At 36.4% G+C, this 72,089-nt stretch overlaps 1 pseudogene; it reads right to left on the reverse strand.

Moving 5' to 3' along the window:
* Window positions 1–8,292: 8,292 nt before the first annotated feature.
* On the reverse strand, window positions 8,293–29,797 carry LOC142528427 (uncharacterized; annotated as a pseudogene).
* Window positions 29,798–72,089: the final 42,292 nt, after the last annotated feature.

Consider the following 72,089-nt stretch of genomic DNA (forward strand, 5'->3'; position numbering starts at 1 on the left):
GTCGAGTGTTCCACGATATCGAGGACCGGGTGGTCAGACTGCTCAAGTCCCTCCTCAAGTTCGAGTGTATGCTATGACTGAGGATCAGGCGAAAGAAGCTCTTGGTGGTGTGATTGCAGGTATTTGCATGCTTTGCGATTATCCTGCACATGTTTTATTTGATACAGGAGCATCTCACTCATTCATATCTCATGCATTTGTTGCATCGCATGATATTATGTGTACCCCATTGTATGATACACTATCGATAGCCACGCCAGCAGGAAAGATTATTCTGTCTGAGAAAGTTGTGCATAAGTGTGTATTGATATACAAGGATAATGTGATATTTCTGAACCTGATTGTCCTTCCAATGCACGACTTTGATTGTATTATTGGCATGAATATCTTGACGACAAATCGAGCTACTGTCGATTGTTTTCATTGAGTAGTTCGATTTCGACCTATTGATGGACCCAAGTGGAATTTTTATGGCAAGGGTTCCCAAGCCAAAATTCCATTGGTATCCTCTTTGAAAATGTCCCGACTTTTGTTTAGCGGGGATGAGGGTTATCTTATCTATGCTATTGATGTCTCTAAGAAGGAGCCTTCTTTATCTGAGATTCCTGTTGCGAAAGAATTCCTGGATGTATTTCCCGATGAGATTCCTTATTTTCCTCCTCATCGAGAAGTTGAGTTTAGTATTGATCTTGTGCCGGAGACTGCACCTATTTCTAAAGCTCCTTATCACATGGCACCTTTAGAATTGAAAGAATTGAAAGAACAATTACAGGATCTTCTCGATAAGGGATATATTCGACTGAGTGTATCACCTTGAGGAGCTCCAGTCTTATTTGTTCGAAAGAAAGATGGTACTATGCAAATGTGTATCGATTATAGGCAACTGAATCGGGCTACTGTGAAAAACATGTACCCACTTCCTCGTATTGATGATTTATTTGATCAGCTTCAGGGTACTTCTGTTTACTCTAAGATTGATCTTCGTTCTGAATATCATCAAGTATGAGTTCGAGATGAAGATATGCCTTAAATTGCTTTTCGTACGAGGTATGGCCACTATGAATTCTTGGTTATGCCTTTTGGTCTTACGAATGCTCCTACTGTATTCATGGATTTAATGAATCGTGTCTTCCGAGATTATCTTGACCGATTCATTATCGTGTTTATTGATGATTGTAACGCCCTGATTCGACGACTGTCCTCACTGTATCAAGACGTGTCTTTCCAGCGTGCTTATGTCCTCACTCACACGCACCCTGGAAAACTTCCAAGGAGGTCACCCATCCCAAAATTGCCCCAAGTCAAGCACGCTTAACTTTGGAGTTCTTATGTGATGAGCTACCGAAAAGAAGATGCACCTTCGTGATATGAGTTGTACAAATAAAATCTTTTAAACCCTCTTCAACTGTACAGTCCATTACATTGAACAGTCTCGAAATCCCTCTCATTCCGGTGTGGGATCGGTTCATCCATGTTTCCTCCACCTAGAAGCCTGCCAGGAGCCGCTCATTGTCCGTGCAACCTCATGGCACCGGCGATCATCCCCCGCCCTCTTCGGCCCCGGGCCTCACATGCCCACCAGCTTCCGCTTGGTTCGTCCCTGAACCAAACCGTACTAAGAGAGGTCGACTCTGATACCAACTGTAACGCTCCAGATTCGACGACTGTCCTCACTGTATCAAGACGTGTCTTTCCAGCGTGCTTATGTCCTCACTCACACGCACCCTGAGAAACTTCCCAGGAGGTCACCCATCCCAAAATTTCCCCAAGTCAAGCACACTAAACTTTGGAGTTCTTATGTGATGAGCTACCGAAAAGAAGATGCACCTTCGTGAAAAGAAGATGCACCTTCGTCGATTGAAATCTCATGAAACACGTTATCCTGTTCATGATCTTGAATTGGCCGCCATTGTGTTTGCACTGTAGATTTGGCGCCATTACTTGTATGGAGAGAAGTTTGTTATCTATTCAGATCATAAGAGTCTGAAATATCTCTTTTCTCAATATGATTTGAATATGAGGCAATGCAGGTGGATATATCTCCTGAAGGACTTTGATTGTGAGATTCAGCATCACTTTGGATCGGTGAATGTTACTGCGGATGCCCTTAGCCGTAAAGTTCATGATTCCGTGTTAGCATCTGTTTGTGACGCCAAAGTACACGAGGATATATGTACTTCTGACAGGACTTTTCAGTCGAATTGGAATTCTGTCACTGTCTCAGCATTGCAAATTGAGCCGAACTTGATATCGAAAATTCAAAGGGCCCAACGAAGCGATGCTTAGATCCAAAAGTCGAAAGAACTGGTATATGCCGAACATCAGTCTTGATTTCAGATTTTTTCTGATGGTTCTTTACGACTTAATGGTCAACAGGTAGTTCCTGATGATTCTGATTTGAAATCTGCCCTTCTTCGTGAAGCACATTGTAGCAAATACAGTATTCACCCTGGAGGTCGAAAGATGTATTTGACATTGAGACCTCAATTTTGGTGGAGACGTATGAAGAAGGACATCGCTGAATTTATTTCAAAATGTTTTGTCTGCCAGCAAGTGAAAGCCGAGAGAATGAAACCTGGAGGATTACTCCATAGTTTTGAAATATCGAAATGGAATTGGGAACATATTGCTATGGATTTTGCGACTCATTTACCTCGTTCGCCCAAGGGCTGTGATTCTATTTTGGTTATTATTGATCGGCTTTCGAAATCTGCACATTTCATTCCGTATGAGCGGACTTATCCTTATAAGAGAATGGCTCGTTTATACATCGAGAATATTGTGAGACTGCACGGTGTTCCAGTCTCAATTGTATCTGATCGTGATCCCAAGTTTGCTTCTAAACTTTGGGGTAGTTTCCAAGAAGCTATGGGTACGCGTTTGGCTATGAGTACTGCTTATCATCCTCAAACTGATGGCCAGACTGAGCGTACGATTCAAACAATAGAAGATATGTTACGTTCTGTTATGATGGACTTCAGAATGGGATGGCAAAATGCCTTACCATTAGTAGAATTTTCTTATAATAATAGCTTCCAAACGAGCATTGGTATGGCACCGTTTGAAGATTTATATGAGAGACGATGTAGATTGCCGTTATTCTGGGATGAAATTGGTGATAGACAGATGACTGGACCTGAAATGATACATGAAATGAATGATAAGGTTCAGTTGATTCGACAGCGAATGAAAGCTGCTCAGGATCGTCAAACGAGTTATGCGAATAAACGAAGACGACCCTTAGAATTCTAGAAATGTGATAAAGTGTTTTTGAAAGTATCTCCCTTTAGAGGCACTGTTCGATTTGGCATGCAAGGGAAGTTATCACCTCGATATGTTGGTCCATACGAGATCCTTGATCGAGTTGGGGATCTTGCCTATCGACTGGCATTGCCACCATCTTTATCTGCCATTCACGATGTGTTTCATGTTTCTATGTTGAGAAAAAATGAACCAGATCCATCACATGTGCTTCAGCCTGATGAGGTTGAACTCGATCCATCTCTTTCTTATGTTGAGCAACCTGTTCGTTTTATGGATCGAAAGGAGAAGATATTACATAACAAATCGATTCCTTTAGTTCAAGTACAATGGACACGACATGGTGTTGAAGAATCAGCGTGGGAATTAGAGAGCAAGATACGAGAATCATATCCACACTTGTTTGATTCTCTTCCATCTGTTCCGTTGTATTCAATGTATAATGATCCATTTACTGATTTCAATTTTTATATGTACTATAACTGGTGACGTAATATATGTTTGCCAATGTTATGTACATATGGACACATGAGATTTCGAGGACGAAATATTTTAAGTGGGGAGAAATGTAAGGACCGTGTATCGTATTATCGTAAATCCTATGTTGATTATCGATAATTCATGAAATTGTCATGTGATTATATATATGATGTATATCATGACAATAAAAGTGAGAAAATAGGTTGTGATAATGAAAGATTATATTAGAAATTGATTTGTGTTGGAAACGTGTGTTGAACCGCGACAGAAAAGTGACACATGTTACGGTTTTTAGCATAATTAACCGAGTATTAGTCCAAATAAAATGAGGCCAATTTCATTGGAAAGCTAATACATTGTACTAAAACTTTCACGTTTTAAGTTTTGTCCAAATACATTTGAAAACAGGAGAAAAAGCATCCCGAAGTGTATCGTGTGCGTTGCAGTTTCTACACTGACACATTTTGGGCGAATGAGCATAACTCTCACATCCGATATCCAAATTGAGTGAGGTTGGTGGCAAATGAAAGCTAAGACATAGAGCTACAACTTTCATGTTGACCACTTTTGCAAAGTCGAAGCCTAAAATAGCGTTTCGGACAGAACAAGTCGTGCTAGGGCGCAACAGTTTGCGCGCCCCAGCGCGAGGCCAAGCCAAAAATCTTTCCGACAGTAGTGGGCGCGCTGGGGTGCCCAAACTCGACCGCCCCAGTGCCGATACTGCTGTTGCACAATATTTAAGTTGATAAGAATGAGTTTTTACGTTATATTCTTCCTTCTTCCTTTGAAGCTTCGAGAGAGAAAAGAGGGAAATTGATTCCTACCATATGAAATCACCTCGAAACGTTGTCCAAACTTGAAACAAATTATATATCCGGAATCCTCGTGTCAAGATCTTCTTTTTTAGGTAAGTTTCTTCTAGTTTCAGCACCTTTAATTATTGAAGTGCTGGAATAACATGTATTTGAAGTCGAGATTCATATATGTGGTAGAATATCCGACAAAATACTAAGTTTTGAAGTCGGAATTGAATTATGTTATGATTTTGATTTGATATTAATTTTTGAAGTTTCAAAAGATATTTGAAACTTATATTGTTGAATTTGAAGAAATTATTGATTGAAATGAATGTGTTATTGATTTAGATAGATTATTATACTGATATCTTCAAGCTACATCGACTGGAAACGAAGAATTGAGGTATGTTGCGACAGAGTAACATACGACAGGTATCTGTATCATATGATATATGTTGGATTGATTTGATGGATTGGATTGAAAATACATGTCTATATGCCTTATTTGTTGAGTTTTTGTGGCATACATGACATGCACATTGAGCTATGATCCTTGGATACCCTGATGTGATTGGATTTGATTATGGGGTTTGTGAACACAATGCTATGTTTGGCATTATGTGGCCCTTAAAGCATAGACATTAGTGGCCCCGATGATTGATTGCAATTTAGGATTTGATGGCGCTTTGTCGACGCTATCATACGAGTATCCCTGATTGAGGCCGGTGTGCCAGCTCGAGCATTGATTTGATAGCGATTCGATTGATTCTGACATGTGCTCAGTGATGGGCATTTGACCTGATACCTCCACGACATACATGCATTGCATATCACATATTATTGTTTAGATATTTGTGGTATATATTGTGGTTACTCCAGATTTCGCTTTGCTCACCCCAGAGGGGGCTGTTGTTTTCTTTGTATGTTGACAATGACAGGCACTCCAGGTTATCAGGAGACCGGAGATGGTACTTCTGGAGGGAGTCACAGTTTGAGTTGAGATTTAGTGGATGTTTCCCAATATATATGTATGTGTATCTATATACCGGGGTATGTCCCGAGGATATGGGTTTGTTTGTATTCAGTTGATTTGGATTACGTGTGGACTTGTTTTATATTGTGATTGAGTTAGACGCGACTATATTATATACTATTTTTAGTATTATAATTACAGTTGATAGGTTTTGGGCTCATTGTAAAGAAAATTTAAACTCGTTTTCCGCTGTAATTAATTAAACCCAATCAGATTGTGTTGTAATAACGATTAAGAGTTAAGGGCCCCACACACAAGCTCACCTAATTCAGACCAAGAAGCACAAGTAGAGGAAGCTCACGCACAGCTCGCTAACAGGGCTCGATATGCTCATTTCTTCCTTTTCCAGCCTCTACAACCGTTGTACAGAATCAGCTACCTTCTACGGTGGTTGTGTTGGAAAATTACACCGAAGTGATGCCGACCACAATGATAATATTGTATTGAAAATGTAGCGGAATAAAATAATCAACAAGAACACAAAAGTTTACGTGGTTCACCCAAAATAGGCTACGTTCACGGAGCACTGCAACTTTATAAATGGAAGAAATATTACTACAAGTGTTTACACCAATACACTCAATATTTCTCACTCTCAAACCCATGTATACCGAGAAAAAATTTCTCTAACTCACACAAGAGAATTTCCGCACTCAAGAAAAAAATACTCTTTCTTCTATGCACTCTATTTTTAACAAAGCTGAAAAGCTTTTGATTTTGGGATACAAAAACTGAAGGAATTGAGCTATATTTAAAACTAATTCCCTCTTTCAGTTTTATAAACAAATTCGATGTGGGATATGTGATTTTTATTATTTTATTTAATGTGAGCCCCACCCCATTGAATCTCACCTAACAATTCTTCCACTTGAAGACTTGATTTCAATCATATCTACACACCATCAGTGCAGCAGCTCATACCTCCTTTGTTAGTCCAGGAGACCAAATGAAGTCAGACACAACTTCTGTTTTTCAATGATAACAGCCTTTGTGAGCATATCAGCTGGATTTTTGCTTCCAGGAATCTTCTCAAGCTTGAAGACTCCATTCACCCAATCTCTAAGGATCCACATTCCAAAGATTTGTTTTGCAGCACTCAAATCCTTCAAATCAAATATCTTTGATAACTCTTTCTTGAGTTTATCAATATCCTCCAGACAAGCTCCTGCTATCAACATATCATCTACATATATCAGTAGTAAGATATAATAACCATCAAGCTTTACATAACAACAGTGATCAGCCTGATACCTTAGAAAACCATCATTATTCATTACACCATCAAACTTCTTGTACCACTGTCTGGGAGCTTGTTTGAGACCATACAAGCTCTTCGGAAGTTTGCACACCATTTTCTCTTTCCCTCGTACTTCAAATCCCTATGATTGATTCATTTCTTCATCTAGCATACCATGAAGAAACGTCGTCTTTACATCTAACTGTTCCAGATGTAAATCTTCTTTTACCATCAATCCAAGTATAGTCATGATAGTAGTTAACTTTACCACCAAAGAGAAAATATCAGTGTAACTAATGACTTCTTTTTGACCTTTTACAACAATTATTTCTTTGTACAGCTTGCTACCATCATGTTCTAACCGGTACTCCCACTTGCTACGTAAAACCTTTTAACCTTCAGGAAGTTCTGACAAATCCAACATGTGATTGGATGACAGTGAATCCATCACATCTTCCATGGCTAACTCCCACTGTTTAAAGGTCTCATAAACATCCGATTTATTTTTCAAAAAATAAACCCAAAATTTCCTGCTCGAATCGTCAACAGTAGTGCCATAATATCTTGAGTGATCTCCAAGGGATATCACATGAGATGGTCCACATACATCAGTATGTATCAGCTCCAAATCCGCCAACCTTTTTCTGCTTTCCAAAAATTACAGCTTCACACAGATTGTGTTCAAAGATCTTTAATTCCGGTAGCTTTCCGTGTGAAACAAGCATTTTCATTCCCTTATCACTCGTATCCCCAAGCCTACTATGCCATAGACTTGAATTAGCTCGAGCATCCACATCCACTAATTTATTTCACAAACTGGAAGACATATAAAGTGTTCAAGTTTTCTTTCCTCGAGCAACAACCATGGCTCCCTTTTTCACTTTCCAAGAACCATCACCAAAGGTCACCTTATGAACTTCGTCGTCAAGCTGCCCCACTGAAATCAGATTGTGTGTCAACTTTGGTACATGCCTTACTTTGTTGATTTTCCATAGGTCCATTTGTCATCTTCATCCGGATATCACCCATACCAATTATTTCCAAAGGTTTTCCATCAGCCATGAAAATTTTTCCGTAATCTCCCGCAATGTAATTATCGAATACATCACGATTACCAGTGGTATGAAACGAAGCTCCCGAGTCCATAACCAAGAATCAACCGGGCTTTCCATGGATAGTAATAGAGCATCATGAACATCCTCAGTAACAACATTAGCGTCGTTCTTTGTTGATTTGCAATTCTTTTTCAAGTGACCAGTCTCATCACAGCTCCAGCACTTCACATTATTTTCAAATGTGTTATTGTCTTTTTCATTTCTTGACTTGGATCTACCATGCCATTGGTTAAAACTCTTTTCGCCACTCTTGCCCCTTCCTCTATTCTTGAGATTTAGAGCAGAACTTGATGATGTTCCTTCACCAGAATCCATCTTGCGAACTTCTTCGTTAAGAATTTGATCTCTGACATCATTGAATTTTAGTTTTTATTTTCCAACAGAGTTGCTAACCGCTGCCCGCATCGGTTCCCAATTGTCTGGTAAAGACGCCAAAAGAATAAGTGCCTGAATCTCATCATCAAATTTAATTTCAATTGATGTTAGCTGTCAAACAATCGTGTTGAATTCATTGATGTGTTTATCCACCGATGCATCTTCTCTCATCTTCAAGTTAAATAACTTCTTCATGAGATGTATTTTATTATTTACCGATGGCTTTTGGTACATGTCCGACAAAATGGACACCATCTCCTTCGTTGTTTTTGCCTTCGCCACGTTATGTGCCACGTTCTTCGTTAGGGTCAATTGTATTACACCTAACACTTGTCGGTCAAAAAGCTTCCAGTCATCATCATCCATCTTTTCGGCTTCTTTCCAGATAGAGGTTGATGCAACTTCTTGCTATACAAATAATCAATAATCTGTAGTCGCCAGAACGTAAAATCTGTACCGTCAAACTTGTTGATACCAGGTCCCGATCCATCATCTCCAGCCATCACTTCTCTAGCCTTAGCAAAAAATCTAAAAAATCTTTTCTGATATGGAAGATCAGATAAAGTTGCAACCACAGAGCATACTCAGAATTCTTAAAAATTTTCACAACAAGGCTCTGATACCAGTTGTTGGAAAATTATACCGAAGCGATGCCGACCACGATGATAATATAGTATCGAAAATGTTGCGGAATAAAATAATCAACAAGAACACAAAGATTTACGTGGTTCACCCAAGATAGGCTACGTCCACGGAGCACTGCAACTCTTTTAACTGGAAAAAATATTACTACAAGTGTATACACCAATACACTCAATATTTCTCACTCCCAAACCCGAGTATACCGAGAAAATAATTTCTCTAACTCACATAAGAGAATTCTCGCACTCAAGAAAAAAATACACTCTTTTTTTCTATCCACTCTATTTTTATCAAAGCTGAAAAGCTTTTGATTTTGGGATACAATAACTGAAGGAATTTAGCTCTATTTATAACTAATACATCGTTCAGTTTTATAAACAAATTCGATGTGGGATATGTGATTTTTACTATTTTATTTAATGTGGGCCCCACCCCATTGAAACTCACTTAACAGGTTGCTGCTCCGATCCCGGTGACGGCACGATCCGAGGGGAAGAAAAGGGATTACGACCGGCCGGATTGAGTTTTGGAGAGAATGGGATTGGCTTATCTTTTCTTTTAATTGGGGAGAAGTTAAAGTATGGTTAGTTTTTTTCTTCATTAAATATAAATTTTAAATTTTTTACTTCATCAAAACTACTCTATCGAAGTAAAGTGTTACAAAAAATTAGAAGTAAAGCCCGTGTTTTTAAAATTTTGAAATAAAAATTAATGTTTAACTTCGCTGGTGTTTTTACCGATGTTGATTGGTATATACTACTTTATTATTAATAATCTCCGAATTAACCAGTGGCGAAGTAAAAATAAAAAATTCTACTAGTGAGTTAATAAAGCAAATCCCCAAAAGAAAATAGGAAAATTAGCTTGCGCCATCATGGACCTAGTCATATCTAATAATTTTCTATTTCTTCTCTCGGCAACACCATTTTTTAAGGTGTGTGAGGAGCAATTAGTTTTCTAAAAATGTCATTTTCATTACAAAGATCCTTAAATTGATTTGATAGACATTCACTGCTTCTATCAATTCTCAAGGCCTTTATTGTCATGTCCATTAGATTTTTCACTTTGTTTGCAAAACGTGTAAAATAATGTAATTGTTCAGACTTATAGGTAATCAAATAGACATCACAAAAACAAGTGAATTCATCCGCTCCATGTCTAGCCTTCACATTCATCGAATCACATATATCCGAATGAATAAATTGCAATGAAGATTCTTCCCTAATTACTTTTCCAAATTGTTTTTTTGTCATTTTACTAGTAACACAATTCAACAAATCAACTTTAGAAATAGAACCTAACAGTTCAACTTTTATTAGTCGATTTATCATGTCTTGCTCAATGTGACCTAATCTATTATGCCAAGTGTAAACATGCATATTTGCATGACTAAATGAACAAACATTTAACGAAACACAATGATCAACATAAAGGTTAAACATTTTTCTGTCACAATCCAACGCAATAAAATCATTTCTAAGATGTTCACGACCATAATACATAACTAGAAAAGTTCAAACTAAATCCAAATCCTAGAAAAATAAAAACATATACTAGATTTCGTCAAACTTTTTGTGCATAGAAGACATCATGTAGGATGAGGGTTCGGCCACCATGTAACTCTAGTTTACGAGTTCCAATTCATTTGAATTCGACTTTATTTCTTACATATATCCATCTTGTGCCGCAAGAACTCAATGAAAATCTACGAAGGCTTCAAGATCTCGAGTTACATGGTCTGTTGCTCCTAAGTCTACAATCCACACATGATAAGATTAAGTTAATAAAACAGTACTATACTATAGACACATATATAAATCAAAAAAGAGTTATTGAATGCTATATTTTTAGGCTCAAGGCACTCACGAGCTAAATGACCAAATTCTTGGCAATTGTATCACTTCATTTTGCTATTATATATTTTTTCCCCAAAACTCTTACGCTTATTCGTATGGTTGATCTTGTAGTTTTTCTTTTCGGACCCTTCAGCAACATTCTTGCCCTTCTTATTTTTCTTCCGGTTCCTATAGATTTTAAATCCCGAAGCATTTTAGGAACTAGATTCTGCCACAAAATCATTTGTTATGGAATTAGCAGCACCAAGCCACTCATACTCAAGTTCAACATGGTGAGCAACATGAAAAAAAGTCTTAATGCTATCACTGTGAGTCAGATTGACTTTCAGATGCTCCCACTTGTTAGGAAGGGATCAAATCAAAGCTTGAACTAGATGAGCATCAGAGAGAATATGACCGGCTGACTTCAATTCATGTATCATGTTTGAAAAATTTCGCAAATTTTGTTTTATGTTGTGATCAGCTTATTTAGGAATTAAAAACTCTAGATTTAGTAAATTCAAAATCGGAAAGCGGTGATTTATATATAGTAAGGAAAGAACTTAATCGGTAATGAATTTGTGCTAGGAAATGAGAAGTTTCGGACGTATGATATGAGTAGCGCCAAATATTTTTAATTATTGTTTGAGATTTCTAGTGGACTAATTATGTATTTAATTAATTAACCTCTTAACGGACCTAGTTTGTTGGTGATTAATTAATGAATTATAGGGACTTTTATGTAAACTTAAGCCAACTTAACAACTTAATGATTTATTTAAATAAAACCTACCCACCCTACACCCTCATTCACGTCACTTTCACCTTCAGCACACACTAGGACTCTAGAGGGGCTGAACTCTAGAGGAAGGAGGGGAAGGGAGAAATCTTGCGTCTCATTCGTCTCTCATCGCGCCGTCTCTTGTATATCGTAAGAATAAAGGAACAATGCATGTTTTCTTGTATATCGTAAGAATAAAAGAACAATGTATGTTTTCAAACCTTTTTTCCTGCATCATTCAATCCATAATATTGATGTTGTGTGAAAAGTTGTAAGGAGGATGGTTTTCAATTCCATATTTGTGCATCTCGTGTTTTTGTAAAGGATCCTAAATGTTTTGTGAATTGTTGAAGCAGAGATGCAAACCAAGGTATCCAAGGGCTGGTCTAGATGTTTAAGAAGAGGATTTAAGTTACAATGGATGAATCAAGGAGCCCCATAGGGATGTACAGCCCTGTATGCAAATGTGTGTAGGCCGTGAGATAAAATGGGGGCACGGCTCCGGTTCTATGGGCCATGGGGGCTGCATGGGACCCTATCCATGGTCTAGATGGTTGGTTTAGGGTCCTAGGAAGGTATTGGTTGGCGCGTATAGGGCCTGGACAAGGTGGTGAAGCCCAGCATCCGTGACTCCATAGTGCGTGTTGGCTTGTTTTGGAGGGTGGGGGTTCCTAGGGCTATGGGTTCAGATCAAGCACTAGACCAGGTGCTAGGGTCATGCCTTAGTGTCCTGGTGAGGGTCTAGTTTTAGCGAAGAGTAGATCCAAGGGCAGCCACAGCCGCTGGAGCGTTTGTTCCTCGGCTGCACGTGAAGAGCCATTTGGTTTGCTGTTGATGTTAAGGACTTAGAGCATAGGGCGTCTGTTCTGTGTCCAAAAGGTCCTGATCATGGTATTTTTCAGGGTCTAAATAAGGGGTTTAGGGTCTGGTTCGGGATCGTTTCGAGTCTTGGTCCGTTCGGGTTTGTAAATTGTCCGTACATGCAAAAAAGGGCGAATTGAGCCTAGGTTAAATTTTAAATACATGTTTTGGTTTTTGGCTTGGGCTTGGGGACTTCCAGCAACTTATCTTGAGTCTTAGGATGTTTATAAAGGTCTGTTCTTGGATTTTTTAGAGTCGGAAGTTTGATCATTTGTTTAACCAAAAACGCGAAAAAGGTAGTAAACGAGTCATTCCGTAAGCAAATTGAGACTTTTTTGAAACTAAAATGTTATTTTTAGAAGTTTTAAAGTATATGCATGATATATGTTATTTTTAGAACTTTTAACGTATTTGCACGTATATGCTATTTTTAGCAATCTCGATGTATACGAATGATATGAGCCATTTTTGGAAATTTTAAAGAGTATGGAAAGTTATGAATGTTTTACGAAATGATAAAGTAAAGAAAAATATTTTGAGAAATGCGAATTGATCGTTATGTCAAAGTAGTAAGGGATCCGTTGAAAACGGGAACGGTGAACTTGCAATGACAAATGGAGTGAACCGTCGAAAACGGGGGCGAGAATCTCAATGATAATGGATCCGTTGAAAAAGTGAATGGTGAAGTTATTTTTATGGTAGTCGGTGGGATCGTCAAAAAAGTGAACGTTGAACCTGGCGGCCAAGTACTATGATTTATAGATTGATCAATCGAATGAATTTTATCATTTTCGAGGATCGGACTTCACTTAAAAATGATAATTTTAAATGAAAAATGTTCATATGTAAGCATGGTTTAAAAAGTTGCATATTTTTTAAGGTTTCATGTTTGCATGGAAAAGACTATTTTTAGTAAAATTAAATTTTATGCATGTGATTGTATATTTACGTACTTGCTATATTAGGTTTGAGTATGCGAGTTATTAGACTCACTAGATTTGAATGGTTGTAGGTGATGATGGTGTTGAGTCATGAGGTGCGGACTATTGAGTAATCCGGGAGGCGTAGTGCATACACGATGACCTAGATATTTCGCATATGTTAAATACTTTTGATGATTTTATGGATTATCGTTTTTATTTATAGATTGTTAAGATGCTAGAATTTATTGAGTTGAATTTTAGACTTTTATTGCTTTATTTACTTATTCTGCATGAATGATTTTGGATATGGAATTCGTTTATTGAATTATTTATGCTAGTGAATTAATTAGGCATAGTTTTTTTTAAAAACAAAAAAAAACTAGTGTAAATTAAATGAATTTAGAAGTATAGTAGTTTCAGTTAATACTCATTAAATTTACACATTAGTTTTATGCTTGCAATTAAAATCTATGATGATTTAATATAATACATAGACTCGAAATTTCTCTAAGTTCCTAATCATCATTTACTACCATAATGTTGCATCATCATAAATTTAATTTCAAAGTAACAAAAAAAAAATCAATTGATTTTAGGTGAGAATCACTCAAATTCTTCCAACATAGCTCCCACTTAACTAGGAATCTCAATAAATTCCAAATAAAGGTATGTGAACAAACATGTGTAAAAAAACTAAAACTCAAAGTTTACAATACCTGCTTTTATTCAAACATAAATAAAACAAGAACTACATTACATATGACACGTAATATGTTCATATAAAAAATCAAAATAAACATATATTAATAAGAAGCCATCTTCCTAAATAAATTTAATTTCTTATTATGGCATTTGTGGTTGATCATTTTTGTCATTCTCTTAGAGAGCCTATTTGATGGAGCGAACTTCAAGAGACGGACATCATAATTTATCTTTAAAAAATGTCTTTATCTCGAGTTCAACCTCTTTTCTCCATCTCTCAATCAATAATGACTTCAACACATCAAGGCAGATCATTGATCCCCTTTGGTTAATTATATCATTGATTATGCTCTTCTAACGTCCAGGTATAGAATCTCTTAGAAGTCGATCCATTTCATCATTTTCAAAATAATTACCAAAATGCATAAGATATACAAGTTTTCTATCCCAAATTTTAATATGTTGAGGTAGGTAAGGCATATTTTCGAAGGGTAATAACAGATTTTACCTGATCCATCGGTTGAGTTCCAGAAGTTCCAGTTTGTGAATGATGATCCTTGGGATTAGGCAGAGGTTGTGAAGGAAATTTACCTTTTTCACGGACATTAAGTGCAGATGCAAATTTAGCAAGAGTATCTTTCAAATCTGTCATGGTTTGAGCAGTTTGAGTATTGATAGACTCTTGCTTTGCAATGAGAGAATTCAATGTATCTTCCAAATTTCTTTTAGGTGGAGGAACATAAGGTGCATAATTTTGAAAATTTTGTTGATTTTGGAAATTTGGTTGTGAAAATTGTGCAGCATTATCATTCCTCCAACTAAAATTTGGATGATTTCGCCAACCTGGATTGTAATTTTGAGAAAATGGTTCAAAATTTAGCACTTTGAAATTGTTCAAAACATTGGCTTGTTCATGGAGACATTCTTTAAAAGAGGGCAAAGTGGGACAATCTTTTGTAAAATGATCACTTGTATCACAGATGTGACACGCAATTTCTTGAACAGATTTTAATTAACCATTCTTTTTCAATTCAAGTGCCTCAACTTTTCTTGCCAAAAAGGTAAATCTAGCTTGAAGATCATGTTCATATTTGATAGTGTACATACCTCCACCAGATGTAGGAGATTGAATCTTGTTTGATGGTTCGATTGTACCTATATTGTCCCAATTTTGAGCATTTTCAGCTAATGAATCGAGATACTCAATTGCCTCGTTTGGATATTTATCTTCAAATGTTACATTACACATAAATTCAACTATTTGCCTATCTTTAGGTGTTAAGCCTTCATAAAATTGAGAAACAACTCTCCAAATTTCAAAACCATGATGTGGACAAAGATTAAGCAATTTTTTGTATCTATCCCAACACTGATAAAAAGTTTCTCCTTGTTTTTGAGTGAAAGTGATGATTTGCCTTTTGAAAGAATTTGTTATATGAGATGGAAAAAAACTTTTTCAAAAATTGTTGTTGCAATTCATCCCAAGTTCGAATGGATCCCGATATAAGATTTTTTAGCCAAGTTTTAGCTTTATCTTTTAAAGAAAAAGGAAAAAGCTTAAGTCGAATGGTGTTCATGCTACAATTTAGATCATTATATGTGTTGCACACTTCTTCAAATTCTCGTAAATGCATGTATGGATTTTCAGAATCTAAGCCATGAAAATTGGGTAAAATTTGGATAATACCAGGCTTAAAATTGAAATGAGATGCATCAAGGGGAAAAACTAGACATGAAGGTGCACTAGTACGTGTAGGATTCATGTGATCTCTAAGTGTTCTTCGTCTATTATGATCATGTTGAGATTGAATTTCATCTTTATTTTCTTGGATGGGTTCTTCCGCCATGTTTTGTAAAAATAAAGGGTTATTTCGAATGAGTCGACCACTAAGTGTACGTGACCTAATGCTCATGCAAATGCAAATGCAAAAGAATAAAAACACACAAAAGCAATAAAAATTCAAATAAAGAAAAATAAAATATAAACAAAATTAAATAGACTTGAAATTAAATTATACTTCCCCGGCAACGGCGCCAAAAACTTGTTGCGACTTTGATTGTTGCACTCCCAAGAGCAGGTTGTCCACAAGTAGTATAATTCGGTGAGTCCGAATATCGTATCCACAGGGAAGCTAAGGTAATTACAAGTCCGTTACAATTTTTTTTATTTTTATTTTTTTTAGTTGTTTGAATCTTTAATTGGTAATTTTTAATTGTTCAAATTTTAATTAAGTAGTTGAGATTAAAGGATCCACTCTTGGTATTTTAATAAAGTTAACATTAACGAACATTATTGAAATCCACTTAATAAAATGGTTCCAATATATTAAATAATCATATTTATATTATGTTATATATTATTATCTTATAAGTATATAATATATACCAAAACTTATAAATGTTGTCAAGTATTTATTGTGCTATATATATATTTGTAAACACTAAATCAAGGTTCCCACTTTAAATGGTTGGTAAAACCAAACTAACATTTAAATGGTACTAAGAAATTAATATTATGATATATTTATATATAGTAAATCAAGGTTCCCACTTTAAATGGTTGGTAAAACCAAACAAACATTTAAATGGTTCCAAATAATTTAATATTATAATATATTCATATATAATAAATCAAGGCATCAACTTTAAATGGTTGGTAATACCAAACTAACATTTAAATGGTTCCAAGAATTTAGTGTAACATATAGCAACAATAAATCAAAACTCCCACTTATAAGTAGGGTATAAAAATGCTTAAAGAAATAAATATAACATAAACAATAAATAATGATTAAATAATATAAAACATAGATTCTTACCTTTTAGTAACCTTATTATCATGCCAAGAGTTTCACCTTTTCATCTCAACTTTAGGAAGTTAGCTATTCATTATTCAAAGTGTAAAACTTTGAATATGAAATTAACATGCTAATTATATTTAAATGAAGAAATAAAGGAAAAATATAGAGAGAAATATTATGAACTCAAAGGTTTGTTCATAGAATGAGGGAAATCTCAATACATTACAATGCACCCCTATTTATAGCCAAATTTGGGGAGACAACCACAAATAAAATATTATTTTTTTACACATAAGTCTTCATGGGTGTTCTTAAGATATTATATTATATTATACATCACTTTTGAAAATCTTTTTCTCCGAATTTGCTTCTTCACATAAAAAGAAACATGTGAATAATTGAGTTGTCTAGTTGTGGTATTTTTTTCAAACCATTTGACCAGATATGGTCAAAATACTAGAACATGGTAAAACTGCCACTACTTTGGTAACTTTATTTATTGCTTAATTTAATCCCAATTGTGAGAGGATTTTTATCTCATGCTTGCCACCAATATTGTAGATATTAACATCAACTTTCTACAGGTCCAAGAATCATCTTAGTCCCATTTGCAACGCCAAGTTTATTCTTGTTTTATCGAACCTGTAAAAAATAGTAAAAACTTGTAATTACACAACAACTTATATTTTATACAATTTATTATAAAACATATAATATTTAAACATTTAATAAAACAAAAACTATATATTTATATTATAAAACATTTAATTAATGTACAATTTTTATGTTTATCACACCTCCCAACCAGCTTATTGCTAGTCCCTAGCAATTTAAGCGTTAATAGCAATACAAAACATATTGATTAATTTAAATAGAAATGTAATCAAAACTATCTAAGTGTTTAAATTAAATTTGAAAACTGTCAAAGTTATATCAAGATCATCATAATTATAATTTATGAAATAATTTGAGATGATCAATTCAAAGCTTATTTCAGGTAGTTAAATGTACACGGCCTTCAGAAATTCCTAGTAAGAGTCTCAACTCCATATCCTCACAGGTTAATAAATGTTTCAATTTATGGCAACGATTTGTCTCATGGAGTTGGAATACAGATAAATGCTCAGAAAAATGGTTTACCGAATGCAGACAGACAAACGAGCCAAACTAATCAAAAGATAGAAAATCCATTGATTCAAAATCTAGTTGTTCTTATTATATATTTTTTCCTGATATATGTATATTTTTTTCATAACATCATTGAATCAGACTAAGTTTATGCTTCTTGACCACATATTTATTTAATTTGTACAATAAATTTCTCTTTTTTTTTATGAGAGATATATGGATCGTAGCATATAACTTAAAAATTACATAGATCTTCAATATCTTTCTTTTTGTATTTTTCTCTTTTTTTTTTCAGGAAATATCATTTTTTTCATTTTTTTTTTCAAAATAAGAACTCAAGATCTAAACAATAGATAGTCTTTCTCATGATCAATAAAGGCTCGAAGATTGTTTTCTCAGTCCTCTCCACTCACTCACAAAATATGTGTGAGTTTAAAATTTTAGGCACTCTTATAAGGTATATCTTGGGCCATATACTTTAATACCTGATTTTATCACAATGGTTAATCACTCAAAAAGATTTCATAAATCATATTTTTATATTGATCATAATATTAAAATTGACTTTTTTTTTCAAATAAAAATTTAAACATTCTTAAATAGATTAATGCATGTTCTAATTTAAATCTTTCAAACATGTAATGTATGACATTTTTGCAAAAATTACTAATATACAAACAATAAACATGATTTTATATATATATATATATTATTTTTTTTAAAAAAAATTTTTATATAAGTTTGTTCTCCCCCCAATCAGAATATGACATTGTCCCTAATGTCAAAATAACTATTAATAAAGAGTACATAATGAAAGAGATATCACTTGAAATTTTATTGAAGATAACAAACTGAAACAAACGCAAACCAATCCACGACTTTTGAATCAATGATCCAACTTCCTTTTCTTACTGCTTGATTGCGACCAATTGATCTTTGTTATCATCGGATTAGGCTTATGAACAAAAGCTTCCAAATCATCAATTAATTGATCAGCAGTCGAAGCACAGATGAGCATCCGTCGTGAATTTTCTGAAATGAAATTATGTTCCACAGCTTTATCAAGAAATGTCAACAAACTGTCATAATAATTATTGATATTCAACAAGCCCACAGGTTTATTATGGATATTAAGTTGTGCCCAAGAAATAGTGTGAAAAATTTCTTCTAATGTACCAAAACCACCTGGTAGTGCGATAAAAGCATCAGAATTTTCAATCATTTGAGTGATTCTTTCATACATAGAAAAAACTTTTAATTCCTCCCCAATCGTAACACCTGTAATATTTCCTTCAGCTAAAGCTGTAGGAATAATACCCAAAATCTGACTACCTCCAAGATGAGCAGATGTTGAAACAGATCCCATTAACCCAATATTACCTCCCCCATATACCAAGTGAATTTTTCTCTCAGCCAATATCTTTCCAAGATTATTCGCTGCTTCTACAAACACTTCATTTTTTCCAGGACTCGACCGACAAAATACACAAATATTTTTCAACGTTTGTGCAGAGGATCCAGCCATGTTTTTACTTTCTTTTTTTGTCTGCGAAAATAGAGAGAAAGATGAAAGATTTTATAGGGGTAATATGTTATCATGACAAAACTATGGGTCAAAGCTGTAAACAGAATAAATAGTAAAAACAATAATGACACACATGCATATAAACAATAGTGTGATTGTGGCTCACAATTTTCCTCTGGTTTTACGTCCAGAAACGGCTTCAACGCCTTCTATGAGTCGAGGATATGCTTCCCATCCAATTTTCTTATAAATTGGCAAACATGGTCTTTTTTTAGTCGGATTCCCAAGACTATGACGCTCATCTTGGAATTGTTTCCATAAACGGAGAAGTTCAATATGCACATGTCCACTAGAATGCGTCTCAAGAGTCAATAAGATGTTATCTAAAGACTCCTTACTCAGCCCATTCTTAATGAAACCAATTTTATCTTCTCTGTTATTGGAAGCACATCCCAAAGATCTGCATCGTTTGTCACAAGTCCATCTTGCACACTTATGACAAATCCCTAAACTTTTGGCCCTTCGTTTTTTCGCATAAGTGCTTTTTCCTAATCCAGGCAAATACCGAATAAGCAATGATTGTGGAACTTCTCCTCCTAATCGGACCTTAGCTTCTATTACAAGACGAATATCTTCTGGAATTCCTTTTTGCATTAGCAATCTCAATCTTTTCACACCTTCTTGCATAAATTTTTCTTAGAACATTTTCAGAAACAGAGGGAAAATATTTACAAATTTTTGAGAGAATTTCATCCATTTTGAAAAGAAAAGAAATGATTTTTTTTATTTTTTTATTTTTGTATCAGCAATTGTGGGAAACTGATTTAACCGACTATGAGAGTCACGGAGTACCATTATCCGCCATTTAACCGGGAAAATAAAAAGATTAAGAAAACCTGAAATAAAAACAAACAAACTTAAATGCAACACCAAAAAAATAAAAAAAAATCAAGGATCAGAAAGGGAAATAAACTCTTCTTGAAAGATTTCATTTTCTAAAAATAGTTTAAGCCTTTGTCCATTTACTTTAAAAATATCATCATTTTTAGGATTTTCAATATCCACAGCTTCATAAGTATACACATGCTTTACAACATATGGGCATGTCCATCTTGATCGTAATTTTCCTGGGAATATGTGAAGTCGAGAATTATAAAGCAAAACTTTTTTACCAATCTCAAAAGATTTTCTAAGAATTGTTTTATCATGAAATTATTTGATTTTTGCTTTATAATTTACGCAATTTGTTGGCATCATCCATGCTTGAATTTAAAGTTTTGATCGCCCAATAAGCTTTATGTTCCAATTCCACAGACAAATGACAATGTTTTCCATAAACCAACCTATAGGGAGGCATATTCAATGATGTTTTAAAAGCTGTTCGATATGCCCAAAGTGCATCATTAAGTCGCAGAGACCAATCTTTTCTATTTGAGTTAACATTTTTTTCCAAAATTTGCTTTATCTCCCTATTAGCTAATTCAACTTGTCCATTTGTTTGAGGATAATAAGGAGTAGTTACTTTGTGAGTAATACCATATTTTTTCATTAATGAAGCAAATGGTTTATTAACAAAGTGAGTTCCCCCATCACTTATCATGGCTCGAGGAATTCCAAATCTACTAAAAATATATTCTTTCAAAAATTTGATGACGATTTTATGATCATTTGTTCGACATTGAATTGCCTCTATCCATTTGGAAACATAATCAACTGCAACTAAAATATACAAGTATCCAAACGACGGTGGAAAAGGTCCCATAAAATCTATTCCCCAACAATCAAAGATTTCAATTTCAATAATAGGATTCAAAGGCATCATGTTTCTTTTTGAAATCGCACCCAATTTTTGACAATTTTCACAGATCTTGCAGATTTAATGGGTGTCTTTAAGCAAGAGGGCCAATAAAATCCACACTGCAAGATTTTTGCAGCTGTTTTCTTTGAAGAAAAATGTCCTCCGCATGCTTTTGAATGACAAAATTTAATGACACTACTTACCTCATTGTCGGGTATGCAACGTCGAAAAATTTGATCCGGACAATACTTGAACAGATACGGATCATCCCAATAAAAGTTTTTTACCTCATTCAAAATTTTTCTTTTATCTTGAGAACTCCATCGCGGTGGCATTTTTCCTGTCACAAGAAAATTTACTATGTTAGCAAACCAAGGTGTAGTAGTAACTGAAAATAGATGTTCGTCAGGAAAATTATCGTTAATTGGTGTCATTTCACAAGATGATCCTGTTACTAGTCTCGATAAATGATCGGCTACGACATTCTCGGTTCCTTTTTTATCTTTGATCACAATGTCAAATTCTTGGAGCAACAAAATCCATCGTATCAGTCGTGGCTTTGCATCCTGTTAGGTCAACAAATATCTAATAGCAGAATGATCAGTAAACACAATAGTCGTTGATCAAATCAAATAAGAACGAAATTTATCTAATGCAAATATTACAGCAGGTAGTTCTTTTTCAGTTGTGGAGTAATTCATTTGAGCATTGTTTAAAGTTCTACTTGCATAATATATCATATAAAGCTTACCGTTTCTTCTTTGACCCAATACTGCACCGACTGCATAATCACTTGCATCGAACATGATTTCAAATGGTAAAGACCAATCAGGAGGTTGCATGATAGGAGCTGATGTTAAATGTCGAATGATTTTATTAAAAGCATTTTGACATTCTTGAGTCCCCTCAAATGCAGTGTCTTTTGTTAAGAGGTTACAAATGGGTTTAGAGATTAAACTAAAGTCCTTTATAAACCTCCTATAAAATCCAGCATGTCCCAAAAATGAGCGAATTTCTTTAATGGTTTTTGGAGGGGGTAAATTGGCAATGACATCGACTTTTGCTTTATCAACTTCAATTCCATGAGATGACACGGCATGTCCCAAAACTATTCCAGAAGTAATCATGTAATGACATTTTTCCCAATTTAAAATAAGACATTTTTCCTCGCATCTTTTTAAAACTTTTTCCAAATTTTCAAGACAATTATCAAATGTATTCCCAAAGACAGTTAAATCATCCATGAAAATTTCCAAACAATTTTCAGCCATGTCGCAAAAAATGCTTAGCATACATCTTTGAAATGTTGCTAGAGCATTGCATAATCCAAATGGCATCCTTCTAAATGCAAATGTTCCAAAAGGACATGTGAATGTAGTTTTATCTTGATCTTCGAGTGCAATGGGAATTTGATAATAATCTGAATATCCATCAAGAAAACAGTAGTATGGATGACCTGCTACTCTTTCTAAAATTTGATCCTAAAATGGTAATGGAAAATGATCTTTTCTAGTGGCGTCATTTAATTTTCTATAATCAATACACATCCGCCAACTAGATGGGACTCGACTTGTTAACAATTCACCTTTTTTATTTTTTATCACTGTGATGCCAGATTTTTTTGGAACTACTTGTGTTGGGCTTACCCACTTACTATCAGAAATAGGGTAGATAATCCCAACATCAAGTAGTTTGAGAACTTCAGTTTTCACAACATCTTTCATGTGTGGATTTAATCTCCTTTGTGGTTGTTGAGACGTTTTTGCATTTTCTTCTAAGTGAATTTTGTGAGTGCAAATTAGTGGATTAATGCCCTTGAGATCTTTTAGTGTCCAACCAATTGCATTTTTATGTCTTTTAAGCATATCAACTAATTTACCTTCTTGATCACTGTCTAGTTTGGAAGAAATTACCACCAGATACGTTTCATCTTCTCCAAGAAATGCATACTTCAATTCTTCTGGCAAGGGTTTTAACTCCAATATGGGTGGTTCGTCTTTGTTCTCATATTTTGCATCAAATTCTTTCTCTGATCCTGGTAACGAGTGATACCTGATAAAATCATCAAGATCAATTTCAATATTTTCTTTAACAGTTTCAATTGAACAAATATCTAATTGATCACGAGTACTCCCTTCTTGAATGTTTTCTTCCACAAGAGTTTCAATAAGATTTTCATCTTCACTTTCATCTCCTTTGTCATGTGGTTGCTTACAAAGATTAAAAACATTGAGCTCCAAGGTCATGTTACCAAATGACAACTTCATTATTCCATTCCTGCAATTTATAAGAGCATTAGAAGTTGCTAAAAATGGACGACCCAGAATTACAGGAATTGCATTACAAGCTTCGATAGGTTGTGTATCTAAAACTATGAAATCGACAGGATATACAAAGTTATCAACTTGGACCAATACGTCTTCTAGCATACCTCTTGGCACTTTAACAGATCTATCGGCAAGTTAAAGTGTTACCGAAGTAGATTTAACTCGCCTAGATTGAGTTCTTGATAAACTGAATATGGAAGTAAATTCACACTAGCTCCAAGATCAAGCAAGGCTTTTTTAATCTTTCGTTCTCCAATAATACATGAAATAATAGGACAACCAGGGTCTTTGTATTTCAAAGTATTATTATTTTGAATGATTGCACTTACTTTTTCGGCTAAAAATGCTTTTTTTTTCACATTCAATTTTCTTTTCACAGTGCACAAGTCTTTCAAAAATTTGGCATATGATGGTACCTGTTTTATTGCATCTAAAAAAGGAATATTAACTTTTACATGTTTAAAAATATCATATATATCAGAATTCAAATTCGATTTTTTTGTATTTTTCAATGCATGAGGGAATGGTGGTGACACTGTCTGTTGAACCTCCTCTTCGCAAGTTATGGGTTCCACTTCCTTATCCTTTGGAGTTGATTTATCATCATCTTCACAAGGTTCAAGAATGGATTTTTCCACAACCTTACCACTTCGAAGGGTAATAACAGATTTTACCTGATCCATCAGTTGAGTTCCAGAAGTTCCAGTTTGTGAATGATGATCCTTGGGATTAGGCAAAGGTTTTGAAGGAAATTTACCTTTTTCATGGACATTAAGTGCAGATGCAAATTTAGCAAGAGTATCTTTCAAATCTGTCATGGTTTGAGCAGTTTGAGTATTGATAGACTCTTGCTTTGCAATGAAAGAATTCAATGTATCTTCCAAATTTCTTTTAGGTGGAGGAACATAAGGTGCATAAGTTTGAAAATTTTGTTGATTTTGAAAATTTGGTTGTGAAAATTGTGCAACATTATCATTCCTCCAACTAAAATTTGGATGATTTCGCCAACCTGTATTGTAATTTTGAGAAAATGGTTCAAAATTTGGCATTTTGAAATTGTTCAAAACATTGACTTGTTTATGGAGACATTCTTTAAAAGAGGGAAAAGTTGGACAATCTTTTGTAAAATGATCACTTGTATCACAGATGTGACACGCAATTTCTTGAACAGATTTTAATTGACCATTCTTTTTCAATTCAAGTGCCTCAACTTTTCTTGCCAAAAAGGTAAATCTAGCTTGAAGATCATGTTCATCTTTGAGAGTGTACATACCTCCACCAGATGTAGGAGATTGAATCTTGTTTGATAGTTCGATTGTACCTATAGTGTCCCAATTTTGAGCATTTTCAGCTAATGAATCAAGATACTCAATTGCCTCGTTTGGATCTTTATCTTCAAATGTTCCATTACACATAAATTCAACCATTTTTCTATCTTTAGGTGTTAAGCCTTCATAAAATTGAGAAACAACTCTCCAAATTTCAAAACCATGATGTGGACAAAGATTAAACAATTCTTTGTATCTATCCCAATACTGATAAAAAGTTTCTCCTTGTTTTTGAGTGAAAGTGATGATTTGCCTTTTGAAAGAATTTGTTATATGAGATGGAAAAAAAAATTTCAAAAATTGTTGTTGCAATTCATCCCAAGTTCAAATGGATCCCGATCTAAGATTTTGTAGCCAAGTTTTAGCTTTATCTTTTAAAAAAAAAGGAAAAAGCTTAAGTCGAATGGTGTTCATGCTACAATTTAGATCATTATATGTGTTGCACACTTCATCAAATTCTCGTAAATGCATGTATGGATTTTCAGAATCTAAGCCATGAAAATTGGATAAAAGTTGGATAATACCAGACTTAAAATTGAAATGAGATGCATCAGGGGGAAAAATTAGACATGAAGGTGCACTAGTACGTGTAGGATTCATGTGATCTCTAAGTGTTCTTCGTCTATCATGATCATGTTGAGAATGAATTTCATCTTTATTTTCTTGGATGGGTTCTTCCGCCATGTTTTGTAAAAATAAAGGGTTATTTCAAATGAGTCGACTACGAAGTGTACGTGACCAAATGCTCATGCAAATGCAAATGCAAAAGAATAAAAACACAAAAAGCAATAAAAATTCAAATAAAGAAAAATAAAATATAAACAAAATTAAATAGACTTGAAATTAAATTATACTTCCCCGGCAACAGCGCCAAAAACTTGTTGCGACTTTGATTGTTGCACTCCCAAGAGCAGGTTGTCCACAAGTAGTATAATTCGGTGAGTCCGAATATCGTATCCACAGGGAAGCTAAGATAATTACAAGTCCACTACAATGTCTTTTTATTTTTATTTTTTTTAGTTGTTTGAATATTTAATTGGTAATTTTTAATTGTTCAAATTTTAATTAAGTAGTTGAGATTAAAAGATCCACTCTTGGTATTTTAATAAAGTTAACATTAACGAAAATTATTGAAATCCACTTAATAAAATGGTTCCAATATATTAAATAATCATATTTATATTATGTTATATATTATTATCTTATAAGTATATAATATATACCAAAACTTATAAATGTTGTCAAGTATTTATTGTGCTATATATATATTTGTAAACACTAAATCAAGGTTCCCACTTTAAATGGTTGGTAAAACCAAACTAACATTTAAATGGTACCAAGAAATTAATATTATGATATATTTATATATAGTAAATCAAGGTTCTCACTTTAAATGGTTGGTAAAACCAAACAAACATTTAAATGGTTCCAAATAATTTAATATTATAATATATTCATATATAATAAATCAAGGCATCAACTTTAAATGGTTGGTAATACCAAACTAACATTTAAATGGTTCCAAGAATTTAGTGTAACATATAGCAACAATAAATCAAAACTCCCACTTATAAGTAGGGTATAAAAATGCTTAAAGAAATAAATATAACATAAACAATAAATAATGATTAAATAATATAAAACATAGATTCTTACCTTTTAGTAACCTTATTATCATGCCAAGAGTTTCACCTTTTCATCTCAACTTTAGGAAGTTAGCTATTCATTATTCAAAGTGTAAAACTTTGAATATGAAATTAACATGCTAATTATATTTAAATGAAGAAATAAAGGAAAAATATAGAGAGAAATATTATGAACTCAAAGGTTTGTTCATAGAATGAGGGATATCTCAATACATTACAATGCACCCCTATTTATAGCCAAATTTGGGGAGACAACCACAAATAAAATATTATTTTTTTACACATAAGTCTTCATTGGTGTTCCAAGATATTATATTGTATTTTACATCACTTTTGAAAATTTTCTTCTTCGAATTTGCTTCTTCACATAAAATGAAACATGTGGATAATTGAGTTGTCTATTTGTGGTATTTTTTTCAAACCATTTGACCAAGTAATTTTAGAGATATGGTCAAAATATTAGAGCATCGTAAAACTGCCACTCCTTTGGTAACTTTATTTGTTGCTTAATTTAATCCCAATTCTGAGAGGATTTTTATCTCATGCTTGCCACCAATATTGTAGATATTAACATCAACTTTCTACAGGTCCAAGATTCATCTTAGTCCCATTTGCAACGCCAAGTTTATTCTTGTTTTATCGAACCTGTAAAAAATAGTAAAAACTTGTAATTACACAACAACTTATATTTTATACAATTTATTATAAAAATATAATATTTAAACATTTAATAAAACAAAAACTATATATTTATATTATAAAACATTTAATTAAAGTACAATTTTTATGTTTATCAGAACACAAAGTCAACCTTAATATTTAATATTCAAGATGAAATTTTATTCAAGTATCAATTATTAAATTATGCTCACTTTGAAAAAATTTATTTAAAGATGACCATAATATTGAAAATAATTTACGAAGTTTTCATACAAGTAGTCAAGAAAAATTGTTTCAACATATACCATCTTGCCAACTGAAACGACCACGTCTTTTTTTTTTCTAATCATAAATTCTAAAAGACTAAATAAAATAACTTACCACTTCTAACAATCATAATAATTAACAATTTAAATCTCAAAGGCATAAAATAAAATCCTAAATCATCAACTAACCAAAATCCATAAATCGACATTCACAAAGAACAACTAACAATAAAATAAATCATAAAAATATTTCTAATAAAAATCCTTAACATAAATCTTTAAGTCATTTATCTATCTAGCTAGTGCGGAAACATAAAGGTCCTCGTGTGTGTACTGCTGCACTCGATCCACTCAAGCGTCGGCGCCTCCATGAATCATCAAATCCTGCATTATACAAACCTAGCGAGTCTAAAGACTCAACGCGTTCTAAATATGTATAGAAAATAATATATATACAATCACATGCATTAAAATCATACTTTTATTTAAAATAATCTTTTGAACATAAATAAACTATTTAAAAATAGCTTTAAGCATAAATAAATCATTTAAAAATCATTTAAGCATAATTAAATCATAAATAGTAAAATCATTTAAAAATATGCTTGGAGCATAAATAAATCATTTTAAAAATAGCTTTAATCATCATCATTAATCATATATCATAAAATCATTTTAATCATAAGTTTTCAATCATATATCATTTTGGGTGAAGTTTGATACTTGAAATGACTAGCTTTTATCCTCGGTCGACTGATCAGTCTTCAGCTCCACATAGCCCATGGGGTGTGCACTAGGCTCCACCATGGAAATACGATCGTCGGAGTTCTCTCGGGGGCCTTCTCCAATAGACGGGTTCTCTCTGGGGCCTTTTCCCGCAAATGGGTTCCCTCTACGGTCTTTTCCCGTAGATAGGCTCCCTCTGGGGCTTTTTCCCCTCACGACATCCCCATAATATTGTAAATTCACCGTCCTCAACATAAACGGATCCCCCACAAATCATATATCATATGTCACAGTCAATTCACATCCCTCGAAATATTTTCCTTTTCTTTTAAATTTATCAAATAACATAACTTTCCAAAAATATCATTTTAAACAGTAAAATTGTACAGCTTTTCCCAAAAAAGGATAAAATAACATATTATCATCAAAATCATCATATTAAATCATATAATATCATTTTACGAGCATTATGATCCTTCGGGACGCTGCCAAGCGTTTATGTATTTTCCTAAGTGTAAAATTACCGTTTTGCCGTTGGATGTAAAAATTCTCGAATTTATCTTTTTCTCACTTTTAATGACATGAGCTTACTTTAAATAATTATTTAAGTTTAAATATAATTTTTCATAATTTTATAAAGCATAAAACTAGGCCTTTCAATTAATTCTTTAATTAACATTTCGTGAGACGATTAAATCTCGGATAAATCCAAAACTCATAATTTTGATCCCAAATTTTAAATATAACATTTTTATTATTTATTCTACCTTCGTGAGCCATGAAACACACCTGTGGACTCATGGTTCCAATTTTAGTCTTTTAATTTTTGAAATAGACACATATAAGGACACAACGAGCCATCTCCTAAAATACTTCAGCCATGGTCGAGCCGCTTCAAGCCAAACCCAAGCCAACCCACCTAGGCACCCTCTTGACCAATCCCAGCCCAAAGAACCAGCCCCTAGCTTGTTCAAACTCACCTGAAACTTGACCCAAGTTCTGCATGTGTGTTTACGTGAGACTCCATGCACTTCTAGGACTCCTAACCCAATTAGGACACTTTCAGCTGGTTAACCATTGACCCTTCTCGAGCCTTACTGACTCTAGACCAGTCCCAGACCCGAGCCACCCCCAGCCCAAGCCCCTGAGCCATGCACCAGCCGCCTGAAGAGTCCAGCAGCCTCCGCGTCCCCTCCCTGCGTGCGTGCGTGTGTTCCTTCGCGTGGGCTATTGCTCGAGCCACCATGATCCCAGACCCTTTCTACCCCTCTCTGAACCATCCCAAACCATCACCCAGACCACCTAGCCTAGCCCCAAACCGAGCAGCAAGCCACCTGCACAAAAAGACAACAGCAGCGCACCTTCATGGAGATTCTCACGATTTCCACATTTTTGCTCAAGCCACAGCGCACCCACTTGCACCAACCCCTGGCCTGACCCCTCCCCATCACCCTAGGACCCTGATGTACCACTGGCTCGCGCCCAGGCCAGCCGCAACCCCCTTGGCTGATGTCAACTTCACCAGCTCGCACGAGGAGTCCATGCTCCATGAGACTCCTCCAAAGCTGCGAGCAAGGGCTAGGACCCTTCCTGACCCTGACCCACGTCAAGCCCAGGCCCCAACCCAAGCCCTGGCCAAACCGTGAGTCCCCATGCAAAGAAAACGAGCCAACAAGACACTTACAAGCTAAGGACACCTTCGGTTCTTAATCTGAATTTCATCCTACCGTTCCAGCTTGTTTCTCTACAATTTTTATCATGTTTTGCCATATTTCAATCATTTTTTTCATGTTTTGACAGCGTGTCCGTTAGATTCATAATGATTCTTTTAAAACAAGCGTAAAATTGTAAAAACATTGAAAATACGTATCATACCTTAAAATAATCGAACCAGCGTATTATTCATGCATAATCAATTAAATCAAGCATATTATGATTTGTATGATGTTTTAAAAGAATTTAGGAACGTGCCTTTGTGTTTATAACGCTCGAATATACGATCTTCGGCGACGGTGCGACGTTGGACGACCGGACGACGAAGAACACAAGTCTTTTCTTCCTCACAATTTTCAAAAATTCAAGGTGTGTGCAAGGGAGAATTTTGGCTGATTCATGAATGAATTGTGATGTTTTCAAAGCCTAGATAACTTATTTATAAATAAATTAACATGCTAATGGGGTTTGATTTTAGGCTTGCAAATTTAAGGGTAATTGGGCCTTCTTTAAATAATTAAATTGGACCCAATAACACTTAATTAATTAAAACATAAAATTTTATAAAATTAGTTTCCCAAAAATAATATTTTTGTTATTTTAAAATGCCTTGTTTGTCCAAAACCGGCTTCCCGGAAAAAATCGAGCTCGGCTCGTAAAATAATTCGAACTCCAACATTTTTAGGAAAATTAAATAATTTTTAAATCATATTAGGAAGCCTTGTCATTATTTAATGAAAATTACATATTCTTGTCTTGGTCGTCCCCGGTCTCCTTTTCCCTACCTATTATCGAATATTTGTGTAAAATCCTTAATTTTATATAAACATGTCACATTATCATTTAATCATGCAATCATAAATTTAATCATATAATAAATATCATGCTAGCATTTAAAATTAATTAAATAAAACAATCAAGCAATTAAAATAATTTGCATGTATGCGGTTTACGTAGATTGATTTTTCGGATGTTATACCAACACTTATATGTATATATATATTATGGATCATGTTGGGATCAGCAAAGAGTTTAGAGGGGGCGTGAATAAACTCTTTAAAAATATTTTCTTTTAAAATTTATTTTCAACCATTTTTAGGCGGTTGAAAGATTTTCTCAAACGGTTAGAAATATGAATCACTTAAAAAGTGCGGAATACACTTCAATATTTCTAATGATAGTTTCAACCGGTCGGCAATCTAATCAACAAGATATGTTTTGAAATGTAAAGGCTTGCGAAAATTGAGGACACAATAATTTTATGGATGTTCGGAGAAAACACTCCTACGTCATCCTTTCTTCCTCTGTAGGAAGAATTCCATTAAAAGACTTTGGCTTTACAAAACTCTTTGCAATAGCTCATTCCAAGCAGGACTTATCACACTACCTGTTTTGGAACTCTTAGTGATCATTTTACACTTTTGGATTTTAAGAACCCTCAGCTCACCAGACACCACTATTAATCAAATAACCAAAAGGTTATTGATGTAAGTAAAACAATATGTTTTAGTATCATGAAAATGATCCTTGAATGATCAGATAACTTTCTGTTAAGTGCGTGCTTGATGAGCTATGAGATATGTGATCTTTGATTGCACTCAAATTCTTTAAGTATGCAAGCTTGAAGATAATCACATTGTAGAAAGCTTGATGATTATGTATCGCGTTGTTGTATGTCTCTTGCATACTTCCAGCTCTTCTTATATAAGATGTCATTCCAATGGTCGAAAAGAGATGAGTAACGTTAACTTATAACCTTGGAATGATGTGTCACTATCATCTATAAATATATTAAATTTTCTTCAGCAAAGCATTTAATGTTCTCTTTGCTAGCACATCTTTGAATCTCGTTTCTTGAAGAGTTACTGCTGAGTATTTTTTTATGAAAACTGTTTTTACCATCGGAATTTTGTAGGATATAAGTAATCTTTCTTTTCTAGGATAGTAACATAAATTCATATCAATATCGGGACTAGTGCAAAAAATGGTTGACTTGTAGCGATGAAAAACCATTTGAATGTTCTGAACCAGTCAGATGATGTCTTTCATTAAGTGAGAAATAAATAGCTCTTTAATGACTTGACATAAAGTCTTCGAACAGCCGGTTGGGAAGATTGAACTTCTTCTGCTTCAAATAGTTGAAAGGTAGGCAATCTGAAATTCAATCGGTTGAAGACTATGCAGTTGAAAGATAAGACGGTTGAGCTGGTTCCTGTTATACACAAAAGATTGCAACTGTTTCCTTAATAAAGGAAAAGTTGTATTTCATTGAGTGAATGAAATTACAAACTCCAGTTGAAAAGAACGGAAATCAAAACATCCAAACAAATACAGTACATTAAACTTTTTTTTTCTTTGATCTATTTAGCTTGATCTGATTAGCACGTCTGCAATCCTTATTCTAAGAGATTTATCTGCTCTCAAAAGTTTCCTTTGCCGCTCTCTTTCCCCTTTTTTGACATCACCATGGACAAAGAATTTCATGATTTCAGTGAGTTGTGCTCCTTGGGCATCCATACGTTGATCAACAAGTGCTTTAAGACGAGATATTTGACATTAAAGCTCAGTGCACATGTTGAGATATGAAGAGTTATGCATGTCTTGTTGGAGGATAACACTTGTATTCACGGTAGAAAATTCCTTTGAGAAATCAGATTTCATCGATTGAAAGGCTTCCTTCATATCAAAGTGCTTTCTATTAAGAGCAACAATCGATTGATTCATAGTTGTAATTCTTTCCAAAATCTCCTTCTGGCAGTTTTCTTCCATTAATTCTTCTTCTTCCGGTTCAATTATATCAGATGAAGAAATTAATCTGGTCTTGAATGAGACCAGTTGAGAAGATGATGCTTTTCTAGTTAAATTTGATAGCCGAGGGTCATCGAGTTTAGAGGCTAAAATTTCAATCATTGTGTCAAGTTCTTCAGTCGAAACAGGGATTGTTTTGCCTGTGGCTTCTTGTGCTCCTAGAACATTTGACGGAGCTTCAGATGCAGAGGAGACTGAAGGCAGAGAAGCGATAGTTACCTTATCTTTCTTTGGGTCAGCATGTGAAGACACCAACTGTTCTTGGAGAATGCCTTGAGCAGTATCATCAGCAGAAGTAGAGTCTAGAGAAGAAGATTTTTCTTTGTGAATGGTGCCCTGATCAAAATCAGACAGAGATTGCACAATTTCTTCGACATAAATGGGTTGGACTTCGGAGAGACCGATGTGTAGTGAGAGAGGAAGCACAATCGATTTAGTCTGTTGAGCAGATGCATCTTCCTCATGAATCTTGTGAGAGACTGGCAAGAAGCCCGGTTCATCTTGGTGGCAAACTTGCTCAGTAAAAGGAACATTCTTTGGCATAATGATTTCATCAGGTGGCAAGATTTTGACCAAAGTACTGATCATAGCAGTTTCAACTGATACATCTGAAGGTGGAGAATTAGTGGGAATAGCAGAGGATGAAGATGGTTGATCCTGAGTTGTTGATGGATCTTTGAAGGTCTCAAACCCCAGCACTTCATCAAAGTCCAGTTCTGAGTCTGGCTTGCCCTTCTTCAATCGCAGACAGTTTAAGGTCTTGCCGCTTTTGAGCAACAATCATTAAGAGTGTGAGAGCGTCTATCTCAAGCTGAGAAATGATAGACGAGTCATCTTTTGCGGTTGGACAAGTGGGAACAAAATTGTTCCTTTTCAATTGAATCAGTGCTCCAGAGCACTTTCCTTCATCTGTATTTCCATGAAATCTCGACGAAGAAGCGCGGTTGAAATATCAAATGTTTCTCTCCATTCCAATATGGAAAGTTCAAGTTTGGCTACTGCTTTGATCTTTCCAGTTTGAAGAAGTGAATCGAAGGTTGTGACCTTTCAAAATTCAACCCATCTGACAAACATTTGCATTTTCTTCTGAACGATCTCATTTAATCATTCGATGGTTAGGACAATGTCAGTATGAACGGGATTGTTCTGTGGCAGCTCTTCGAGCAGCATTTTATTCCCCTTGTCTGTCGGGTGAAGGAGATGAATGCCTGAGAAGGAGGACGTGATTTCTGGTTCAGCAATCTTGAACCCTTTGAGTTTTGTTGCTTTTATTGCGGGAATCGGGAGAGGAACCAATGGTGCAGAAAGACGCTTGATCATCTTGATTTTTGCAGCTTTGGGCTTTTCTGACCGTTTCTTCCTAAAAACTTGAGAAACCGGTACATCATCCTTTGATTCTTCATCAGAGCTGAATTTTAGAACCAGCTTTTCTTAGTGCCTTTGGGAGTCATATTCGTCTTCTTTTGTTTAACAAATTCAACCTCAATCTATGTTTTGATATAAACAATTTCCTCGTCAGTTGGACGATTTTTCTTTATAAACTTTTCAACTGTTGTCCAGTTAAAGAACTTGGTCTTTCCAACTTCAACCATACCCACCGGATGGACTCCTTCCTGAATTACCAGATGACAAATTTGAACCGCAAAACCTTGAGACTGATTTTCTTTCTTTATCATGTCAATGAATGTCTTGAACAAGACATCAGACCAGTTGAGTTTTAGATTGGATGCAATGGTGGCCATGACAAGGAATTTTTCCAGAGTTACCTTGTCATATGCACCGGCCTTGGCTAGAATCCTTTTCGCCACTATATCAGCAATCAGTCTGAATTCAATCTTCAGATCTCATTTTTGGCACGTTGGATAGGAGATCAGGGAGTCAGAGAGAGAGAATTCATTTCTCAAAAGCTCAATGTTGCCCTCTGGAATAGTAGTAAAGTTTGTGATTCTTGCAGTTGGTAATTTAAACAAATAAGCAAACATCTTCTGGATGATAAGAAAATTTCTTCCTTGAACAGCACATATGATTTCCCCGTTTTCCATATAGGCAGTATTGAAGAATTCCTTCAAAAGGATCTCGGAATATTTCTCACTGCATCCCAAAAAAGAACAAAGGCCAGAAGATTCGAGCATCCTGAACATAGCTTGCATTGGCTTGTTCGTCATTGCGAGCACAGATGCAAAGTTGATAATGATGGTGTTGTGAGAAATGGATGCAGCCATTTGCGCGGTGAAGAAGATGATAAATTCTACGGGCCGATCTTTGACAAAAAAAATTCTCGGAAGAACTAGGAATGAAATATTAAATTTCTGTAATAAAAAAATGATAATGCAATGTTTATGTATTTCTGGTTCGGAGAACCACAGATCAGTCCATGTGGAGGTCTGTCAGTGGATTGATTTGAAATATATTGCGGTTACTTCAGACTGAGCTTTGCTCACCCCAGAGGGGGCTGTTGTTGTCTTTGTATGTTGACAATGATAGGTACTCCAGATTATCAGGAGACCGGAGATGGTACATCTGGAGGGAGTCATAGTTTGAGTTGAGATTTAGTGGATGTTTCCCAGTATATATGTATATGTATCTATATATCGAGGCATGTCCCGAGGATATGGGTTTGTTTGTATTCAGTTGATTTGGATTACGTGTGGGCTTGTTTTATATTGTGATTGAGTTAGACGCGACTATATTATATACTATTTTTAGTATTATAATTACAGTTGATAGGTTTTGGGCTCATTGTAAAGAAAATTTAAACTCGTTTTCCGCTGTAATTAATTAAACCTAATCAGATTGTGTTGTAATAACGATTAGGAGTTTAGGGCCCCACACAGAGTGGTATCAGAGCATAACTGGGAATGCTCGATTGAGTCTTGGGTACACGTGAATAGGCACAAATGATTTTTGCATTTGTGTTTGATTTATTTGTATTACTTGCTCCTACTTGATTTAGTTTAAGTTATTGCTGAGATTGATGATATGAGATGATGATGATCTGAAATTGATATTGATTTGTGATATTCATCCTCAGATTTGTAAATGGATCCCACGAATTAAACTGCGAGTAGCAGTACTGAGAGTATAGTTGGACAATTTGAAGGATTGTGCATGGATTTAGTGATGGCTCGATTCAGAGATTTGAAACCACCGAGGTTCTTTGGCACCGAGAGTGCAGAAAGAGCAGAGGCCTGGTTGAAAGATATCGAGCACTTGTTTAATATCGTTGAATATTCCAAGGCTCTGCGAATGAAGCTTGCCCTTTATCAACTAAAAGACCGAGCAAAATCTTGGTGGGAAGCCGCTGAGATTGGATTGAAAGAGGCCGGGATTGAAGTCACATGGGATGTCTTCAAGGCCCAGTTTTTGGAGCAGTATTCCCCTCCTTCTTATTATACTGCCCAAGAGAATGAATTCAATATTCTGCAGCAGGGAATGATGACTGTTGCAGAATATGCTTCGAAATTCTCTACGTTGTTGAAATATGCACCTCACGTAGCTGCGAATGCAGAAGAAAAATATAACAGGTTTGTAAATGGTTTACATCCTGCTATATATACTTTTGTCATTTCTGGTTTGCCTACAAGCTACGCAGAGGCAGTAGAAAGAGCCAAGGCCGTCGAAACTGGATTAAGGCAAGGAGGTCCACAGTATAATCCTCCACCTCAAGTGACAGCTCAGCAGCCTACCTTGCGTCCGAGAGGTAGGAAGTTCAAGAAGACTGGTTCTGCTTCTTCATCTTCTTCGAGTTCCAATGGATCCCAGAGAGGGAGTCCCGTGATTGCTCCTTATTGTAGTCATTGTGGAGGCAAACATACGATCGTGCAGTGTCGAGGTATGTTTGGCACTTGTTACCGGTGTGGACAAGAAGGTCATTTCTCTCGTGTATTTCCGAATAGGGGTACGACTTCGTCTCAACCCCAGCCAGGATTTAGAGATGGCCCTAGTATGATGATACCTGCTGTTCTTGTTCCCTCTTTTCAGCAGTCGAGTGCTCCACGATATCGAGGACCGGGTGGTCAGACTGCTCAAGTCCCTCCTCAAGTTCGAGTGTATGCTATGACTGAGGATCAGGCGAAAGAAGCTCTTGGTGGTGTGATTGCAGGTATTTGCATGCTTTGCGATTATCCTGCACATGTTTTATTTGATACAGGAGCATCTCACTCATTCATATCTCATGCATTTGTTGCATCGCATGATATTATGTGTACCCCATTGTATGATACACTATCGATAGCCACGCCAGCAGGAAAGATTATTCTGTCTGAGAAAGTTGTGCATAAGTGTGTATTGATATACAAGGATAATGTGATATTTCTGAACCTGATTGTCCTTCCAATGCACGAATTTGATTGTATTATTGGCATGAATATCTTGACGACAAATCGAGCTACTGTCGATTGTTTTCATGGAGTAGTTCGATTTCGACCTATTGATGGACCCAAGTGGAACTTTTATGGCAAGGGTTCCCAAGCCAAAATTCCATTGGTATCCTCTTTGAAAATGTCCCGACTTTTGTTTAGCGGGGATGAGGGTTATCTTATCTATGCTATTGATGTCTCTAAGAAGGAGCCTTCTTTATCTGAGATTCCTGTTGCGAAAGAATTCCTGGATGTATTTCCCGATGAGATTCCTTATTTTCCTCCTCATCGAGAAGTTGAGTTTAGTATTGATCTTGTGCCGGAGACTGCACCTATTTCTAAAGCTCCTTATCACATGGCACCTTTAGAATTGAAAGAACAATTACAGGATCTTCTCGATAAGGGATATATTCGACTGAGTGTATCACCTTGAGGAGCTCCAGTCTTATTTGTTCGAAAGAAAGATGGTACTATGCAAATGTGTATCGATTATAGGCAACTGAATCGGGCTACTGTGAAAAACATGTACCCACTTCCTCGTATTGATGATTTATTTGATCAGCTTCAGGGTACTTCTGTTTACTCTAAGATTGATCTTCGTTCTGAATATCATCAAGTATGAGTTCGAGATGAAGATATGCCTTAAATTGCTTTTCGTACGAGGTATGGCCACTATGAATTCTTGGTTATGCCTTTTGGTCTTACGAATGCTCCTACTGTATTCATGGATTTAATGAATCGTGTCTTCCGAGATTATCTTGACCGATTCATTATCGTGTTTATTGATGATTGTAACGCCTAGATTCGACGACTGTCCTCACTGTATCAAGACGTGTCTTTCCAGCGTGCTTATGTCCTCACTCACACGCACCCTGGAAAACTTCCAAGGAGGTCACCCATCCCAAAATTGCCCCAAGTCAAGCACGCTTAACTTTGGAGTTCTTATGTGATGAACTACCGAAAAGAAGATGCACCTTCGTGATATGAGTTGTACAAATAAAATCTTTTAAACCCTCTTCAACTGTACAGTCCATTACATTGAACAGTCTCGGAATCCCTCTCATTCCGGTGTGGGATCGGTTCATCCATGTTTCCTCCACCTAGAAAAGCCTGCCAGGAGCCGCTCATTGTCCGTGCAACCTCATGGCACCGGCGATCATCCCCCGCCCTCTTCGGCCCCGGGCCTCACATGCCCACCAGCTTCCGCTTGGTTCGTCCCTGAACCAAACCGTACTAAGAGAGGTCGACTCTGATACCAACTGTAACGCCCCAGATTCGACGACTGTCCTCACTGTATCAAGACGTGTCTTTCCAGCGTGCTTATGTCCTCACTCACACGCACCCTGAGAAACTTCCCAGGAGGTCACCCATCCCAAAATTTCCCCAAGTCAAGCACACTTAACTTTGGAGTTCTTATGTGATGAGCTACCGAAAAGAAGATGCACCTTCGTGATATGAGTAGTACAAATCAAATCTTTTAAGCCCTCTTCAACTGTACAGTCCATTAAATTGAACAGTCTCGGAATCCCTCTCATTCCGGTGTGGGGTCGGTTCATTCATGTTCCCTCCACCTAGAAGCCTGCCAGGAGCCGCTCATTGTCCGTGCAACCTCATGGCACCGGCGATCATCCCCCGCCCTCTTCGGCCCCGAGCCTCACATTCCCACCAGCTTCCGCTTGGTTCGTCCCTGAACCACATTGTACTAAGAGAGGTCGGCTCTGATACCAACTGTAACGCCCCAGATTCGACGACTGTCCTCACTGTATCAAGACGTGTCTTTCCAGCGTGCTTATGTCCTCACTCACACGCACCCTGGGAAACTTCCCAGGAGGTCACTCATTCCAAAATTGCCCCAAGTCAAGCACGCTTAACTTTGAAGTTCTTATGTGATGAGCTACCGAAAAAAAGATGCACTTTCGTGATATGAGTAGTACAAATCAAATCTTTTAAGCCCTCTTCAACTGTACAGTCCATTACATTGAACAGTCTCGGAATCTCTCTCATTCCGGTGTGGGATCGGTTCATTCATGTTCCCTCCACCTAGAAGCCTGCCAGGAGCCGCTCATTGTCCGTGCAACCTCATGGCACCGGCGATCACCCCCCGCCCTCTTCGGCCCCGGGCCTCACAATTATATTCCTTTCTATTCGAAATCGAAAAAGGGGCATGCTGAACATCTGAAACTAGTACTTCAAACTCTTCGTACTAGTCATTTATATGCTAATTGTCCAAATGTGAATTCTGGATGGACAAAGTGGTATTTTTAGGCCATGTCATTTCGAGACATGGCATATCTGTTGATCCTGCGAAGGTTGAAGCTGTATTGAATTATCCAAGACCTACGAATGTTCCTGAGATCCGTAGCTTCATGGGTTTAGCTAGATATTATCGTCGCTTTATTGAAGGGTTTTTGAAAATAGCTAAACCTATCACTCAACTGACACAGAAGAATCAACGATTCATTTGGTTAGATGAATGTGAAGCTAGTTTTCTTGAATTAAAGACGAGATTGACCACAGCACCTGTGCTTACTATTTCCTCAGGTACCGGAGGATTTGTGGTGTGTACAGATGCGTCTGGTAAAGGTTTGGACTGTGTTCTGATGCAACATGGCAAAGTGGTTGCTTATGCGTCTCGTCGATTGAAATCTCATGAAACACGTTATCCTGTTCATGATCTTGAATTGGCCGCCATTGTGTTTGCACTGTAGATTTGGCGCCATTACTTGTATGGAGAGAAGTTTGTTATCTATTCAGATCATAAGAGTCTGAAATATCTCTTTTCTCAATATGATTTGAATATGAGGCAATGCAGGTGGATATATCTCCTGAAGGACTTTGATTGTGAGATTCAGCATCACTTTGGATCGGTGAATGTTACTGCGGATGCCCTTAGCCGTAAAGTTCATGATTCCGTGTTAGCATCTGTTTGTGACGCCAAAGTACACGAGGATATATGTACTTCTGACTGGACTTTTCACTCAAATTGGAATTCTGTCACTGTCTCAGCATTGCAAATTGGGCCGAACTTGATATCGAAAATTCAAAGGGCCCAACGAAGCGATGCTTAGATCCAAAAGTCGAAAGAACTGGTATATGCCGAACATCAGTCTTGATTTCAGATTTTTTCTGATGGTTCTTTAAGACTTAATGGTCAACAGGTAGTTCCTGATGATTCTGATTTGAAATCTGCCCTTCTTCGTGAAGCACATTGTAGCAAATACAGTATTCACCCTGGAGGTCGAAAGATGTATTTGACATTGAGACCTCAATTTTGGTGGAGACGTATGAAGAAGGACATCGCTGAATTTATTTCAAAATGTTTTGTCTGCAAGCAAGTGAAAGCCGAGAGAATGAAACCTGGAGGATTACTCCATAGTCTTGAAATATCGAAATGGAATTGGGAACATATTGCTATGGATTTTGCGACTCATTTACCTCGTTCGCCCAAGGGCTGTGATTCTATTTTGGTTATTATTGATCGGCTTTCGAAATCTGCACATTTCATTCCGTATGAGCGGACTTATCCTTATAAGAGAATGGCTCGTTTATACATCGAGAATATTGTGAGACTGCACGGTGTTCCAGTCTCAATTGTATCTGATCGTGATCCCAAGTTTGCTTCTAAACTTTGGGGTAGTTTCCAAGAAGCTATGGGTACGCGTTTGGCTATGAGTACTGCTTATCATCCTCAAACTGATGGCCAGACTGAGCGTACGATTCAAACAATAGAAGATATGTTACGTTCTGTTATGATGGACTTCAGAATGGGATGGCAAAATGCCTTACCATTAGTAGAATTTTCTTATAATAATAGCTTCCAAACGAGCATTGGTATGGCACCGTTTGAAGATTTATATGAGAGACGATGTAGATCGCCGTTATTCTGGGATGAAATTGGTGATAGACAGATGACTGGACCTGAAATGATACATGAAATGAATGATAAGGTTCAGTTGATTCGACAGCGAATGAAAGCTGCTCAGGATCGTCAAACGAGTTATGCGAATAAACGAAGACGACCCTTAGAATTCTAGAAATGTGATAAAGTGTTTTTGAAAATATCTCCCTTTAGAGGCACTGTTCGATTTGGCATGCAAGGGAAGTTATCACCTCGATATGTTGGTCCATACGAGATCCTTGATCGAGTTGGGGATCTTGCCTATCGACTGGCATTGCCACCATCTTTATCTGCCATTCACGATGTGTTTCATGTTTCTATGTTGAGAAAAAATGAACCAGATCCATCACATGTGCTTCAGCCTGATAAGGTTGAACTCGATCCATCTCTTTCTTATGTTGAGCAACCTGTTCGTATTATGGATCGAAAGGAGAAGATATTACATAACAAATCGATTCCTTTAGTTCGAGTACAATGGACACGACATGGTGTTGAAGAATCAACGTGGGAATTGGAGAGCAAGATACGAGAATCATATCCACACTTGTTTGATTCTCTTCCATCTGTTCCGTTGTATTCAATGTATAATGATCCATTTACTGATTTCAATTTTTATATGTACTATAACTGGTGACGTAATATATGTTTGCCAATGTTATGTACATATGGACACATGAGATTTCGAGGACGAAATCTTTTAAGTGGGGGAGAAATGTAAGGACCGTGTATCGTATTATCGTAAATCCTATGTTGATTATCGATAATTCATGAAATTGTCATGTGATTATATATATGATGTATATCATGACAATAAAAGTGAGAAAATAGGTTGTGATAATGAAAGATTATATTAGAAATTGATTTGTGTTGGAAACGTGTGTTGAACCGCGACAGAAAAGTGACACATGTTACGGTTTTTAGCATAATTAACCGAGTATTAGTCCAAATAAAATGAGGCCAATTTCATTGGAAAGCTAATACATTGTACTAAAACTTTTACGTTTTAAGTTTTGTCCAAATACATTTGAAAACAGGAGAAAAAGCATCCCGAAGTGTATCGTGTGCGTTGCAGTTTCTACACTGACACATTTTGGGCGAATGAGCATAACTCTCACATCCGATATCCAAATTGAGTGAGGTTGGTGGCAAATGAAAGCTAAGACATAGAGCTACAACTTTCATGTTGACCACTTTTGCAAAGTCGAAGCCTAAAATAGCGTTTCGGACAGAACAAGTCGTGCTAGGGCGCAACAGTTTGCGCGCCCCAGCGCGAGGCCAAGCCAAAAATCTTTCCGACAGTAGTGGGCGCGCTGGGGTGCCCAAACTCGACCGCCCCAGTGCCGATACTGCTGTTGCACAATATTTAAGTTGATAAGAATGAGTTTTTACGTTATATTCTTCCTTCTTCCTTTGAAGCTTCGAGAGAGAAAAGAGGGAAATTGATTCCTACCATATGAAATCACCTCGAAACGTTGTCCAAACTTGAAACAAATTATATATCCGGAATCCTCGTGTCAAGATCTTCTTTTTTAGGTAAGTTTCTTCTAGTTTCAGCACCTTTAATTATTGAAGTGCTGGAATAACATGTATTTGAAGTCGAGATTCATATATGTGGTAGAATATCCGACAAAATACTAAGTTTTGAAGTCGGAATTGAATTATGTTATGATTTTGATTTGATATTAATTTTTGAAGTTTCAAAAGATATTTGAAACTTATATTGTTGAATTTGAAGAAATTATTGATTGAAATGAATGTGTTATTGATTTAGATAGATTATTATACTGATATCTTCAAGCTACATCGACTGGAAACGAAGAATTGAGGTATGTTGCGACAGAGTAACATACGACAGGTATCTGTATCATATGATATATGTTGGATTGATTTGATGGATTGGATTGAGAATACATGTCTATATGCCTTATTTGTTGAGTTTTTGTGGCATACATGACATGCACATTGAGCTATGATCCTTGGATACCCTGATGTGATTGGATTTGATTATGGGGTTTGTGAACACAATGCTATGTTTGGCATTATGTGGCCCTTAAAGCATAGACATTAGTGGCCCCGATGATTGATTACAATTTAGGATTTGATGGCGCTTTGTCGACGCTATCATACGAGTATCCCTGATTGAGGCCGGTGTGCCAGCTCGAGCATTGATTTGAGAGCGATTCGATTGATTCTGACATGTGCTCAGTGATGGGCATTTGACCTGATACCTCCACGACATACATGCATTGCATATCACATATTATTGTTTAGATATTTGTGGTATATATTGTGGTTACTCCAGATTTCGCTTTGCTCACCCCAGAGGGGGCTGTTGTTTTCTTTGTATGTTGACAATGACAGGCACTCCAGGTTATCAGGAGACCGGAGATGGTACTTCTGGAGGGAGTCACAGTTTGAGTTGAGATTTAGTGGATGTTTCCCAATATATATGTATGTGTATCTATATACCGGGGTATGTCCCGAGGATATGGGTTTGTTTGTATTCAGTTGATTTGGATTACGTGTGGACTTGTTTTATATTGTGATTGAGTTAGACGCGACTATATTATATACTATTTTTAGTATTATAATTACAGTTGATAGGTTTTGGGCTCATTGTAAAGAAAATTTAAACTCGTTTTCCGCTGCAATTAATTAAACCTAATCAGATTGTGTTGTAATAACGATTAAGAGTTAAGGGCCCCACACACAAGCTCACCTAATTCAGACCAAGAAGCACAAGTAGAGGAAGCTCACGCACAGCTCGCTAACAGGGCTCGATATGCTCATTTCTTCCTTTTCCAGCCTCTACAACCGTTGTACAGAATCAGCTACCTTCTACGGTGGTTGTGTTGGGAAATTACACCGAAGTGATGCCGACCACAATGATAATATTGTATTGAAAATGTAGCGGAATAAAATAATCAACAAGAACACAAAAATTTACGTGGTTCACCCAAAATAGGCTACGTTCACGGAGCACTGCAACTTTATAAATGGAAGAAATATTACTACAAGTGTTTACACCAATACACTCAATATTTCTCACTCTCAAACCCATGTATACCGAGAAAAAATTTCTCTAACTCACACAAGAGAATTTCCGCACTCAAGAAAAAAATACTCTTTCTTCTATGCACTCTATTTTTAACAAAGCTGAAAAGCTTTTGATTTTGGGATACAAAAACTGAAGGAATTGAGCTATATTTAAAACTAATTCCCTCTTTCAGTTTTATAAACAAATTCGATGTGGGATATGTGATTTTTATTATTTTATTTAATGTGAGCCCCACCCCATTAAATCTCACCTAACAATTCTTCCACTTGAAGACTTGATTTCAATCATATCTACACACCATCAGTGCAGCAGCTCATACCTCCTTTGTTAGTCCAGGAGACCAAATGAAGTCAAACACAACTTCTGTTTTTCAATGATAACAGCCTTTGTGAGCATATCAGCTGGATTTTTGCTTCCAGGAATCTTCTCAAGCTTGAAGACTCCATTCACCCAATCTCTAAGGATCCTCATTCCAAAGATTTGTTTTGCAGCACTCAAATCCTTCAAATCAAATTCCTTTGATAACTCTTTCTTGAGTTTATCAATATCCTCCAGACAAGCTCCTGCTATCAACATATCATCTACATATATCAGTAGTAAGATATAATAACCATCAAGCTTTACATAACAACAGTGATCAGCCTGATACCTTAGAAAACCATCATTATTCATTACACCATCAAACTTCTTGTACCACTGTCTGGGAGCTTGTTTGAGACCATACAAGCTCTTCGGAAGTTTGCACACCATTTTCTCTTTCCCTCGTACTTCAAATCCCTATGATTGATTCATTTCTTCATCTAGCATACCATGAAGAAACGTCGTCTTTACATCTAACTGTTCCAGATGTAAATCTTCTTTTACCATCAATCCAAGTATAGTCATGATAGTAGTTAACTTTACCACCAAAGAGAAAATATCAGTGTAACTAATGACTTCTTTTTGACCTTTTACAACAATTATTTCTTTGTACAGCTTGCTACCATCATGTTCTAACCGGTACTCCCACTTGCTACGTAAAACCTTTTAACCTTCAGGAAGTTCTGACAAATCCAACATGTGATTGGATGACAGTGAATCCATCACATCTTCCATGGCTAACTCCCACTGTTTAAAGGTCTCATAAACATCCGATTTATTTTTCACAAAATAAACCCAAAATTTCCTGCTCGAATCGTCAACAGTAGTGCCATAATATCTTGAGTGATCTCCAAGGGATATCACATGAGATGGTCCACATACATCAGTATGTATCAGCTCCAAATCCGCCGACCTTTTTCTGCTTTCCAAAAATTACAGCTTCACACAGATTGTGTTCAAAGATCTTTAATTCCGGTAGCTTTCCGTGTGAAACAAGCATTTTCATTCCCTTATCACTCGTATCCCCAAGCCTACTATGCCATAGACTTGAATTAGTTCGAGCATCCACATCCACTAATTTATTTCACAAACTGGAAGACATATAAAGTGTTCAAGTTTTCTTTCCTCGAGCAACAACCATGGCTCCCTTTTTCACTTTCCAAGAACCATCACCAAAGGTCACCTTATGAACTTCGTCGTCAAGCTGCCCCACTGAAATCAGATTGTGTGTCAACTTTGGTACATGCCTTACTTTGTTGATTTTCCATAGGTCCATTTGTCATCTTCATCCGGATATCACCCATACCAATTATTTCCAAAGGTTTTCCATCAGCCATGAAAATTTTTCCGTAATCTCCCGCAATGTAATTATCGAATACATCACGATTACCAGTGGTATGAAACGAAGCTCCCGAGTCCATAACCAAGAATCAACCGGGCTTTCCATGGATAGTAATAGAGCATCATGAACATCCTCAGTAACAACATTAGCGTCGTTCTTTGTTGATTTGCAATTCTTTTTCAAGTGACCAGTCTCATCATAGCTCCAGCACTTCACATTATTTTCAAATGTGTTATTGTCTTTTTCATTTCTTGACTTGGATCTACCATGCCATTGGTTAAAACTCTTTTCGCCACTCTTGCCCCTTCCTCTATTCTTGAGATTTAGAGCAGAACTTGATGATGTTCCTTCACCAGAATCCATCTTGCGAACTTCTTCGTTAAGAATTTGATCTCTGACATCATTGAATTTTAGTTTTTATTTTCCAACAGAGTTGCTAACCGCTGCCCGCACCGGTTCCCAATTGTCTGGTAAAGACGCCAAAAGAATAAGTGCCTGAATCTCATCATCAAATTTAATTTCAATTGATGTTAGCTGTGAAACAATCGTGTTGAATTCATTGATGTGTTTATCCACCGATGCATCTTCTCTCATCTTCAAGTTAAATAACTTCTTCATGAGATGTATTTTATTATTTACCGATGGCTTTTGGTACATGTCCGACAAAATGGACACCATCTCCTTCGTTGTTTTTGCCTTCGCCACGTTATGTGCCACGTTCTTCTTTAGGGTCAATCGTATTACACCTAACACTTGTCGGTCAAAAAGCTTCCAGTCATCATCATCCATCTTTTTCGGCTTCTTTCCAGATAGAGGTTGATGCAACTTCTTGCTATACAAATAATCAATAATCTGTAGTCGCCAGAACGTAAAATCTGTACCGTCAAACTTGTTGATACCAGGTCCCGATCCATCATCTCCAGCCATCACTTCTCTAGCCTTAGCAAAAAATCTAAAAAATCTTTTCTGATATGGAAGATCAGACAAAGTTGCAACCACAGAGCATACTCAGAATTCTTAAAAATTTTCACAACAAGGCTCTGATACCAGTTGTTGGAAAATTATACCGAAGCGATGCCGACCACGATGATAATATAGTATCGAAAATGTTGCGGAATAAAATAATCAACAAGAACACAAAGATTTACGTGGTTCACCCAAGATAGGCTACGTCCACGGAGCACTGCAACTTTTATAACTGGAAAAAATATTACTACAAGTGTATACACCAATACACTCAATATTTCTCACTCCCAAACCCGAGTATACCGAGAAAATAATTCTCTAACTCACATAAGAGAATTCTCGCACTCAAGAAAAAAATACACTCTTTTTTTCTATCCACTCTATTTTTATCAAAGCTGAAAAGCTTTTGATTTTGGGATACAATAACTGAAGGAATTTAGCTCTATTTATAACTAATACATCGTTCAGTTTTATAAACAAATTCGATGTGGGATATGTGATTTTTACTATTTTATTTAATGTGGGCCCCACCCCATTGAATCTCACTTAACAGGTTGCTGCTCCGATCCCGGTGACTGCACGATCCGAGGGGAAGAAAAGGGATTACGACCGGCCGGATTGAGTTTTGGAGAGAATGGGGTTGGCTTATCTTTTCTTTTAATTGGGGAGAAGTTAAAGTATGGTTAGTTTTTTTCTTCATTAAATATAAATTTTAAATTTTTTACTTCATCAAAACTACTCTATCGAAGTAAAGTGTTACAAAAAATTAGAAGTAAAGCCCGTGTTTTTAAAATTTTGAAATAAAAATTAATGTTTAACTTCGCTGGTGTTTTTACCGATGTTGATTGGTATATACTACTTCATTATTAATAATCTCCGAATTAACCAGTGGCGAAGTAAAAATAAAAAATTCTACTAGTGAGTTAATAAAGCAAATCCCCAAAAGAAAATAGGAAAATTAGCTTGCGCCATCATGGACCTAGTCATATCTAATAATTTTCTATTTCTTCTCTCGGCAACACCATTTTTTAAGGTGTGTGAGGAGCAATTAGTTTTCTAAAAATGTCATTTTCATTACAAAGATCCTTAAATTGATTTGATAGACATTCACTGCTTCTATCAATTCTCAAGGCCTTTATTGTCATGTCCATTAGATTTTTCACTTTGTTTGCAAAACGTGTAAAATAATGTAATTGTTCAGACTTATAGGTAATCAAATAGACATCACAAAAACAAGTGAATTCATCCGCTCCATGTCTAGCCTTCACATTCATCGAATCACATATATCCGAATGAATAAATTGCAATGAAGATTCTTCCCTAATTACTTTTCCAAATTGTTTTTTTGTCATTTTACTAGTAACACAATTCAACAAATCAACTTTAGAAATAGAACCTAACAGTTCAACTTTTATTAGTCGATTTATCATGTCTTGCTCAATGTGACCTAATCTATTATGCCAAGTGTAAACATGCATATTTGCATGACTAAATGAACAAACATTTAACGAAACACAATGATCAACATAAAGGTTAAACATTTTTCTGTCACAATCCAACGCAATAAAATCATTTCTAAGATGTTCACGACCATAATACATAACTAGAAAAGTTCAAACTAAATCCAAATCCTAGAAAAATAAAAACATATACTAGATTTCGTCAAACTTTTTGTGCATAGAAGACATCATGTAGGATGAGGGTTCGGCCACCATGTAACTCTAGTTTACGAGTTCCAATTCATTTGAATTCGACTTTATTTCTTACATATATCCATCTTGTGCCGCAAGAACTCAATGAAAATCTACGAAGGCTTCAAGATCTCGAGTTACATGGTCTGTTGCTCCTAAGTCTACAATCCACACATGATAAGATTAAGTTATAAAACAGTACTATAGACACATATATTAATCAAAAAAGAGTTATTGAATGCTATATTTTTAGGCTCAAGGAACTCACGAGCTAAATGACCAAATTCTTGGCAATTGTATCACTTCATTTTGCTATTATATATTTTTTCCCCAAAACTCTTACGCTTATTCGTATGGTTGATCTTGTAGTTTTTCTTTTCGGACCCTTCAGCAACATTCTTGCCCTTCTTATTTTTCTTCCGGTTCCTATAGATTTTAAATCCCGAAGCATTTTAGGAACTAGATTCTGCCACAAAATCATTTGTTATGGAATTAGCAGCACCAAGCCACTCATACTCAAGTTCAACATGGTGAGCAACATGAAAAAAAGTCTTAATGCTATCACTGTGAGTCAGATTGACTTTCAGATGCTCCCACTTGTTAGGAAGGGATCAAATCAAAGCTTGAACTAGATGAGCATCAGAGAGAATATGACCGGCTGACTTCAATTCATGTATCATGTTTGAAAAATTTCGCAAATTTTGTTTTATGTTGTGATCAGCTTATTTAGGAATTAAAAACTCTAGATTTAGTAAATTCAAAATCGGAAAGCGGTGATTTATATATAGTAAGGAAAGAACTTAATCGGTAATGAATTTGTGCTAGGAAATGAGAAGTTTCGGACGTATGATATGAGTAGCGCCAAATATTTTTAATTATTGTTTGAGATTTCTAGTGGACTAATTATGTATTTAATTAATTAACCTCTTAACGGGCCTAGTTTGTTGGTGATTAATTAATGAATTATAGGGCCTTTTATGTAAACTTAAGCCAACTTAACAACTTAATGATTTATTTAAATAAAACCTACCCACCCTACACCCTCATTCACGTCACTTTCACCTTCAGCACGGCTGAACTCTAGAGGAAGGAGGGGAAGGGAGAAATCTTGCGTCTCATTCGTCTCTCATCGCGCCGTCTCTTGTATATCGTAAGAATAAAGGAACAATGCATGTTTTCTTGTATATCGTAAGAATAAAAGAACAATGTATGTTTTCAAACCTTTTTTCCTGCATCACTCAATCCATAATATTGATGTTGTGTGAAAAGTTGTAAGGAGGATGGTTTTCAATTCCATATTTGTGCATCTCGTGTTTTTGTAAAGGATCCTAAATGTTTTGTGAATTGTTGAAGCAGAGATGCAAACCAAGGTATCCAAGGGCTGGTCTAGATGTTTAAGAAGAGGATTTAAGTTACAATGGATGAATCAAGGAGCCCCATAGGGATGTACAGCCCTGTATGCAAATGTGTGTAGGCCGTGAGATAAAATGGGGGCACGGCTCCGGTTCTATGGGCCATGGGGGCTGCATGTTACCCTAGCCATGGTCTAGATGGTTGGTTTAGGGTCCTAGGAAGGTATTGGTTGGCGCGTATAGGGCCTGGACAAGGTGGTGAAGCCCAGCATCCGTGACTCCATAGTGCGTGTTGGCTTGTTTTGGAGGGTGGGGGTTCCTAGGGCTATGGGTTCAGATCAAGCACTAGACCAGGTGCTAGGGTCATGCCTTAGTGTCCTGGTGAGGGTCTAGTTTTAGCGAAGAGTAGATCCAAGGGCAGCCACAGCCGCTGGAGCGTTTGTTCCTCGGCTGCACGTGAAGAGCCATTTGGTTTGCTGTTGATGTTAAGGACTTAGAGCATAGGGCGTCTGTTCTGTGTCCAAAAGGTCCTGATCATGGTATTTTTCAGGGTCTAAGTAAGGGGTTTAGGGTCTGGTTCGGGATCGTTTCGAGTCTTGGTCCGTTCGGGTTTGTAAATTGTCCGTACATGCAAAAAAGGGCGAATTGAGCCTAGGTTAAATTTTAAATACATGTTTTGGTTTTTGGCTTGGGCTTGGGGACTTCCAGCAACTTATCTTGAGTCTTAGGATGTTTATAAAGGTCTGTTCTTGGATTTTTTAGAGTCGGAAGTTTGATCATTTGTTTAACCAAAAACGCGAAAAAGGTAGTAAACGAGTCATTCGGTAAGCAAATTGAGACTTTTTTGAAACTAAAATGTTATTTTTAGAAGTTTTAAAGTATATGCATGATATATGTTATTTTTAGAACTTTTAACGTATTTGCACGTATATGATATTTTTAGCAATCTCGATGTATACGAATGATATGAGCCATTTTTGGAAATTTTAAAGAGTATGGAAAGTTATGAATGTTTTACGAAATGATAAAGTAAAGAAAAATATTTTGAGAAATGCGAATTGATCATTATGTCAAAGTAGTAAGGGATCCGTTGAAAACGGGAACGGTGAACTTGCAATGACAAATGGAGTGAACCGTCGAAAACGGGGGCGAGAATCTCAATGATAATGGATCCGTTGAAAAAGTGAATGGTGAAGTTATTTTTATGGTAGTCGGTGGGATCGTCAAAAAAGTGAACGTTGAACCTGGCGGCCTAGTACTATGATTTATAGATTGATCAATCGAATGAATTTTATCATTTTCGAGGATCGGACTTCACTTAAAAATGATAATTTTAAATGAAAAATGTTCATATGTAAGCATGGTTTAAAAAGTTGCATATTTTTTAAGGTTTCATGTTTGCATGGAAAAGACTATTTTTAGTAAAATTAAATTTTATGCATGTGATTGTATATTTACGTACTTGCTATATTAGGTTTGAGTATGCTGAGTTATTAGACTCACTAGATTTGAATGGTTGTAGGTGATGATGGTGTTGAGTCATGAGGTGCGGACTATTGAGTAATCCGGGAGGCGTAGTGCATACACGATGACCTAGATATTTCGCATATGTTAAATACTTTTGATGATTTTATGGATTATCATTTTTATTTATAGATTTTTAAGATGCTAGAATTTATTGAGTTGAATTTTAGACTTTTATTGCTTTATTTACTTATTCTGCATGAATGATTTTGGATATGGAATTCGTTTATTGAATTATTTATGCTAGTGAATTAATTAGGCATAGTTTTTTTTAAAAACAAAAAAAAAACTAGTGTAAATTAAATGAATTTAGAAGTATAGTAGTTTCAGTTAATACTCATTAAATTTACACATTAGTTTTATGCTTGCAATTAAAATCTATGATGATTTAATATAATACATAGACTCGAAATTTCTCTAAGTTCCTAATCATCATTTACTACCATAATGTTGCATCATCATAAATTTAATTTCAAAGTAACAAAAAAAAATCAATTGATTTTAGGTGAGAATCACTCAAATTCTTCCAACATAGCTCCCACTTAACTAGGAATCTCAATAAATTCCAAATAAACGTATGTGAACAAACATGTGTAAAAAGACTAAAACTCAAAGTTTACAATACCTGCTTTTATTCAAACATAAATAAAACAAGAACTACATTACATATGACACGTAATATGTTCATATAAAAAATCAAAATAAACATATATTAATAAGAAGCCATCTTCCTAAATAAATTTAATTTCTTATTATGGCATTTGTGGTTGATCATTTTTGTCATTCTCTTAGAGAGCCTATTTGATGGAGCGAACTTCAAGAGACGGACATCATAATTTATCTTTAAAAAATGTCTTTATCTCGAGTTCAACCTCTTTTCTCCATCTCTCAATCAATAATGACTTCAACACATCAAGGCAGATCATTGATCCCCTTTGGTTAATTATATCATTGATTATGCTCTTCTAACGTCCAGGTATAGAATCTCTTAGAAGTCGATCCATTTCATCATTTTCAAAATAATTACCAAAATGCATAAGATATACAAGTTTTCTATCCCAAATTTTAATATGTTGAGGTAGGTAAGGCATATTTTCGAAGGGTAATAACAGATTTTACCTGATCCATCGGTTGAGTTCCAGAAGTTCCAGTTTGTGAATGATGATCCTTGGGATTAGGCAGAGGTTGTGAAGGAAATTTACCTTTTTCATGGACATTAAGTGCAGATGCAAATTTAGCAAGAGTATCTTTCAAATCTGTCATGGTTTGAGCAGTTTGAGTATTGATAGACTCTTGCTTTGCAATGAAAGAATTCAATGTATCTTCCAAATTTCTTTTAGGTGGAGGAACATAAGGTGCATAATTTTGAAAATTTTGTTGATTTTGAAAATTTGGTTGTGAAAATTGTGCAACATTATCATTCCTCCAACTAAAATTTGGATGATTTCGCCAACCTGGATTGTAATTTTGAGAAAATGGTTCAAAATTTGGCATTTTGAAATTGTTTAAAACATTGGCTTGTTCATGGAGACATTCTTTAAAAGAGGGAAAAGTTGGACAATCTTTTGTAAAATGATCACTTGTATCACAGATGTGACACGCAATTTCTTGAACAGATTTTAATTGACCATTCTTTTTCAATTCAAGTGCCTCAACTTTTCTTGCCAAAAAGGTAAATCTAGCTTGAAGATCATGTTCATCTTTGAAAGTGTACATACCTCCACCAGATGTAGGAGATTGAATCTTGTTTGATGGTTCGATTGTACCTATAGTGTCCCAATTTTGAGCATTTTCAGCTAATGAATCGAGATACTCAATTGCCTCGTTTGGATATTTATCTTCAAATGTTACATTACACATAAATTCAACTATTTGCCTATCTTTAGGTGTTAAGCCTTCATAAAATTGAGAAACAACTCTCCAAATTTCAAAACCATGATGTGGACAAAGATTAAGCAATTTTTTGTATCTATCCCAACACTGATAAAAAGTTTCTCCTTGTTTTTGAGTGAAAGTGATGATTTGCCTTTTGAAAGAATTTGTTATATGAGATGGAAAAAAACTTTTTCAAAAATTGTTGTTGCAATTCATACCAAGTTCGAATGGATCCCGATATAAGATTTTTTAGCCAAGTTTTAGCTTTATCTTTTAAAGAAAAAGAAAAAGCTTAAGTCGAATGGTGTTCATGCTACAATTTAGATCATTATATGTGTTGCACACTTCTTCAAATTCTCGTAAATGCATGTATGTATTTTCAGAATCTTAGCCATGAAAATTGGGTAAAATTTGGATAATACCAGGCTTAAAATTGAAATGAGATGCATCAGGGGGAAAAACTAGACATGAAGGTGCACTAGTACGTGTAGGATTCATGTGATCTCTAAGTGTTCTTCGTCTATCATGATCATGTTGAGATTGAATTTCATCTTTATTTTCTTGGATGGGTTCTTCCGCCATGTTTTGTAAAAATAAAGGGTTATTTCAAATGAGTCGACCACGAAGTGTACTTGACCAAAGGCTCATGCAAATGCAAATGCAAAAGAATAAAAACACACAAAAGCAATAAAAATTCAAATAAAGAAAATAAAATATAAACAAAATTAATATACTTGAAATTAAATTATACTTCCCCGGCAACAGCGCCAAAAACTTGTTGCGACTTTGATTGTTGCACTCCCAAGAGCAGGTTGTCCACAAGTAGTATAATTCGGTGAGTCCGAATATCGTATCCACAGGGAAGCTAAGGTAATTACAAGTCCACTACAATGTCTTTTTATTTTATTTTTTTTAGTTGTTTGAATATTTAATTGGTAATTTTTAATTGTTCAAATTTTAATTAAGTAGTTGAGATTAAAGGATCCACTCTTGGTATTTTAATAAAGTTAACATTAACGAACATTATTGAAATCCACTTAATAAAATGGTTCTAATATATTAAATAATCATATTTATATTATGTTATATATTATTATCTTATAAGTATATAATATATACCAAAACTTATAAATGTTGTCAAGTATTTATTGTGCTATATATATATTTGTAAACACTAAATCAAGGTTCCCACTTTAAATGGTTGGTAAAACCAAACTAACATTTAAATGGTACCAAGAAATTAATATTATGATATATTTATATATAGTAAATCAAGGTTCCCACTTTAAATGGTTGGTAAAACCAAACAAACATTTAAATGGTTCCAAATAATTTAATATTATAATATATTCATATATAATAAATCAAGGCATCAACTTTAAATGTTGGTAATACCAAACTAACATTTAAATGGTTCCAAGAATTTAGTGTAACATATAGCAACAATAAATCAAAACTCCTCCATTTATAAGTAGGGTATAAAAATGCTTAAAGAAATAAATATAACATAAACAATAAATAATGATTAAATAATATAAAACATAGATTCTTACCTTTTAGTAACCTATTATCATGCCAAGAGTTTCACCTTTTCATCTCAACTTTAGGAAGTTAGCTATTCATTATTCAAAGTGTAAAACTTTGAATATGAAATTAACATGCTAATTATATTTAAATGAAGAAATAAAGGAAAAATATAGATGAGAAATATTATGAACTCAAAGGTTTGTCATAGAATGAGGGATATCTCAATACATTACAATGCACCCTATTTATAGCCAAATTTGGGGAGACAACCACAAATAAAATATTATTTTTTTACACATAAGTCTTCATTGGTGTTCCAAGATATTATATTGTATTTACATCACTTTTGAAAATCTTCTTCTCCGAATTTGCTTCTTCACATAAAAGAAACATGTGGATAATTGAGTTGTCTATTTGTGGTATTTTTTTCAAACCATTTGACCAAGTAATTTGAGAGATATGGTCAAAATATTAGAGCATCGTAAAACTGCCACTCCTTTGGTAACTTTATTTGTTGCTTAATTTAATCCCAATTCTGAGAGGATTTTTATCTCATGCTTGCCACCAATATTGTAGATATTAACATCAACTTTCTACAGGTCCAAGATTCATCTTAGTCCCATTTGCAACGCCAAGTTTATTCTTGTTTTATCGAACCTGTAAAAAATAGTAAAAACTTGTAATTACACAACAACTTATATTTTATACAATTTATTATAAAAATATAATATTTAAACATTTAATAAACAAAAAACTATATTTATATTATAAAACATTTAATTAATGTACAATTTTTATGTTTATCAGAACACAAAGTCAACCTTAATATTTAATATTCAAGATGAAATTTTATTCAAGTATCAATTATTCAATTATGCTCACTTTGAAAAATTTATTTAAAGATGACCATAATATTGAAAATAATTTACGAAGTTTTCATACAAGTAGTCAAGAAAAATTGTTTCACAACATATACCATCTTGCCAACTGAAACGACCACGTCTTTTTTTGTTCTAATCATAAATTCTAAAAGACTAAATAAATAACTTACCACTTCTAACAATCATAATAATTAACAATTTAAATCTCAAAGGCATAAAATAAAATCCTAAATCATCAACTAACCAAAATCCATAAATCGACATTCACAAAGAACAACTAACAATAAAATAAATCATAAAAATATTTCTAATAAAAAATCCTTAACATAAATCTTTAAGTCATTTATCTATCTAGCTAGTGCGGAAACATAAAGGTCCTCGGTGTGTGTACTGCTGCACTCGATCCACTCAAGCGTCGGCGCCTCCATGAATCATCAAATCCTGCATTATACAAACCTAGCGAGTCTAAAGACTCAACGCGTTCTAAATATGTATAGAAAATAATATATATACAATCACATGCATTAAAATCATACTTTTATTTAAATAATCTTTTGAACATAAATAAACTATTTAAAAATAGCTTTAAGCATAAATAAATCATTTAAAAATCATTTAAGCATAATTAAATCATAAATAGTAAAATCATTTAAAAATATGCTTGGAGCATAAATAAATCATTTTAAAAATAGCTTTAATCATCATCATTAATCATATATCATAAAATCATTTTAATCATAAGTTTGCAATCATATATCATTTTGGGTGAAGTTTGCTACTTGAAATGACTAGCTTTTATCCTCGGTCGACTGATCAGTCTTCAGCTCCACATAGCCCATGGGGTGTGCACTAGGCTCCACCATGGAAATACGATCGTCGGAGTTCTCTCGGGGGCATTCTCCAATAGACGGTTCTCTCTGGGGCCTTTTCCCGCAGATGGGTTCCTCTACGGTCTTTTCCCGTAGATGGGCTCCCTCTGGGGCTTTTTCCCCCTCACGACATCCCATAATATATGTAAATTCACCGTCCTCAACATAAACGGATCCCCCACAAATCATATATCATATGTCACAGTCAATTCACATCCCTCGAAATATTTTCCTTTTCTTTTAAATTTCATAAATAACATAACTTTCCAAAAATATCATTTTAACAGTAAATTGTACAGCTTTTCCCAAAAAAGGATAAATAACCTATTATCATCAAATCATCATATTAAATCATATAATATCATTTTACGAGCATTATGATCCTTCGGGACGCTGCCAAGCGTTTATGTATTTTCCTAAGTGTAAAATTACCGTTTTGCCGTTGGACGTAAAAATTCTCGAATTTATCTTTTTTCTCACTTTAATGACATGAGCTTACTTTAAATAATTATTTAAGTTTAAATATAATTTTTCATAATTTTATAAAGCATAAAACTAGGCCTTTCAATTAATTCTTTAATTAACATTTCGTGAGACGATTAAATCTCGGATAAATCCAAAACTCATAATTTTGATCCCAAATTTTAAATATAACATTTTTATTATTTATTCTACCTTCGTGAGCCATGAAACACACCTGTGGACTCATGGTTCCAATTTTAGTCTTTTAATTTTTGAAATAGACACATATAAGGACACAACGAGCCATCTCCTAAAATACTTCAGCCATGGTCGAGCCGCTTCAAGCCGAACCCAAGCCAACCACCTAGGCACCCTCTTGACCAATCCCAGCCCAAAGAACCAGCCCCTAGCTTGTTCAAACTCACCTGAAACTTGACCCAAGTTCTGCATGTGTGTTTACGTGAGACTCCATGCACTTCTAGGCCTCCTAACCCAATTAGGACACTTTCAGCTGGTTAACCATTGACCCTTCTCGAGCCTTACTGACTCTAGACCAGTCCCAGACCCGAGCCACCCCCAGCCCAAGCCCATGAGCCAGCACCAGCCGCCTGAAGAGTTCCAGCAGCCTCCGCGTCCCCTCCCTGCGTGCGTGCGTGTGTTCCTTTCGCGTGGGCTATTGCTCGAGCCACCATGATCCCAGACCCTTTCTACCCCTCTCTGAAACCATCCAAACCATCACCCAGACACCTAGCCTAGCCCCAAACCGAGCAGCAAGCCACCTGCACAAAAGACAACAGCAGCGCACCTTCATGGAGATTCTCACGATTTCCACATTTTTGCTCAAGCCACAGCGCACCCACTTGCACCAACCCCTGGCCTGACCCCTCCCCATCACCCTAGGACCCGATTGTACCATGGCTCGCGCCCAGGCCAGCCGCAACCCCCTTGGCTGATGTCAACTTCACCAGCTCGCACGAGGAGTCCATGCTCCATGAGACTCCTCCAAAGCTGCGAGCAAGGGCTAGGACCCTTCCTGACCCTGACCCCACGTCAAGCCCAGGCCCCAACCAAGCCCTGGCCAAACCGTGAGTCCCCCATGCAAAGAAAACGAGCCAACAAGACACTTACAAGCTAAGGACACCTTCGGTTCTTAATCTGAATTTCATCCTACCGTTCCAGCTTGTTTCTCTACAATTTTTATCATGTTTTGCCATATTTCAATCATTTTTTTCATGTTTTGACAGCGTGTCCGTTAGATTCATAATGATTCTTTTTAAAACAAGCGTAAAATTGTAAAAACATTGAAAATACGTATCATACCTTAAAATAATCGAACCAGCGTATTATTCATGCATAATCAATTAAATCAAGCATATTATGATTTGTATGATGTTTTTAAAAGAATTTAGGAACGTGCCTTTGTGTTTATAACGCTCGAATATACGATCTTCGGCGACGGTGCGACGTTGGACGACTCCGGACGACGAAGACACAAGTCTTTCTTCCTCACAATTTTCAAAAATTCAAGGTGTGTGCAAGGGAGAATTTTGGCTGATTCATGAATGAATTGTGATGTTTTCAAGCTAGACTAACTTATTTTATAAATAAATTAACATGCTAATGGGTTTGATTTTAGGCTTGCAAATTAGGGTAATGGGCCTTCTTTAAATAAGTAAATTGGACCCAATAACACTTAATTAATTAAAACATAAAATTTATAAAATTAGTTTCCCAAAAATAATATTTTGTTATTTTAAAATGCCTTGTTTGTCCAAAACCGGCTTCCCGGAAAAAATCGAGCTCGGCTCGTAAAATAATTCGAACTCCAACATTTGTAGGAAAAGTAAATAATTTGTTAAATCATATTAGGAAGCCTTGTCATTATTTAATGAAAATTACATATTCTTGTGCTTGGTCGTCCCCGGTCTCCTTTCCCTACCTATTATCGATATTTGTGTAAAATCCTTAATTTTATATAAACATGTCACATTATCATTTAATCATGCAATCATAAATTTAATCATATAATAAATATCATGCTAGCATTTAAATTAATTAAATAAAACAATCAAGCAATTAAAATAATTTGCATGTATGCGGTTTACGTAGATTGATTTTTCGGATGTTATACCAACACTATATGTATATATATATTATGGATCATGTTGGGATCAGCAAAGAGTTTAGAGGGGCGTGAATAAACTCTTTAAAAATATTTGCTTTTAAAATTTATTTTCAACCATTTTTAGGCGGTTGAAAGATTTTCTCAAACGGTTAGAAATATGAATCACTTAAAAAGTGCGGAATACACTTCAATATTTCTAATGATAGTTTCAACCGGTCGGCAATCTAATCAACAAGATATGTTTTGAAATGTAAAGGCTTGCGAAAATTGAGGACACAATAATTTTATGGATGTTCGGAGAAAACACTCCTACGTCATCCTTTCTTTCCTCTGTAGGAAGAATTCCATTAAAAGACTTTGGCTTTACAAACTCTTTGCAATAGCTCATTCCAAGCAGGACTTATCACACATACCTGTTTTGGAACTCTTAGTGATCATTTTACACTTTTGGATTTTAAGAACCCTCAGCTCACCAGACACCACTATTAATCAAACTAACCAAAAGGGTATTGATGTAATAAAACAATATGTTTTAGTATCATGAAAATGATCCTTGAATGATCAGATAACTTTCTGTTAGTGCGTGCTTGATGAGCTATGAGATATGTGATCTTTGATTGCACTCAAATTCTTAAGTATGCAAGCTTGAAGATAATCACATTGTAGAAAGCTTGATATTATGTATCGCGTTGTTGTAGGTCTCTTGCATACTTCCAGCTCTTCTTATATAAGATGTCATTCCAATGGTCGAAAAGAGATGAGTAACGTTAACTTATAACCTTGGAATGATGTGTCACTATCATCTATAAATATATTTTTTCTTCAGCAAAGCATTTAATGTTCTCTTTGCTAGCACATCTTTGAATCTCGTTTCTTGAAGAGTTACTGCTGAGTATTTTTTTATGAAAACTGTTTTTACCATCGGAATTTGTAGGATATAAGTAATCTTTCTTTTCTAGGATAGTAACATAAATTCATATCAATATCGGGACTAGTGCAAAAAATGGTTGACTTGTAGCGATGAAAAACCATTTGAATGTTCTGAACCAGTCAGATGATGTCTTTCATTAAGTGAGAAATAAATAGCTCTTTAATGACTTGACATAAAGTCTTCGAACAGCCGGTTGGGAAGATTGAACTTCTTCTGCTTCAAATAGTTGAAAGGTAGGCAATCTGAAATTCAATCGGTTGAAGACTATGCAGTTGAAAGATAAGACGGTTGAGCTGGTTCCTGTTACACAAAAGATTGCAACTGTTTCCTTAATAAAGGAAAAGTTGTATTTCATTGAGTGAATGAAATTACAAACTCCAGTTGAAAAGAACGGAAATCAAAACATCCAAACAAATACAGTACATTAAACTTTTTTTTCTTTGATCTATTTAGCTTGATCTGATTAGCACGTCTGCAATCCTTATTCTAAGAGATTTATCTGCTCTCAAAAGTTTCCTTTGCCGCTCTCTTTCCCCTTTTTTGACATCACCATGGACAAAGAATTTCATGATTTCAGTGAGTTGTGCTCCTTGGGCATCCATACGTTGATCAACAAGTGCTTTAAGACGAGATATTTGACATTAAAGCTCAGTGCACATGTTGAGATATGAAGAGTTATGCATGTCTTGTTGGAGGATAACACTTGTATTCACGGTAGAAAATTCCTTTGAGAAATCAGATTTCATCGATTGAAAGGCTTCCTTCATATCAAAGTGCTTTCTATTAAGAGCAACAATCGATTGATTCATAGTTGTAATTCTTTCCAAAATCTCCTTCTGGCAGTTTTCTTCCATTAATTCTTCTTCTTCCGGTTCAATTATATCAGATGAAGAAATTAATCTGGTCTTGAATGAGACCAGTTGAGAAGATGATGCTTTTCTAGTTAAATTTGATAGCCGAGGGTCATCGAGTTTAGAGGCTAAAATTTCAATCATTGTGTCAAGTTCTTCAGTCGAAACAGGGATTGTTTTGCCTGTGGCTTCTTGTGCTCCTAGAACATTTGACGGAGCTTCAGATGCAGAGGAGACTGAAGGCAGAGAAGCGATAGTTACCTTATCTTTCTTTGGGTCAGCATGTGAAGACACCAACTGTTCTTGGAGAATGCCTTGAGCAGTATCATCAGCAGAAGAGTCTAGAGAAGAAGATTTTTCTTTGTGAATGGTGCCCTGATCAAAACAGACAGAGATTGCACAATTTCTTCGACATAAATGGGTTGGACTTCGGAGAGACCGATGTGTAGTGAGAGAGGAAGCACAATCGATTTAGTCTGTTGAGCAGATGCATCTTCCTCATGAATCTTGTGAGAGACTGGCAAGAAGCCCGGTTCATCTTGGTGGCAAACTTGCTCAGTAAAAGGAACATTCTTTGGCATAATGATTTCATCAGGTGGCAAGATTTTGACCAAAGTACTGATCATAGCAGTTTCAACTGATACATCTGAAGGTGGAGAATTAGTGGGAATAGCAGAGGATGAAGATGGTTGATCCTGAGTTGTTGATGGATCTTTGAAGGTCTCAAACCCCAGCACTTCATCAAAGTCCAGTTCTGAGTCTGGCTTGCCCTTCTTCAATCGCAGACAGTTTAAGGTCTTGCCGCTTTTGAGCAACAATCATTAAGAGTGTGAGAGCGTCTATCTCAAGCTGAGAAATGATAGACGTCATCTTTTGCGGTTGGACAAGTGGGAACAAAATTGTTCCTTTTCAATTGAATCAGTGCTCCAGAGCACTTTCCTTCATCTGTATTTCCATGAAATCTCGACGAAGAAGCGCGGTTGAAATATCAAATGTTTCTCTCCATTCCAATATGGAAAGTTCAAGTTTGGCTACTGCTTTGATCTTTCCAGTTTGAAGAAGTGAATCGAAGGTTGTGACCTTTCAAAATTCAACCCATCTGACAAACATTTGCATTTTCTTCTGAACGATCTCATTTAATCATTCGATGGTTAGGACAATGTCAGTATGAACGGGATTGTTCTGTGGCAGCTCTTCGAGCAGCATTTTATTCCCCTTGTCTGTCGGGTGAAGGAGATGAATGCCTGAGAAGGAGGACGTGATTTCTGGTTCAGCAATCTTGAACCCTTTGAGTTTTGTTGCTTTTATTGCGGGAATCGGGAGAGGAACCAATGGTGCAGAAAGACGCTTGATCATCTTGATTTTTGCAGCTTTGGGCTTTTCTGACCGTTTCTTCCTAAAAACTTGAGAAACCGGTACATCATCCTTTGATTCTTCATCAGAGCTGAATTTTAGAACCAGCTTTTCTTAGTGCCTTTGGGAGTCATATTCGTCTTCTTTGTTTAACAAATTCAACCTCAATCTATGTTTTGATATAAACAATTTCCTCGTCAGTTGGACGATTTTTCTTTATAAACTTTTCAACTGTTGTCCAGTTAAAGAACTTGGTCTTTCCAACTTCAACCATACCCACCGGATGGACTCCTTCCTGAATTACCAGATGACAAATTTGAACCGCAAAACCTTGAGACTGATTTCTTTCTTTATCATGTCAATGAATGTCTTGAACAAGACATCAGACCAGTTGAGTTTTAGATTGGATGCAATGGTGGCCATGACAAGGAATTTTTCCAGAGTTACCTTGTCATATGCACCGGCCTTGGCTAGAATCCTTTTCGCCACTATATCAGCAATCAGTCTGAATTCAATCTTCAGATCTCATTTTTGGCACGTTGGATAGGAGATCAGGGAGTCAGAGAGAGAGAATTCATTTCTCAAAAGCTCAATGTTGCCCTCTGGAATAGTAGTAAAGTTTGTGATTCTTGCAGTTGGTAATTTAAACAAATAAGCAAACATCTTCTGGATGATAAGAAAATTTCTTCCTTGAACAGCACATATGATTTCCCCGTTTTCCATATAGGCAGTATTGAAGAATTCCTTCAAAAGGATCTCGGAATATTTCTCACTGCATCCCAAAAAGAACAAAGGCCAGAAGATTCGAGCATCCTGAACATAGCTTGCATTGGCTTGTTCGTCATTGCGAGCACAGATGCAAAGTTGATAATGATGGTGTTGTGAGAAATGGATGCAGCCATTTGCGCGGTGAAGAAGATGATAAATTCTACGGGCCGATCTTTGACAAAAAAAATTCTCGGAAGAACTAGGAATGAAATATTAAATTTCTGTAATAAAAAATGATAATGCAATGTTTATGTATTTCGGTTCGGAGAACCACAGATCAGTCCATGTGGAGGTCTGTCAGTGGATTGATTTGAAATATATTGCGGTTACTTCAGACTGAGCTTTGCTCACCCCAGAGGGGGCTGTTGTTGTCTTTGTATGTTGACAATGATAGGTACTCCAGATTATCAGGAGACCGGAGATGGTACATCTGGAGGGAGTCATAGTTTGAGTTGAGATTTAGTGGATGTTTCCCAGTATATATGTATATGTATCTATATATCGATGATTTTGGATTACGTGTGGGCTTGTTTATATTGTGATTGAGTTAGACGCGACTATATTATATACTATTTTTAGTATTATAATTACAGTTGATAGGTTTTGGGCTCATTGTAAAGAAAATTTAAACTCGTTTTCCGCTGTAATTAATTAAACCTAATCAGATTGTGTTGTAATAACGATTAGGAGTTTAGGGCCCCACACAGAGTGGTATCAGAGCATAACTGGGAATGCTCGATTGAGTCTTGGTACACGTGAATAGCACAAATGATTTTTGCATTTGTGTTTGATTTATTTGTATTACTTGCTCCTACTTGATTTAGTTTAAGTTATTGCTGAGATTGATGATATGAGATGATGATGATCTGACATTGATATTGATTTGTGATATTCATCCTCAGATTTGTAAATGGATCCCACGAATTAAACTGCGAGTAGCAGTACTGAGAGTATAGTTGGACAATTTGAAGGATTGTGCATGGATTTAGTGATGGCTCGATTCAGAGATTTGAAACCACCGAGGTTCTTTGGCACCGAGAGTGCAGAAAGAGCAGAGGCCTGGTTGAAAGATATCGAGCACTTGTTTAATATCGTGAATATTCCAAGGCTCTGCGAATGAGCTTGCCCTTTATCAACTAAAAGACCGAGCAAAATCTTGGTGGAGCCGCTGAGATTGGATTGAAAGAGGCCGGGATTGAAGTCACATGGGATGTCTTCAAGGCCCAGTTTTTGGAGCAGTATTCCCCTCCTTCTTATTATACTGCCCAAGAGAATGAATTCAATAGTCTGCAGCAGGGAATGATGACTGTTGCAGAATATGCTTCGAAATTCTCTACGTTGTTTGAAATATGCACCTCACGTAGCTGCGAAATGCAGAAGAAAAATATAACAGGTTTGTAAATGGTTTACATCCTGCTATATATACTTTTGTCATTTCTGGTTTGCCTACAAGCTACGCAGAGGCAGTAGAAAGAGCCAAGGCCGTCGAAACTGGATTAAGGCAAGGAGGTCCACAGTATAATCCTCCACCTCAAGTGACAGCTCAGCAGCCTACCTTGCGTCCGAGAGGTAGGAAGTTCAAGAAGACTGGTTCTGCTTCTTCATCTTCTTCGAGTTCACATGGATCCCAGAGAGGGAGTCCCGTGATTGCTCCTTATTGTAGTCATTGTGGAGGCAAACATACTATCGTGCAGTGTCGAGGTATGTTTGGCACTTGTTACCGGTGTGGACAAGAAGGTCATTCTCTCGTGTATTCCGAATAGGGGTACGACTTCGTCCTCAACCCCAGCCAAGGATTTAGAGATGGCCCTAGTATGATGATACCTGCTGTTCTTGTTCCCTCTTTTCAGCAGTCGAGTGCTCCACGATATCGAGGACCGGGTGGTCAGACTGCTCAAGTCCCTCCTCAAGTTCGAGTGTATGCTATGACTGAGGATCAGGCGAAAGAAGCTCTTGGTGGTGTGATTGCAGGTATTTGCATGCTTTGCGATTATCCTGCACATGTTTTATTTGATACAGGAGCATCTCACTCATTCATATCTCATGCATTTGTTGCATCGCATGATATTATGTGTACCCCATTGTATGATACACTATCGATAGCCACGCCAGCAGGAAAGATTATTCTGTCTGAGAAAGTTGTGCATAAGTGTGTATGATATACAAGGATAATGTGATATTTCTGAACCTGATTGTCCTTCCAATGCACGAATTTGATTGTATTATTGGCATGAATATCTTGACGACAAATCGAGCTACTGTCGATTGTTTTCATGGAGTAGTTCGATTTCGACCCTATTGATGGACCCAAGTGGAACTTTTATGGCAAGGGTTCCAAGCCAAAATTCCATTGGTATCCTCTTTGAAAATGTCCCGACTTTTGTTTAGCGGGGATGAGGGTTATCTTATCTATGCTATTGATGTCTCTAAGAAGGAGCCTTCTTTATCTGAGATTCCTGTTGCGAAAGAATTCCTGGATGTATTTCCCGATGAGATTCCTTATTTTCCTCCTCATCGAGAAGTTGAGTTTAGTATTGATCTTGTGCCGGAGACTTGCACCTATTTCTAAAGCTCCTTATCACATGGCACCTTTAGAATTGAAAGAACAATTACAGGATCTTCTCGATAAGGGATATATTCGACTGAGTGTATCACCTTGAGGAGCTCCAGTCTTATTTGTTCGAAAGAAAGATGGTACTATGCAAATGTGTATCGATTATAGGCAACTGAATCGGGCTACTGTGAAAAACATGTACCCACTTCCTCGTATTGATGATTATTTGATCAGCTTCAGGGTACTTCTGTTTACTCTAAGATTGATCTTCGTTCTGAATATCATCAAGTATGAGTTCGAGATGAAGATATGCCTTAAATTGCTTTTCGTACGAGGTATGGGCCACTATGAATTCTTGGTTATGCCTTTTGGTCTTACGAATGCTCCTACTGTATTCATGGATTTAATGAATCGTGTCTTCCGAGATTATCTTGACCGATTCATTATCGTGTTTATTGATGATTGTAACGCCTAGATTCGACGACTGTCCTCACTGTATCAAGACGTGTCTTTCCAGCGTGCTTATGTCCTCACTCACACGCACCCTGGAAAACTTCCAAGGAGGTCACCCATCCCAAATTGCCCCAAGTCAAGCACGCTTAACTTTGGAGTTCTTATGTGATGAACTACCGAAAAGAAGATGCACCTTCGTGATATGAGTTGTACAAATAAAATCTTTTAAACCCTCTTCAACTGTACAGTCCATTACATTGAACAGTCTCGGAATCCCTCTCATTCCGGTGTGGGATCGGTTCATCCATGTTTCCTCCACCTAGAAAAGCCTGCCAGGAGCCGCTCATTGTCCGTGCAACCTCATGGCACCGGCGATCATCCCCCGCCCTCTTCGGCCCCGGGCCTCACATGCCCACCAGCTTCCGCTTGGTTCGTCCCTGAACCAAACCGTACTAAGAGAGGTCGACTCTGATACCAACTGTAACGCCCCAGATTCGACGACTGTCCTCACTGTATCAAGACGTGTCTTTCCAGCGTGCTTATGTCCTCACTCACACGCACCCTGAGAAACTTCCCAGGAGGTCACCCATCCCAAAATTTCCCCAAGTCAAGCACACTTAACTTTGGAGTTCTTATGTGATGAGCTACCGAAAAGAAGATGCACCTTCGTGATATGAGTAGTACAAATCAAATCTTTTAAGCCCTCTTCAACTGTACAGTCCATTAAATTGAACAGTCTCGGAATCCCTCTCATTCCGTGTGGGGTCGGTTCATTCATGTTCCCTCCACCTAGAAGCCTGCCAGGAGCCGCTCATTGTCCGTGCAACCTCATGGCACCGGCGATCATCCCCCGCCCTCTTCGGCCCCGAGCCTCACATTCCCACCAGCTTCCGCTTGGTTCGTCCCTGAACCACATTGTACTAAGAGAGGTCGGCTCTGATACCAACTGTAACGCCCCAGATTCGACGACTGTCCTCACTGTATCAAGACGTGTCTTTCCAGCGTGCTTATGTCCTCACTCACACGCACCCTGGGAAACTTCCCAGGAGGTCACTCATTCCAAAATTGCCCCAAGTCAAGCACGCTTAACTTTGAAGTTCTTATGTGATGAGCTACCGAAAAAAGATGCACTTTCGTGATATGAGTAGTACAAATCAAATCTTTTAAGCCCTCTTCAACTGTACAGTCCATTACATTGAACAGTCTCGGAATCCTCTCTCATTCCGGTGTGGGATCGGTTCATTCATGTTCCCTCCACCTAGAAGCCTGCCAGGAGCCGCTCATTGTCCGTGCAACCTCATGGCACCGGCGATCACCCCCCCGCCCTCTTCGGCCCCGGGCCTCACAATTATATTCCTTTCTATTCGAAATCGAAAAAAGGGGCATGCTGAACATCTGAAACTAGTACTTCAAACTCTTCGTACTAGTCATTTATATGCTAATTGTCCAAATGTGAATTCTGGATGGACAAAGTGGTATTTTAGGCCATGTCATTTCGAGACATGGCATATCTGTTGATCCTGCGAAGGTTGAAGCTGTATTGAATTATCCAAGACCTACGAATGTTCCTGAGATCCGTAGCTTCATGGGTTTAGCTAGATATTATCGTCGCTTATTGAAGGGTTTTTGAAAATAGCTAAACCTATCACTCAACTGACACAGAAGAATCAACGATTCATTTGGTTAGATGAATGTGAAGCTAGTTTTCTTGAATTAAAGACGAGATTGACCACAGCACCTGTGCTTACTATTTCCTCAGGTACCGGAGGATTTGTGGTGTGTACAGATGCGTCTGGTAAAGGTTTGGACTGTGTTCTGATGCAACATGGCAAAGTGGTTGCTTATGCGTCTCGTCGATTGAAATCTCATGAAACACGTTATCCTGTTCATGATCTTGAATTGGCCGCCATTGTGTTTGCACTGTAGATTTGGCGCCATTACTTGTATGGAGAGAAGTTTGTTATCTATTCAGATCATAAGAGTCTGAAATATCTCTTTTCTCAATATGATTTGAATATGAGGCAATGCAGGTGGATATATCTCCTGAAGGACTTTGATTGTGAGATTCAGCATCACTTTGGATCGGTGAATGTTACTGCGGATGCCCTTAGCCGTAAAGTTCATGATTCCGTGTTAGCATCTGTTTGTGACGCCAAAGTACACGAGGATATATGTACTTCTGACTGGACTTTTCACTCAAATTGGAATTCTGTCACTGTTCTCAGCATTGCAAATTGGGCCGAACTTGATATCGAAAATTCAAAGGGCCCAACGAAGCGATGCTTAGATCCAAAAGTCGAAAGAACTGGTATATGCCGAACATCAGTCTTGATTTCAGATTTTTTCTGATGGTTCTTTAAGACTTAATGGTCAACAGGTAGTTCCTGATGATTCTGATTTGAAATCTGCCCTTCTTCGTGAAGCACATTGTAGCAATACAGTATTCACCCTGGAGGTCGAAAGATGTATTTGACATTGAGACCTCATTTTGGTGGAGACGTATGAAGAAGGACATCGCTGAATTTATTTCAAAATGTTTTGTCTGCAAGCAAGTGAAAGCCGAGAGAATGAAACCTGGAGGATTACTCCATAGTCTTGAAATATCGAAATGGAATTGGGAACATATTGCTATGGATTTTGCGACTCATTTACCTCGTTCGCCCAAGGGCTGTGATTCTATTTTGGTTATTATTGATCGGCTTTTCGAAATCTGCACATTTCATTCCGTATGAGCGGACTTATCCTTATAAGAGAATGGCTCGTTTATACATCGAGAATATTGTGAGACTGCACGGTGTTCCAGTCTCAATTGTATCTGATCGTGATCCCAAGTTTGCTTCTAAACTTTGGGGTAGTTTCCAAGAAGCTATGGGTACGCGTTTGGCTATGAGTACTGCTTATCATCCTCAAACTGATGGCCAGACTGAGCGTACGATTCAAACAATAGAAGATATGTTACGTTCTGTTATGATGGACTTCAGAATGGGATGGCAAAATGCCTTACCATTAGTAGAATTTTCTTATAATAATAGCTTCCAAACGAGCATTGGTATGGCACCGTTTGAAGATTTATATGAGAGACGATGTAGATCGCCGTTATTCTGGGATGAAATTGGTGATAGACAGATGACTGGACCTGAAATGATACATGAAATGAATGATAAGGTTCAGTTGATTCGACAGCGAATGAAGCTGCTCAGGATCGTCAAACGAGTTATGCGAATAAACGAAGACGACCCTTAGAATTCTAGAAATGTGATAAAGTGTTTTTGAAAATATCTCCCTTTAGAGGCACTGTTTCGATTTGGCATGCAAGGGAAGTTATCACCTCGATATGTTGGTCCATACGAGATCCTTGATCGAGTTGGGGATCTTGCCTATCGACTGGCATTGCCACCATCTTTATCTGCCATTCACGATGTGTTTCATGTTTCTATGTTGAGAAAAAATGAACCAGATCCATCACATGTGCTTCAGCCTGATAAGGTTGAACTCGATCCATCTCTTTCTTATGTTGAGCAACCTGTTCGTATTATGGATCGAAAGGAGAAGATATTACATAACAAATCGATTCCTTTAGTTCGAGTACAATGGACACGACATGGTGTTGAAGAATCAACGTGGGAATTGGAGAGCAAGATACGAGAATCATATCCACACTTGTTTGATTCTCTTCCATCTGTTCCGTTGTATTCAATGTATAATGATCCATTTACTGATTTCAATTTTTATATGTACTATAACTGGTGACGTAATATATGTTTGCCAATGTTATGTACATATGGACACATGAGATTTCGAGGACGAAATCTTTTAAGTGGGGGAGAAATGTAAGGACCGTGTATCGTATTATCGTAAATCCTATGTTGATTATCGATAATTCATGAAATTGTCATGTGATTATATATATGATGTATATCATGACAATAAAAGTGAGAAAATAGGTTGTGATAATGAAAGATTATATTAGAAATTGATTTGTGTTGGAAACGTGTGTTGAACCGCGACAGAAAAGTGACACATGTTACGGTTTTTAGCATAATTAACCGAGTATTAGTCCAAATAAATGAGGCCAATTTCATTGGAAAGCTAATACATTGTACTAAAACTTTACGTTTAAGTTTTGTCCAAATACATTTGAAAACAGGAGAAAAAGCATCCCGAAGTGTATCGTGTGCGTTGCAGTTTCTACACTGACACATTTGGGCGAATGAGCATAACTCTCACATCCGATATCCAAATTGAGTGAGGTTGGTGGCAAATGAAAGCTAAGACATAGAGCTACAACTTTCATGTTGACCACTTTTGCAAAGTCGAAGCCTAAAATAGCGTTTCGGACAGAACAAGTCGTGCTAGGGCGCAACAGTTTGCGCGCCCCAGCGCGAGGCCAAGCCAAAAATCTTTCCGACAGTAGTGGGCGCGCTGGGGTGCCCAAACTCGACCGCCCCAGTGCCGATACTGCTGTTGCACAATATTTAAGTTGATAAGAATGAGTTTTTACGTTATATTCTTCCTTCTTCCTTTGAAGCTTCGAGAGAGAAAAGAGGGAAATTGATTCCTACCATATGAAATCACCTCGAAACGTTGTCCAAACTTGAAACAAATTATATATCCGGAATCCTCGTGTCAAGATCTTCTTTTTAGGTAAGTTTCTTCTAGTTTCAGCACCTTTAATTATTGAAGTGCTGGAATAACATGTATTTGAAGTCGAGATTCATATATGTGGTAGAATATCCGACAAAATACTAAGTTTTGAAGTCGGAATTGAATTATGTTATGATTTTGATTTGATATTAATTTTTGAAGTTTCAAAAGATATTTGAAACTTATATTGTTGAATTTGAAGAAATTATTGATTGAAATGAATGTGTTATTGATTTAGATAGATTATTATACTGATATCTTCAAGCTACATCGACTGGAAACGAAGAATTGAGGTATGTTGCGACAGAGTAACATACGACAGGTATCTGTATCATATGATATATGTTGGATTGATTTGATGGATTGGATTGAGAATACATGTCTATATGCCTTATTTGTTGAGTTTTTGTGGCATACATGACATGCACATTGAGCTATGATCCTTGGATACCCTGATGTGATTGGATTTGATTATGGGGTTTGTGAACACAATGCTATGTTTGGCATTATGTGGCCCTTAAAGCATAGACATTAGTGGCCCCGATGATTGATTACAATTTAGGATTTGATGGCGCTTTGTCGACGCTATCATACGAGTATCCCTGATTGAGGCCGGTGTGCCAGCTCGAGCATTGATTTGAGAGCGATTCGATTGATTCTGACATGTGCTCAGTGATGGGCATTTGACCTGATACCTCCACGACATACATGCATTGCATATCACATATTATTGTTTAGATATTTGTGGTATATATTGTGGTTACTCCAGATTTCGCTTTGCTCACCCCAGAGGGGGCTGTTGTTTTCTTTGTATGTTGACAATGACAGGCACTCCAGGTTATCAGGAGACCGGAGATGGTACTTCTGGAGGGAGTCACAGTTTGAGTTGAGATTTAGTGGATGTTTCCCAATATATATGTATGTGTATCTATATACCGGGGTATGTCCCGAGGATATGGGTTTGTTTGTATTCAGTTGATTTGGATTACGTGTGGACTTGTTTTATATTGTGATTGAGTTAGACGCGACTATATTATATACTATTTTAGTATTATAATTACAGTTGATAGGTTTTGGGCTCATTGTAAAGAAAATTTAAACTCGTTTTCCGCTGCAATTAATTAAACCTAATCAGATTGTGTTGTAATAACGATTAAGAGTTAAGGGCCCCACACACAAGCTCACCTAATTCAGACCAAGAAGCACAAGTAGAGGAAGCTCACGCACAGCTCGCTAACAGGGCTCGATATGCTCATTTCTTCCTTTTCCAGCCTCTACAACCGTTGTACAGAATCAGCTACCTTCTACGGTGGTTGTGTTGGGAAATTACACCGAAGTGATGCCGACCACAATGATAATATTGTATTGAAAATGTAGCGGAATAAAATAATCAACAAGAACACAAAAATTTACGTGGTTCACCCAAAATAGGCTACGTTCACGGAGCACTGCAACTTTATAAATGGAAGAAATATTACT

Source organism: Primulina tabacum, chromosome 16, assembly GCF_025594145.1.
Source record: "Primulina tabacum isolate GXHZ01 chromosome 16, ASM2559414v2, whole genome shotgun sequence".
In the NCBI taxonomy this organism is placed as follows: Eukaryota; Viridiplantae; Streptophyta; class Magnoliopsida; order Lamiales; family Gesneriaceae; genus Primulina; species Primulina tabacum.